The 60,948-nt window shown below is 37.3% G+C and overlaps 1 protein-coding gene across 1 annotated transcript; it reads right to left on the bottom strand.

Annotated features, from left to right (window-relative positions):
- Positions 1–3,591: 3,591 nt before the first annotated feature.
- Positions 3,592–29,381, bottom strand: LOC140164917 (uncharacterized). The gene is made up of 4 exons (XM_072188315.1): positions 29,233–29,381; positions 11,862–12,150; positions 5,574–5,723; positions 3,592–4,586 (listed from the first exon to the last, which is right to left on the bottom strand). Exons 1-4 carry the CDS (start codon positions 29,331–29,333, stop codon positions 3,726–3,728), a joined length of 1,401 nt encoding a protein of 466 aa, XP_072044416.1. The 5' UTR covers positions 29,334–29,381; the 3' UTR covers positions 3,592–3,725.
- Between the last annotated feature and the right edge of the window lie 31,567 nt (positions 29,382–60,948).

Raw genomic sequence — 60,948 nt, 5'->3', positions numbered from 1 at the left:
CTGTCTTAAGGTAAGAGACCAATTCGTAATATGCATTTTGCTTGTGAAAAAGACTGTTTTATATTTGGGAAATGTGGATTGGTGAGTAACGCATCATACGTTGGTATCTACATGAAGCATACAAATTTGTGAAACTAAGAACGAGACGTTGAAAAATGACAATGTTATAATAATTATGTATGATTTTAAAGAAAATAATGACTTTATTACACACAGAAGACAGATATATAAGAGTACAAAAAGAAATAAACTTATGGCATAAGGTAAGAATGTGGCCTATACATACTACGGACGGTAAGTTTTAATTATGCTGATAATCATGAATTTAGTGCATTTATATTGTATAACACATAAAACATAAAACATCAAACAACATTTCTGTAATGTTGTAAAACAGCATAATCATGATAATCAGAGATGCCAACATTAACATCCAGAAAATAGGGAGGATTTATTCCGATTCAAACAAAAAATAGGGAGGTTTTCAAAATTACATGGAACTTCAATGACACAAAACTTCGGGTGCCGAAATGGACAAAAATATTCCCAAAAATAGGGAATCTCCTATTAACCCTAACCGTGCCAGTATACTACAAAATACTACTTGATATATGCGCTGTTCGTGCATGCATCCCACGTGGTGTGATGACGCAATCGCCCTAAGTGATATATAGGCACGGTTTAGCTGGCCAGCGAAGCCCAAGACCCGTGGCAAGGTGTCGCCGACTGTGTGCTTGGCATGCAAGGGGTCTCGGGTTCGAATCCCACCCAGAGCAAACAACTTCTTTCCTTCTTTTCTCTCTTTATTCCTTCCTTCTTTCCCTTCCCGTCGCCGAAAAGCCCCTAGGCGGTTAGGGTTAGATAGGGAGGGTTGGCATCTCTGTGATAATACTTGATCTTTAGTAATACATTAATAACCATGATAACTGTAGTATCATCCACCAGGGGTACAAGAAATGAACAAAAATGAAGTTGGTAAATTTTGATAGCCAAAATAGGTGAAAACTGAAAAAATAAAGTGTAAAACTGCGCATAACAATGATATTGTGATATATGTGATGCGATCAAGCCAAATCAGTCGGAACTCGGATATATTGATTTTGAGATATAGCCAAACAAAGGAAATTTTTCCTTTTGTTTCCTCTTGTTTTGGAAACTCTTAAATTGCTCATATCTTTGGAACCGGTTGTTCAATTTAAATGGGGTTTTCTGCAAAATCCAGCTTTATAAATGCTTTTTACAATCCTATAGGAAACTGAAAATGTATTTTTGCCGAGTTCCGACATGATTTTGCTTGATCGCATCACATATATTATATCATAAACGTAATCTATAGTTACATTTTTAAGCGCATGCTATCGTAATATGTCACGAATAAAGAAGCAGTGATTAAAATGCGTAGTCTAGTAATAATTTAATGTGTATCTAGTTATTTACAAAACATATAACATATTAGATTTTTGTAGGCCTCTCTTTTTCTAGCTTTACTCCGCCCCTTTACCGAATTCGAGACACCCCTTTATTTAGCATATTATTACTCCGCCCTTCAGCTAATCAGCGTTAAGGTTTAGGCCCGTATAATTATCATATCATTAAATCACTCCACCCTTCAAATAATCACCGCAGATAGCCCCGGAGACACCAGTATAATTAGCATATCATTAAATCATTCCGAATTTCAACTTATCAGTGCAGCGTTGAGGTTTTCATTTCTGATAACGGCCCCGGAGATAGCCGTATAATTAGCAAATCATTAGATTGCTCCGTGCTTTCACAGGTACCAATGGCATGCATATTCGCAAAGTATATGTTACATTTTACAATCAATCACGATAAACAACGAAGTTCCAATACACTTTAATTGGGAGAAAACCTGGACACAAATCTGGCAATTGTACTATGCAAATATTTACGGCTGCTTATGACCATAATTATTTCTTTGCAACATCCGCTATGGGTCAAAAGTGATTCTAGTATTTCCAATAATTATTACTTCTATTAGAAGATCACCGTGAGGTACAGTGTCTAGCTTGTATGTACTGGGTCATTAATTTTATAGTGAGTAATTAGTATAAAAAACTCCATCGGAACTGCATCGTACAATATCATTTGCGTCGTTTCAGGCTACAAACATTGTGGGCCTCATGGAAGAACAGAGGATACCTTAAAACATCCACTGAATGAGTAACCCAGGCAAAAGAAGAAATAAAACAAACAAACAAAAGTTTCATCTCATACTATATGCCATTAAAGGTCAAAAGTGACATTAGAATGAATGCGTACAGATTTTGTTTGACAAACACTATTACATTGATAAACTAATCAGTCAGTAACATGTGCTTCTACATAATATCGATTTTTGACCCATGGTGCATCGGGAAAACATTGCAACCATTGATGGCGCACCATATTGGGAAATGCGAGAATTAAGGAAGTGAGTTAATGGTCACCAAAGTTGGATGTGCACAAAATGTTCCTTGACAATTAATTAAAAGCGGCAATTTCATCAAAAAATCAAAATGCAATAGAAGTGTTAAGCAGTATACAGACTTTTTATTATGCGTACAATATTGTATGTACAATATATATGTTATTTAATCTATTGCCATTCTATTTCCAGTAATGTTTAAGTTCTAACGAATGTTTGATGACGTAAAATCGATAATATATTTCTGCTAGATATTGTATGTAACATATTATCGATTTTTCGTCATCAAACATTCGTTAGAACTTAAACATTACTGGAAATAGAATGGCAATAGATTAAATAACGTATATATTGTACATACAATATTGTACGTATAATACTGGAGTCTGAAGCGCTTTAGAGCTCATCAGATGATTTGTTGTGCATAATTTGTATCCAATATGAAAAAACTTGGCAATTTAAGTGAACAAAGGTACAATGTCATAAATAACAGATTGGGCTTTTCGACTTCCTGAAGCACTTTACCCTTCCTTTTGAAAAAGGTGAAGGTTGGTCTGAACCCTGGAATTATGGAAACTTTAGGGCCTCATAACTGCTAAATTGTTGGTCTAAAGTATATAAAAGTATACATATTTAGAATGGCAAAGACTTGATAAGTTCTTCTGTGAGGTCAAATTTGGGCCAAAATGCTCATTTTTGGCCCAAAATCCCCCAAAACGGTATTTTGGCCCACTTTTTTTTAGTGCAAATTTTTTTTATTAATTTTTAAAAACTAGATAAAAATATCTGGGAGCCATTTTTTCATTTTTTTAAATTTCGACCAACTTCGAGAAATTTGCACCAAAAATGGTCAAAAAATGCTGAATTTTCAAAAAAATCATAAAAAAGCCTGATTTTCGCCCAAATTTCAAATATTTTTGGTGAAGTTGGGCAAAATTCAAAAAAATAGATATTTTTATCTAATTTTTAAAAATTAATAAAAAAAAATGTTTTTTGGGATTTTGGGCCAAAAATGAGCATTTTGGCCCAAATTTGACCTCACAGATGAACTTATCAAGTCTTTGCCCTTCTAAATATGTATACTTTTATATACTTTACACCAACAATTTAGCAGTTATGAGGCCCGAAAGTTTCCATAATTCCAGGGTTCAGACCAACCTTAATTGCAGGGTGACAGATTAAGAGGTTTTGTGCTATGTTCACCATTGGCAACTTTGATGAAAAAGATAAATGACTAATTTGTCGTTTTTTGAATTGCAACTTTTGTCCTTTGACAATTCAATACATGAGCAAAGGTTTACTGCAGAATATTGTCTATCATTTGTAGCATGGCATATATATTTTGAGTTTGGTCCCAAGTGACAAGTTCTGTTTCTGTCACCAAATAAGTGGTTGGATTTTGCCTTCTGTTGATTTTAATCAATTTGAGACCATCTGGGACAATGGTCAGGCCATAAATTTTGTCCTGGTTAGCGTTCATTCCTGAAAGGCACTGCTGTACACATTGCTCAGTAGTACGTTGAAGATGTTTCTTTAAAGAAACAGATGGCCCAAATTTTTGCTGAGAAGATATCTCAATAATCAGTTTCACTGAATATTCTCTTGATCTATTGACAACACCAGCAACCTCTTCACTTTCTCTTTCTATTGTGGAAATGGAACAAAAGAGGAAGTCAGGTTTATGCGCCTCGAAGTAGTTATGGAATGACTGACTTTTCAGCACGAAATTTGGAGGGTTTTGCAGCATATCATGTATAGTAATAGGCTGAAGCTGTGCCCGGGGTGGAACTGTGACATCACGCACATGTTCAGTTATATCATCATTATCACTTACTGGTGACCTGGATCTTGACCTAGCCCTGTTATCTAATTTTTCCCCTAGCAAGATTCTATTTGATACATATTCATTTCGTCTTCTTGGTCGCGGTTGTCTAACCTCCTCCATCTGATTTTCATAAAAACCATATGTTAGATAATGCACAACACCATGTCTAATAGTTTTATTCTTTGATGTTTCAGGTGGAGCGGCTACAAGTACCTTTTGGTCTGGTATCTGGCTGTCCGGAAAGAGAGTATCGAAGAGGCTGTAAAAAGTGGGTGCACCATCGAGTCCATCAACAATGTCATATGCCCAGTTATTTATGTGCCTGTTGTTACTCTGAAACAAGGAAAATACAAAATAATAATAATAATAATAATAATCATCTATACACAACAACTGTCACCTTGTTGTGTGATCAGACAACACCTGATGACCCAAGAAGTTTCACATTTCATGAACATACAGGTGTCACAACTTCTAAGCCCCTAGCTCGCCCCCATGTTTGGGCAGGTCCAAGCTAAATTCTATCTCAGAAGATAAAATTTGTTCTACTTCAAATTAGACAAATTAGAAAAACAGGTGATCAAGTTTATTTTGGTTTTTGAAACACCCAGTGATGCTTCTTTAATGTGTCTGAATAAAAAACAAGGCGAACTCGGGATAACGCGGTGCGTAAAATATGTTCCCCGCCGACTTTCGCAGTCACAAAAGAAGAATATTACAACTAAGCCAGTTGTTCTCAACATTTTATCGTGATGTGCTATTGAGCACCAAAAAGATGATGAAACTGCTTGGTGAAGCGGCAAATTCATATGTAAATAATTTGTCCTCAATAACAAACTAAATTAAACAAACTATCACTTAAGAGAACGCTGGCCGGTTGCATAGAATTTGACCTTTCCGAAGGAGCCATCTAAATACGAAGAAAGCTGAGATGCCGAATTTGGCTTCACTGTATTGGAAATTCCCTTTACTACAAGAATATGAGAAACAAAATGACATACAAACCATGTCTCTATCATATACCCTTGGGGAGTTATGGTGACAGGAAATTTGCACTGCTAAAAAGGCTGATTTTTCTAAGGTCATACGCCACCATTTGGTGAATACATGGTGGAGGCGTTACAGTTTTTCAGCACAACATGAGAATGGATTATTGCATTTTGGTGATTTATATCTCATTTTCAAGGTAATTTATCTGGCTATAAATGAGCAAAGTTTCATTTTCGTGGTACACTGAACTTTGTAGATACATGTATTGCAATTTGATTGGACCAATGTCAGGGGTGGAGGCTCATATGGAGCAGGCTCATATGTACTTACCCAACCTGCTCCAGCAGCATTCTTTATTGCTTCAAGCTTCTCCTCGGTGTCTACTTCAGAAAATACACAGACATTATTACCAATTAGCCATAAACTTTTATGGATCCCTTTCAGTAAAGAAGCTGGTGGAGGTACTCCTGGAACTGTCATCTGAAAATAATAACACGGTTTTAATATGAATACATGAATCCAAAACCCACCCAAGTCCATGGGAAGTGATTTTGAGAAAAAAACCTGTGTATCATTTTAATTCATTCAGTTAGATTTACCTGGTCAATATGGTAAGTTGTACGTGCAAATGGGTGGGTTAAACTGTATTAGGTATGACGATTAGCATTTCAGGGACTTCGTGGGGTTCATTTTAAATTCTGGACTTGGGTGGTTTTTCTGCCTCCGCAGGAGGTAGTATGCTTTGAAATTTACACCTAAAATGCCGCACATTGCGCGGCATGTAGGCCGATTGTACAGATTTATATTCTGACAAGTACTCTAATTTCCGCCCAATATCGAGAGCCCAATATATATCCCCCACCTCTTTATGCCATACATAAATTAAGCCTATCGCCATTTCCGAATGTTCAAAAAAGGTAATCACGCTTCCTCAGCATGTGCAATGAATTAGCATTAAAATTAATCTTATTCTATAGGGATTCTAGAAACGCTTAGCACGTGGCGCCAATGGCGTGGGTCTATCAAGTTAATGAATTATGCATTAGAATATTTTCAAACTCATATGTTGTATAATTGAAGACCGAATTAAAAAGACTAGCTTGCGTATGCCGTCCTGTCAACCAGACCAAAAATGCCATACTGCCCAGGTCAGCAACCAATCACGGCGCCGCTTTGTCATGACGTCAGACGCAAACTAGTCTTTTTTAATTCGGTCTTTAATTATAGGTTGTAGCCTCAGCGCTCATCAGCAGCCACACCACCTCAATGCCTTCGGTGTGATCAGCAGCTTTATTGTTGAAGACAAGTTGGAAAACCGTTATGCTGTGGCAATGGGAATACACCTTAAACAAGGTTTAATTTCATGATTACATGAAACCTGATTATTAATGCAAAAACTTTGGCTGGAGAAGTTGAAGCTGACGTTCATGGCGACACTTTGGATGTGATAATTTGACATCATGGATTGTTTTGTGCAAAATTGGGAGGTATTTTTGTGCCACGGCGAGTCAGCAGACCGACTGGCATGCATGCTAGGCTCGACTAGGCCACAATCATGATCCGATGCATTTGAACTGCAATGTATGGTATGATACGCCTAGCCGCCGCCTATGGCCGGCTTCATTGCTGCCCGGCATTGCTGTTCAAATACATGTACTAAAGTATTGCAATTTTATTGCGTTGATATAATTCGAATAATTCGCTTAAAAGTATTTGCTTCCCCAATTCCCATGCGTGGTTGTGTTTTATGTTCTACTGAGTACTGTTGCAATATTTTTGCATGCATACCCATGACCGTTTCAAGACTTTGACTGAGAAATTTGCTTTTTGTTTGTTATTATAGAAATAAAAATAAAATGCAAGAATCATCTTTCCCCACACAATACTTCTTACAAACAAGGTGTTGATATTGGCCCTTTCGATGCAAGACAAAGCACAAATGAAGGAAACAAAACAAAACAATAATGTTTTTGATTTTTTATTCAATTACACATACAAAAGAGTAATGACCTATAAAAAGACCCCCTAAATATAATAATATTAATATTATTTTAGTCCTGAATACAAAATATAATAAACAAGCATTAAAAAAATCTGAAACGTTACAATCGTAATTTTCAGTCAAAAAATCCACGAGAAATGACTCTTTATACAACTTAGGCATATATGCATTTAAAAAACAGAAACGGCTGCCTGCATCTGGAACTCTTCATATCTGAAAGTTTGAAGGTCTTATTTCATACATCAGAATTATCTGCAAGATTGCAAGATGGCTTTAGGTGACCGTGGCCCTATTGGCTAATGCACAAATTTAGATTTTCTTTCTATTTAAATAATATGTTAAAGCTTATGCCCTGTAGATTACATTCGGTTCTTGAGATATGGCCTGTCAAAATGGTGCGAACCCAAAACAAAAAATTGGCAACAACTTTCTTTTTATTTTCTATATATTTGACAAGTCCAGTTGCCAGATGATTTTCTAATTACATGTATGAATTATGCAAAGTAAAGATTTCAGATACAATTAAAAGAGCTATAGTAGGCCTACTGAGGCATGGTACATGGGTAGAACACACACTGTAGACCTACTACAAAATTACGGTTGCGTTTTGGCAAATTTCAATTTGCATAATTAATTTGGGCCACTTATTAGAAAAGTTGATTAGGGCCCTAATTAATTATGCAAATGAAAATTTGCATGGAAAAAGGCATTCATGGGTTTTATATCTTATTTTGTAGCCGATCTGAACATTCTACTTTGTACAATTCTTGCATATATAATTAGAAAATAAGGCCTACCTGACATCATTGCATATCAAAAATAAAAGAAATTTGTTGCCAACTTCTTGGTTTCGCGCCATTTTGACAGGCCATATATTTTGGTAACCGAATATCCGATTAAAATAAAATTTTCAGTCTTGTAATCAGGAGAGAATGGACTCACATATTTCAATCAGACAAAAATCTATATCCAATAGCGTTACCTTAAAGCCATATTATAACATTTGCTGAGGAAGACCCCTCACTGAATTTTTAAAATTCCCTTTCTTACACGATTAAATTGTACTTTATTAAACCAATATACCCTGCAAAAATCAAGACTCTAGGTGCTGTAGTTTTGTCAAAACCGAGATTTTGAATAAAACGCCGGAACCGGGCGCTTTATTATTACGATGGAATTATTAGTCGAACGCATACACGATGTTCATAACACACACGCAGCATACACGGCGTGCGGTACGGTGATATACACAACAAAGGGTCGTACCACAACATGACCGAAGGAGTGATACGTATTGGCGACATGTGCGCTGGTAGTAAATTCAATTTTCTTTGATTTGCCGTATTTGTTCGGCTCAAAAATAAAAGGGGATATATCTGACAGTAAAAGCTAACATTTTATGGCAAAGAAATGCCAATCTATTTTGTTTGAAAATGTTATAATATTGCTTTAAAGCTAGCATTATAAGTGTCTCCTTAACTAATAACAAAAGGTGCCCACTGGTATCTTGGAGGCATTGTCTTTTTTAAAGACATTTCTTGTTTTGAATCATATACTAAGACAATAATGTTGGAATGAGATTACCACTAGTAAGATAATTAAGAAATAAAGCACACAGTTATGTATAATGTTGATAAGCATTCTGCCATGTAATATAAACCACACACTTTCCTTGATTAAACCCACTTTTTTTCTTCAAAAGTCACGCTCCAGCAATGAATGTGTTACATGCAAGTGGAATTTTATACATACTGGATTTCAATCAATGTGTTACAAGACTCAAATCATGGATTTGGGTTGATTCTTTTAGCTATTTTTCACATGCTCAATAGACACAGAGGATGAATTTGAGTTGTTCTTTCATACATTGTACATGGCCTATGTATAGCAACAATTTCCCATGCTTAACTCAATTTGGCCAAAGTATGGACTTGGGTGGCTTTGTATTCATATATTCATATGCTTGCAAGCAGCTCCTCCTCATTAATCACAGGGTTTTCATCAGAAATTTTAGAACTTGAAAATATTAATATGCTTTGTCTGAGGTTGCTGAAGATAATGAGGTGAGCGAAGCAATTTCTTCTCATTGTAGTTATACCAAGAAAAGTTTTTTAGGAAATAATTGGGTCAAACTTCTGGGAGAACAGCAACATTGAAAGTCTGGATGGATGTCACAATTTGGCATATCTGGGACAATTTTCTGGGACAAGTATTAATTAAGCATTTAGTAGGCCCTAAACCTAATGGATACCCCATTTGCATAGTAGGCCCTAAACCTAAATGGTTCTCATGCAAAAAACACACTTTTTTTTTCTTCAATTTTTTAGGAATTTTGACACCCTTTTCATGTTTTCAAAGCATTTAATAAAGCATTTAAAAAGTGAATGCTGATAACTTTTCTTGGAAACAGTGAAAGGAAACATTATTTATCATGACCTAAAAATACCATTTCTTATTACGACCTAAAATACCCTAAGTACGTATGATCTCATGCAAAAAACACACCTTTTTTTTATAATTCAAACTTAAACAGATCTCTAAGTCCTCCCAGTATAGCTGGCAGCTCAAAAAAACCCAAAACACTAAGTTGGATTATTTGCACTCAAAAACATGACATATATTTTGGGGACAACCAAAATGTTTTGAGGACAAGCAGAATTCATGCTTTAGTTGTCCTCGGGACAACCTCCATATTTTCCTTATTTCGGACACTGAGAACAGCCATATGGTACATTATGGTCATTTTCACGGTAAAGGGTGTAACTCTGGATTTTTAACATTTTGATCCGTAGTGTTCTAATAAAGCCACAGAATTCCATGATTTTTGGCCACATAAGTCATCTAGTTAGCAGCTACCTTGGGTAGCATAATCATCTTCGGGAGTTACTGCGTTCAGTTTTAGCAGGCTTAAATGTACCTAATATTGCCATTTTGAAAAACTATAAAAACAGTAACATTTTTGTAAAACCCTGTGTTTTCTTCAGTTAGTTCATGGATAATTTTTCTTATCCTGAAAGTACGGTCATATGTTCAGTAAACACTGCCACATTAGATTTAATTGTGAACAGCCCTGTATTTTTGAGAACTGGACTTGAGATTTGTCGTTTCGAGGCTTCATTTTCCGTTAACAATTGTTAACAAACTTTGTGGGTATAGCTTTGGTTCATAATTCTTGGTTATTTCTTCACTTCTTCTTGATTCATAACAGTTGATATCTTAACTTGAAATGGGTAACAAAAATTAGTCGATTTGCAAGCTTTTAAAATTTTTATAAAATCTTGACTTCAAAGAGCCATTTTTCCGTTAACTTTTTTGAAGCCTCCGAAACAAACTGTTCAGCAAGCTTGGGCAAATATAAATAAAAGAGCTCATCCAATCTATTTATCAAAATGTAGCAAAGTAGATCTTCAAGTCACTTGTTTTTAAATCATGGAGATATATATCACCGTTTGAAAATGGGACCCAATACAAACTTTCCGTTAACAATTGAAGCCTCCGAAACAAATGAAGCCTCCGAAACAACAATTAGGTTAATTATCATCTATGCATATCTAAATTGGTGTGTTCCATATTGATATCTGCATTGTAATTGTTACATGATATGTGCAGAATGTCATAAATTAAAAAAAATTGATATTATGGTTAATGTTTGAAAAATATACTGATACCCAAGAAAGTCCGTTTCGAGGCTTCACATGCAAATAACACCATACTTAACAAATGGGTGAAAAAATTACCATGTTATAAATCTACAATATCTGCCGCATAGAATCATTGATTCAATACACACAAGAAAATAACAGCTTAGATGATCCCAACAGTGTTGTTTAAAAAAAAACTACTTCTGCAATGTTTAACCATTGTTAACATGAAGCCTCCGAAACAAAAAAAATGACTTGCTGTGATAATTTAAGTTTTGTCACAACTGAAATTCAATACTTAGAAGCAATGCATGAAAATTGGTAATTGTGATATTTTTTACCTATTTTTTCATGTCAACTTGTAGTAGTTAGCCAAATATTTTACTTTTATGATCACCTGTGTTGTTAACTGAAGCCTCCGAAACACAGATCACTTGAATTGCCAATTCTAGAAAATAACTCCAATTTCTGTTTAACTTGGCTGGGAGGTTCCTTTCATCAAGTAGTATTTGTACATGAAGTTAGACATTCAAATTATTTTAGGAACCTAATTAAAACTTAAAAAATATGTTTAAGGTTGGGAAATTTCCATTGCAAATGACCCTTGATGTTAAAATTTTTCAAAATTGCAATTACAAACATAGCAAAACATGGTATAAAATTTAACTTATATCTGTTGACTTACTTTGGAATGGGATTTCACATGTATTCCAGCTTTCATGTCATAATTTTCTGAGCTTATGTAAAATACATTTTTTCTTAGATTTTAACCAAAATGTTATGGAAATGTCAAATTTTTATCAGAAATCAAAAGGTTTAAGCCTTGAAACATTATTTTACTGGAATTTAAGTTGCTTCTATGCATGATTACAGTAAACAGAAACATATTTAAGTGGTTTGAAATTTTGACCCTAAAAATCAAAAGTTACACCCTTTACTGTGAAAATGACCTTATAGCAACGATAGGTTACTCACCCTTGCAAGCATCCCATCCCTTGTATGCAGCATGGTAGTTGCAAATTCTTGCCAGATTGGCGGTACAGCTTGTGGAGGGGCTCCCAGTAAAAGATTGGGGCCTGGTTGTGGGTCACGTGTTGGAGCATTTGGCCAATCAATCTGTGCAAAGTCATCATTTGGAAGAACTGTCTTTACTATACCAAGGTCCACTTTTTGGAATAATACTCCAGTTACCTCTCCTATGAGATCGTTAACATTACCAGCAAGATCTTGTCCAATGGCCAAACATGGTATTTTTCCATCATGTCTAGAAAAAAAAGAGAGACAATAACAAGTTTCAACTTAAAAATTCCACTTTATCAAAGTTACGTTTGCAATTAAAAGGCACCTAATATCATTAAAGTAGCAGTGTCTAACCACTGAATCTCACAAAATAGCCAGTGAAGTAGCACGCCTTCATGAACCACTTAATTTCACAAAATCATACCATACAGGGTGAGTTAAAAAATAAAAAATCCTTTAAAAAAAGGAATGGGTCGACTCATGTTGAACAAACCATGGTAGTGTATCCGTTGCTTGCATCATTGTGAAATCAAGAAATATATGGTCAGGCTACGTAAGATATAATTTCTAACATACAATTTGTTTTTTACGTCAAGTAATAATATCAACCTATTTTCTTTGCCTTTTTTTTATGTACAAGCAGTGTTGTAAAATGATGTGTTATTTGTTTGCATCAAAATCACATTTTGTCCTTAATGTAAAACAAAATTATAGTTAATGTTAAAAATAATTTTTGTTGTAGATATGATGCTGTGATCTTAATTAGGACTCTCTGAGATAATATAATTACAAATTTTGTCTAAAAAATCTGCTGATAAAGTTGGTTGATTTGGTAGCGAGGAAAGACCAACTTACAAGCAAAACATTTGATCACAGAGTCTATGATATGATCAAGCTTCAGGCCATTGAAAAGCAATGGTAAACATGTCATGGTCTATATATAGGTAATTATGTAAGTGAGTGAACTGGGCCTAGACTATTCCAATTGATGCAGTGCTATATCCGGGAGGGGGGGGGCACTCCAACTTTGGAGGTGACGCGTATGTAGGGCTGTTAAGACCCCCTTTTTCAGCGTCGCTGTCACCCAAAGACCCCATATTTTTTATGAACACATGCTCTGTCACCCAAAGACCCCTTATTTTTTCATTTGATCTGTCACCCAAAGACCCTTACAAGTTCAATTTGAACAGCAACTTTCATTTGTCACTGATTTTGTTACTTATTTTGAAAAAACAAAAAAAATTGAAGCCATTTCAACTAGAAATTCGATTTTCGAGGTTTCTGTGGCGCTGTTTCAGCTCTCACCCAAAGATTCCATTAAAAAAAAAAGGTCATGTTCTCACCTAATGACCTCATATTTTTTACATTTTGCTCTCACCGAATGCCAAAAATCATGCTCTCACCCAATGACCCCATATTTTTTACATTTTGCTCTAACCGAATGCCCCTTAGTGCGGAAGTGCCAGCCCTACACCTATATCCATTTTATATTGAGTGCCCCCCCCTGGTGCCGTTGATCCCAAGAGGACATTAAGATGAGACTAATTATCATATTTTAGGCTGAAAAAGTAAACAGGTTGAGGCCATGATCCAGTGGATCCATTCATTGTACCAAAGGACATCCATATAAATGTTACAACTCTCACAATATAGTGTTCACAAGGGTTTTTTTTGGTCAAAATCAATAATTATGTCTATCTTGACCATTAAGGGTCAATGATCCCACTGTCCCACATCTCTTTAGGACACACGTGTGGCCCACCTTGTGTCCAAGTCCCATGAAAATCCATCATCCAAGTATGTGAATGCAACAAGAAATATTGCATATCTGACTATTTAAGGTCAATGACCCATATGACCCCTACATGACCTTGAACCCAACATATATGTTGGGGCCTGATATGTGCACCTTCCCAAGTATCATTGTGTCCAAGTTCCATGAAAAACCATCAAAGGATGTGGCTGCAGGAACCAATAATGCATATCTTGACTCTCTAAATTCAATGACCTCAAAGGACCCTTAGATGACCTTTGACCTCACATCTTTTGGGAGTACATGTATGCCCTTGCCCCAGCATCCTTGTGTCCAAGTTCCATGAAAATCCATCAAAGTGTGTGGGAACAGCAACCAATTTTGCTAGGGTTAACATTTTTTAGCACATACATCATTACATACAGCATTACACCATTACATACATACATGTACATACGCTGATCATTTCATAGTCCTCTTCCGAAATTCTTTCGGCGGGGACAACAAACAAACAGACGGAATAAGCCGTATCATAAACCACAGCTTATTCTGTCAAGGTTGCTGAATTCATGGTGGTCAGCTTACGAACCTGGTCAGCTTACGGAAACACTTGCATTATATATTAATAGAGCAGGAGATAAAAAGTTTCAGAAAGAATGAGGGCAGCTTAAGCAAAGGGTGACTGGCACACACATTATTAAAAAAACAGAATTTATCCCTTATTTTTGCCTGTTTAACTCAAAATCAACATTCCCCACATGTGACCCATTCCTCTTGATCATGTCACAAATAAATACCAATACCAAAAAAATGATTTTAACAGTTGTGACAATATCAAAAGAAAAATCCTTAGACATGGATACCCTTTTCTTGCAAAGTGACCCTTAGAAATGGGTATGGGTTTCAAGGGCAGTCTGGAGGTGAACACCCCCGTCCAAACCAATTAAGTACCCCCCCCCCCCATATGGCTCCTATACTCACTCGGTACAAGCCGCAATTTTTGGTCAAAATTGACGATAAAATCCTTTTTCTCTCAAAAAAGTACACCAGGTATCCACTTTAAATCTAAGTGTCATATCAGGCCGTTCACACTTGATTCTTAGTTTCCTATTAGAGATTTTCAAGAAGGGATGAGGCGACTTCAGCCCATTATTCAAAAACGCACTCTCTGATTTGTTTGAAACGCGTCAGGTGAGCGACCATTAATTACAATAAAGTGCAACAAACTTTATGTTCTTCTCGCACCACCACACGCCACAAATCGCGATGCAGTGCAAGCCCTGTGTGACGCTAAAGGCGCGCGTGTTTCAACAAACCCCGCGCAGCAAGCAATTCGTAACATACGAAAGCAGGTTTGTTTGTAGTGCACTGTTGTTTGCTTGTGAGCTACTTAACATTTTGAAAACAAATCACCTTTTCCCACAGAGTTCAAATAAGAGTACCGAGTCCACCGTTTTGTTTAATCGCCCATGGGCATGAAATAGAGTACATGTACCTTCGCATTTATTTGTTGACTTGATCGATGATCTTCGTAATACATGCGTCTCCAAGTCAACCCGCGTACATTAATACCACGTGAGCGGATGCGTTGGCGCCGTTGCATTGCTGACGTGTGCGATATGAGTAACAAACAACGCCAAATTAAACACACTTGATTCTTTTAGAACAAGAGCGAGTGCACTCCGTAGCTGTGTGAGGCAACTGAAGTTAGTTACAAATGTTAACCAGTACTACTCATCCAATAGACCATTTTCAACATGTCACATTTTGCCCCAGATATTGATAAACACAGCCCAACTCGACTCCAAATAAGAAGTTCAAACATTGCATTCCTTTTTTAATTCAGTCAGGAAACCACATTACAACCTTGCGCAACACCTCAGATATTTGACAGAGAAATTTGACAGAAAATGACCTTTGACCCCACTTGACCTTGACCGACCCCCCTAAAGTACGCGGGGGACGAGCGCTGTAAGTGGTGTGAGTTTCGTTCAGATCAGTGCAGGGGTTCTTAAGTTATTCGCATACGTTACACATATTTAGCATACGTTACACATGGGACATGACTACTTCTTGAGCTGTGTTCTCACACAGCTAAAAACATCGATCAATATTGAGTCAATGCCGATCTATTTTAGCCTCCATGAGCGAAAATCCAAGATGGCGGATTTACCATAGCGTTACACATGGGGTCGGTAGGCCTACTCTTAGTCTTATACATGTACATTTGTATGTATTTGAACTCTGTGCCTTTTCCATAGTTGTAATTCAGTAATTTTGCAGCAATTAATAGAAATAAAGGGTTTATTTTTGGGGCTCATAATGTTAAATGTGCCCCCAGCCATAAAAACTTGAAAGAGGAATTCAATGAATCTCACAACATCTTTTTATGACATTTATGAGTAGATATATACCATATTCATTCCAATAAGCGCCCATGCCCCAATAAGCGCCCACCCAGGTATTTTCAATTTGCTATTGGTATGGTACCATTAATATTGAAGTGACAGACGTCGATACATTGAAATAGCTGGAGGACTACAAGTCCTGTGTAAACTTGCAATATATTTTCTGCATCAGAAAAGCTACTAGATCGTCTCAGGACCCTTTTATAACCTACATCAATTTGTCTCTAACAAACGCCCCTTACGCACAAATTAGGTAAACCAGGTAAAAAATAAGCGCCCACGCAAAATGACTTTGTTAAGCCGGCGCTTATTGGAAAGAATACGGTACACAGAAAAAGCTTACATCCAAAATCCCATGTGATTCCAATTTTGCGTTTTTGAGTTATGGATGATTATGTGTATTACACTGCTCCATAGGCTACTGTGTTGTAATTTCTCTCTGTAAGAAACTCCTAAATTGTGTTGTTCTGTCACAATAAATGGGTCCTTGCAACTTTGCTTCAATATTTCTTCTTTTTTATGACTTTGCTACAAAATGAGCACAAAAAATTGATAATATAAAATTTTCAGCAGACTCTCCCCACAGAATGTATGAATGCCTCTTTAAATAATGGGCGAGGCTGGCCTCGTAAACCATACTGTGTTGCCCTTTATTTCTTTATTAGTTATCTATTATTTTCTATAAATATTTAGTATTTAAAATTATCAAAAGCAATTATCAACCCGTTTTGACTAGAGCGGGCATTTGATTAATATTTTACAACTATGTTTTTAATTGTTTTCTTTTATGCAAGGTACAGTTTCGCTCTTTATTTATTCATCATTATTCAGTTAGCAACCTGGACAACCGATTCTTTTGTTATGCAAGACTCACTCAGTCATTTAATGAGGCAATACAAACGATCAAATTTGGTGTTGAAATGAGCTAAATTTTGAGTTACACCTTTTCAATGTAAATTAAATTTTCTCGGCCAAATAAAAAGCAATCATTTTCATTTTTTCAGTAAATGTCAGGTCAAATTGTAGTGCTTGATACTGTATTTTTTTTCAAATCCTAGTGTTAAACTTAGGCGTGAAATTCAGTCATTTCGTGTAAGATTTTCGATTTTGAAAGGCTTAAACTCTGCCCGCGAGCCTTTTTTTGGATCAACCTTTTAGTAGGGATAACCATCAAAATTTCATGTTAACCCTATTGCTACAAAAGATTGTTTTCTGAGTAGAACTAATCAACAGAAGTATTTTGGTGGTTAAATGGTCAAAATTGGTCAAAAACTTTTCGAATTATGAATTATCAAAGTTTCCCATTCTGACCGGTCATTGAACGAAATAAAATGACAAGGTCCAAAAATAGCAGTTGGGAGCAAAATTGGCATAAGCATATATTTACCTTTATATATTTCTTTATTTTAACATATTTGCAAACATGAAACAAGCATATTGTGAAAGTATCAAAGGGTTTCTTATGAAATGGCACTTAACTAGTCACTGGCATAACTTATTTTTTCAAACCAAGGCATTGAAATCATGCATTTAGAGGACATTTGCCAAAAATCATCCAAGATAGCCGATATGGCACAAAATCAAAATTGCACTAAGTAGGTGAACTTTTTTTCACAACCAAGAATTTCAATGTTATTGGGTTTAATATGACCAATTAGTAGGTGTATGTAAACAAAATCTTAAGTTTTGAAGGTCATTGACTCATTCACAACAATAGAGATTATCCTCATCATGCTCATGTGTATTCCTGTTGTATTCCTCATTCAAACCAAAGTAGCACTCAATACATTATGAGTATCTTTGTTCAAACCAATTCAATGCTTGACCTCGGAGTTACCTGCATGACTATCGCGGGCTATTTTGAAACAGTTATGGTTGCACATTCAGGTACTTCTTTTGAAAGTCCTAAACAAGGTATAGCCAGCAGCAAGTTGTAGATGTTATAGGCCTAAATATAAGAAAACGTTTAGGGTTAAGATCAGGTGAACAATACATCGAATGAGCACGAAACTTCACATTTATGTTCAGAAAGGTGTCTTCTTAACATGATTTGAAAGGAATATAAAAATTCCAAAGGGAAGCTGGTGATTTAATTTGTAACTCGAGATCTACTTGTTCAATGTTTTAACCTTTTTACAGAGGGTATGATAGAGGTATTACTGGCAACTCTGCCAAATTACAGCTCAGTAGGCCACGTTTTTCACCTGATCTTACTGATTTGAATATTTTGTGCCATTCTTGAGCAGTGCTAAACTCAGCCACTGGCAATTAAGCGCACTGTGGCGATGGACCAATTTTGACTCGCACTTACAGAAAAACAAAATAAGTTATGTTGCTGTAATTTGCAAAATAGTTACAAAATATAATTGGCAGTAACTTCCTAAATTTTACAGAAAAATATTGAAAAATAAAAGAATGAGATCAATTTAGAAATGTATGTGCAAGCAGTGCACAGTTGAGCTCCCTGCATGTCTATGGGAGTGTTCTAATCAAGTTGATGGTTCATTGGTCATCCCTACTTTTAGCTTTTCAAAGTAATATAGTTCGCTAATGAAGGATTTTTCCCAACTTTCTAACGCACATCACCGTGAGCGATATATCATAGTTTTGTCAGAATATCTTTTCAAAATTTTTCAAAATCAACGCGTGAAATCTAAGGCTAATACTAGCATTGTGGATCGATATCCCTGGGTTTAATAGGAATACCGGTGCTTACCGGCATGGCTACAGTTTTGCCAGAACTTCAATATAGCAACGAAATTCCCAGGCCTAATAGCGCTCCTACTGATCACAGCGCGTAGCTGGGATTTTTTCCAAGGGGGCAAGCCTGTATGGGGCGGGGGGCCCAAATCCACCAAATTTCCCTGCACTTGGGGGAAGGGCGGGGCCCAAATAGACAATTTTGCCAGGCTTATTGAATATAATCGTGTGGTATTGCATATCGTATGGATTCTCCATCTCTCTGCCCCTCTTCTCCCTCTCTCCCCCCTCTCTCTCCTCTCTTTTTTCTTCTTGCACCCCCCTTTTCCCTCCTTTTTCCTGGCACTAGGGGCGGGGGCCCAAATAGGCAAATTTTGCCAGGGGGCAATTGTCCCCCTGCCCCCGGCAGCTACGCCACTGACTGATCATGTTTATAGCACGATGAGGATCTTTCATCACGTGAAATTGCATTGGAAGTCATGGTTAAAGTGTGTTGAGTACCACCCCAAAGTTTCCCTACATACACCCCCCCTACCCACCTTACACACCTCTGCACCCACCCCACCCTATAGGCCTATACATGTACATGATATTACATAATAATATATAGCATAGCTATACATTTAGGTATACGCCTACATGTCAAATTAAAAACAAACCCGAACACAAGTCTGAAGGGTGTAATGAAAATGGCAACCCGCGATGGGGGGCGGGTAGGTCATACAAAATTCACCTGGAGATAGGAGGGACAGAAGATTAAAATCCCGTATAATAACACGCTAATTTTTCTAGGATTGGACCGTGGATTTTCCCATGGACCTCAAGCGTGTGGTGGGGGGGGTGGCTGGAAAATGTATGGGGCGGGTCAAAAAGTTTCAGACTTCCAAGCAAGGGGGGGTCAAAAGTTTCAGACCCCAAAGAGGGGGGGGTCAAAATGTTTTGATAGGCAGTGGCGTATCTGGGGTCACTCGTCAGAGGGGGCAAAATCCTGGTTTGGGGTAGAATTTCCTGGTCAGTGGGTAGATTTTCCCAACCTGAGGGTTAAAAGAAGGTAGGCTGATTAACCATAATTTCCCATTTTTCAGGGGGGGGGGAGGGGGGCTTCGGTGCACTAAGCCGTATTTACCATGCAAATTTGTGCACGCTTCAATCTCATTTCTTTGATGTTATACTTGGCGATTTCAGCTTCAAAATGGCATTTTTTGGCACACTATACAAATTACATGCCCTTCTACTTCCACTAACGTTGAAAATAAATCTATGCCATTGTGTTTGTTTTGGGGATGTTTTTTCTATTTGGACCACTTTAAGGATGATAAATTTAAGGGGTTACTACACCCCTGGCCAATTTTGTGCCTTTTTTGCATTTTTCTCAAAAATTATAGCGTGTTAGTGACAAGTAAAATATGTATATTATAGGGGCAAGGACTACAACTACTGCACAGAAAATTCAGCAACTCAAGGCAAGTAGTTATTGATTTATTGATCAAATATTGGTTTTCCCTCATTTTTGACTGTAACTCCACAACTGTGCTGTAGTCCTTGCCCCTATAATATACATCTTACTTATCACCGATGCACTATAATTTTTGAGAAAAATGCAAAAATAGGCACAAAATTGGCCAGGGGTGTAGTACCCCCTTAACTGATGGTAAAATATTAATAGATCATGTACCGGTACCGTATATACGTATCTGAATTTTGCCCCTTTTAAAACCTTGATTGATATGTACAGAGTATTTGCACACATTCTACACTAATGCGATACCTTTTTGGGGATAATCACTATAGTATAGCCCCAAATTTTTGTTTTTTGGGGATAATCACTATAGTATAGCCCCAAATTTTTGTTTTTTGGGGATAATCACTATAGTATAGCCCCAAATTTTTGTTTTTTGGGGATAATCACTAAAGTATAGCCCCAAATTTTTGTTTTTTGGGGATAATGGGGTAGTGAGGAGGTGTAACCAAAAATCTAAGCACTTGACCACCCCGTCCTTGGCCGAGAGGTACCGCCTGCCATCTGGATACCCAAACTGTTCTGAATCTCAGGATGCTTTCAGTTTAGGTCATGTATAGTGCACACCCCCACCACACCGAGCTTTCTTGCGCTTAGGTGTGTTTTTGGAGAGGGCTGGTCCTTTACCAGAGTGAGGAAGTGAGCTTCCTCTGCCTCCCTAGCTCATTCATCTCTGTCAGTCTTTCTGCCACTTACTTCTAGCTAATTTTTATTTGTTCTTCTTTTCGCAAGCCAGTTTGCCAGGATAGGTAAGCAACTTAGTTGGCTTTGTTAGGTTATCACTCCATTTGTGGTTTGTCTGGGATGTTAGGTTTTCATCCCACCTTCTAGGATTAGAGGTGCCTGATCCTCGGGATAATCATGACTCAATTATTGATTTCATTCTGGGGTACAGGACACAGATCCCCAGTGTGAAGGTGACGGCACATCCCCACACGGACAACACCCTACTTCTTTGTGTTGTCAGGTCAAAGCTAGTGTGGGTGCAAACTGGTATTGTGACTATCTCTCTCTATTTTTCTTGTACATCCTAGTTAACCCCAGCTATGAGCTAAACATCAATGTCTGACCAGCATTGTATATCCAGGTGGTTACACTATGGTCACCCAGCTATGGTTAAATAGTCGGTGCTGAACAGGACATCGTTATGGCGGACGAAATCTTTAGATTCAACGGCACTACTTGTTCCTGGATTTGAGGCGAGTCACTCCATAATTAGTGAACCTCGGCTGCTGTCCACCTGTGTAAAAGCAGAACCCTCCACCTAGGGAGTTGCATAGGGTTAACCCTTCATGTAATGGACCTGCAGAAGAACTGCGAAACTTCAAAAGAAAGGCAGGCACTGTTGCAGAGCAGGCTGCTAAGCTGAGAATGACCTTTGCCAGACACTGGATAAATTGATCAACTTATTAAATTTATCCACCTTGCAGTGAGCAGTTTTACTACTGACCGTGCTGTGAAGGGTGTCTGGTTTTCCGTGGGTGCTTCGCTTTTTACCTCCCAATGGGGCTGACTCCCCAATTCTGCATTATTTGTCACGAAAGTTACTAAAGAGAATAAACGGACGGACTGAACGAATTTGACTAAATCTGCTCACGGATCACGACTAACGAATTTGAATATTTGGCTGACCAACCTGAGAGGCTTAAGAACTAATAAAGGACAGCTAGAGGCTAGGATCTGCTCTGCTCCAACGAAGTCCAAGCCTGATCTCATCCTCATTACTGAATCTAAGCTGGAATCTTCAATCCCTGAAGATAGTCCAGCCATTTCCCTAGCTGGCTATTCTAGCATGAGAAGAGATAGGATTGACAACAGTGGATGGGGCGGCTGCATAGTCTATTACAAGAATGGCTTGCCAATAGTGAGAGAATACAGCATGGAGCCCAAGAGGCATGAGGTAATGGTCTTCACCATGGAAACCATGAGTGGTACAGTACTGCTTTCTCTTGTGTATTGTCCTCAAAAGAAAGTCATCAAAACCTTGGAGTGGTATGATAATAACATGGACCGCCTAATCACAAGAACCAAAGCCAACATTTCTATTTTGGCTGGCGATTTCAACTGTCACCATCGCGAATGGCTTCTCAGCAGATCTCCTACTGATGAAGAGGGCAGGATGGCATATGACTTCTGCTGTACACATGATCTTACCCAAATTGTCTCAGGAGCCACCCACCAGCTTGGTAATCGCTTAGATCTTATCATTACAGATGCCCCCAACCTGTTCACTCCAGTCATCATAGATCACAACATTGGCACCTCCGACCACTACCTTGCCAAGACAACATTGCAAGCTCAACCTCTATCTGAACAACCACCACCCAGAAAAGTATGGCTCCACAAAAAGGCAGATTGGAACGGACTCAGAAGTGCTTTAGCCGCAGCTCCGTGGAACAAGTTGATCACGAAAAACAACCCTGAAGCTGCATGTGATAATGTGACCAATGTCATCTGTGAGGCAATGCATGAGTTTATACCCCAGAGATCTGTGCACTCCTATGTTAACTACCCAGAATGGTGGAATGATGGCTGTGAAAGGGCACTCAAGAAGAAGGATACCAAGTGGAGATGTTGGAAATCCTCCAGACTCCAGAGTCCCGACTTGAATATAACAGAGCCAGGACAGAGTACACATCTGTGTCAAGAAAAGCTGCATCTGCGCACAAGTCTAGAGTTAAGGAGAAGATGACAGACGAGCTCCAGACAGGATCAAAGTCTTGGTGGTGGACCGCACATCGGCTTATGGGCAAAGGGGCAAGAGTGAAATACCAGTCCTCAAATCTGATGGCAACACCTACATAACATCAGAGGCTAAAGCTGAGTGCTTTGCAACATTCTTCAGTGAGAAATCAACCATCCCTCATGCTGAGAACTGTAAGCCAGTCCCCAACATTCCAAACAAGACTGCTTCCAAGTGCGGCAACATTGTATTCTGGCCAAAGCAAGTCAGTAAGCAGCTGAAGAAACTCGACATCAACAAAGCTTCTGGACCAGATGGTATCCCATCCATTGTGCTTAGAACCGCTGCCCCTGAGCTTGCTACCCCACTTGCTCGCCTCTTCCACCGTTGCTCTGATAAAGGTCATGTGCCGAACCAGTGGAAGGTTGCTAATGTCATCCCATGCCACAAGAAAGGGGACAGGCATTCTCCCAGCAACTATCGCCCTATATCCCTACTGTCAACACTGTCTAAAGTCATGGAGAGACTGATATATGAAGCTATGTGGCGCCACCTAGACTCACATCAGCTAATATCTAAGCAGCAATTTGGTTTCAGGGCTGGCCATTCCACTTCCGATGCCCTAACATATGTCTCCCAGCGGCTATCAAACTCCATCAATGACAGAGAAGAAAGTAGAGTTGCCTGCCTTGACATCAGTAAGGCCTTTGACAGGGTATGGCACCCCGGCCTATTGGCAAAGCTATCTGCTCTGGGTTTCACTGGAAAGCTGCTGAAGTGGTTGAAGGACTACCTCACCAATCGCTCCCTGAGAGTCTCACTGAATGGGATTTCATCAACTGAAAAGCCTATAAATGCTGGTGTCCCACAAGGCTCCATCCTTGGACCACTTCTGTTTATCATCTTCATCGATGACATCACCTCCGGACGTACAAATCCATCAATCTTATATGCTGATGATGTAACTGATGTCATCCATCAAGTCCAAGGAAGATAGAATTGGTGCTGCAATATCACTTGATGTAGACCTCAAAGCAATAGAGACATGGGCAAACACATGGAATGTACTGTTTGGAGCTGCGAAGTGCAAGACCACCACTATTTCTAACCGCAGAGATGCTTCATATAGTCACCCTAACCTCCACTTTTTTGGAACAACTCTAGAAGAGGCAGACAGTGTTGACCTTCTTGGTCTTACTGTTAACAAAGACCTGTCATGGACCCCTGTAGTGGACAAGATGGCAAGAACAGCTAGCCAACGCTTTGGTCTCCCTACGTCGTATGCGGCCCCTACCTTGTCCCTTCTCAGAGAGCAACGATATACAAGACTATGATCCGATCCAAGATGGAATATGCCAGCTCTGCATGGATGGTGTGCTCCACCCACTTCTCTGTCCAAACTTGATGCGATACAGAGAAGAGCGGTGCGTATCATTGGCATCTCAGAAGCAGATGGAAAGAACCATCAAATACAGCACCTGAGACATAGAAGAGCAGTGGGAGCCATCACTCTATTTCATCGGATGTTCTATGGCGAAGCTCCAGAACTCCTTCAACATCTGTTACCAGATCGTATGATTATTGATCCTCGTCTGCGGCGTTCTGTCAGATCCCACGACCAAGCTGTCAAAATCCCAAGATCCAACCTGGTCAGCCACCAGAGGTCATTCCTTCCATCCTCAGCTCACCTTTGGAACGATCTACCTGGTCCAATTATCTCTAACCAGAATCGGCTGAGCTTCAAACGGGAGGTTAACAACTATCTTGGCGCCAACCCATCAGCGCTATCATACCGATAGCAGCTGTTAATGCCTTGCATAGTTCAGACATAAAAAATAAAAAATAAAAAATAAAAAATAATCACTATAGTATAGCCCCAAATTTTTGTTTTTTTGGGATAATCACTATAGTATAGCCCCAAAATTTTTGTTTTCGATGGGGCAAGTGGTCCAGCAATGAAATGCATTGAATACACTGTTGTTACAACATTTTCAAAAAGCTACATGTACTAAGCAAGGCAAAATTAATGTTCATGTACCTTGGGTATCTCAAAATTTCAAATTAAGTATTGTCTTTTGGTAACTAAAATGTCTTTAGGCCTTATCTGTTAAAAAAATACTACATTGTATTATCACCTGGAAATCACCTCAGTGGAACTTTGGACTCCTTGGCAGGGCATAGAAAAGGGCAGGAACACGGGAACACAGTTCCCAGAAAAATTTTAAAAGTGGCAGAAAATATTCCAAAGGTTACTTAAAATTCACTAAATCTTGAAAATATTTACTATTTTATGATTAAATTTGTCTATAATTGAGATGTAAAATATGCCATGAAAACTCTGTCCTGTGTTCAGGAAGTCTTAAAGTAACCTCAGCAGTGTTAAAATAGTTTCAATTGGCAGAAAAAAAAAGAATTTAGAGCTGCTCATATTTGCCCGTATGTTCCCAGACTGACAAATTTTTTTCTATGGCCTGCTCCTTGGTCTACACTTAAATAGTAAACGACTCACACATTTGGCCACCAAATGTACCGTAAACAGGGCTGTCAACTCTCACGCATTGGCCGTGAGTCTCACGCATTGGGTCACTTTCTCACGGTCTCACGCCAAGGTAGTATAATCTCACGCATTGCACGCCCAGGTAGTAAATCTCACGCAAAAAGCTGAAAAATTAGTAAAATCTCACGCATTGTCATGAATAATTTGTTGTTCCTACCCCCCCCCCCTGCTTTTCACATTCTCGAGCGCCGTGGCTCAAATAATCATCAGTCAAATAAACATTGGAGTCAGCAAATCCCGGTACGCTCACGCCAAGCAATTCCAAAAAGTTGACAGCCCTGCCGTAAATCATCTCGAACTGTGTCCTAAAAATAAAATGTACACTCATCACACACAGGGCTGTACCCTGTGATTAGACCAATGAAAAAAAAAATCTTGAAAAACCATGAAAAAACCCTGAAAATAACCACTTTCATGTACTTTTGTTCACGAAAGAGAAGAAAAAAACATCCTGAACAGCCCTCGAATTAAGGATCTGAAGGGGCACAGCAACTTTTTTAGGGCAAGTTGATAATTGCCATGGATTTTCACTGAAAAGGCAAGGCAGCACAGCAGCAGTGTTTACTCAGAGGCTGTATGTCTCAAATTTGGCCCAGTGAAACTTATATTTGGCCCACAACAATTTGCAATGCTGTATTACAATTAAAGTCAATTTGAGGAATTACTGAGACAAAAGTGAGTCAATTTTGGGGAGAAATACTTCATTTGGCGCACTCAATTTCCAGAGAGAGTAAACACTGCACAGCAGTTTGTAATATTTCAAGAGGGCATCATGGCAACTGTTGAAAATTTGAGAAGGGTACCAAGGCAATTCCTCAAAAGTGAAGAAAACACACACAAACATAGATAGATGATTTTATAATGAAGAGGCAGGGCTGCGGCACCGACGGCAACTTCATTAGAGGGCACGGCAAGTGACTGCCTTGGGTAAAGGACATATTTTGAGGGCATTACGGCAGTGGGGATGGGCAAAATGCCATGGGTGCCGTGGGCTAATTCGAGGGCTGATCCTGAAATCAGGATAAATCCTGACAAATCACACCCCTGTCATCATGGCCCATGGTTGGTTGGTTGGTTGAGTTCCCTCCTTTAATTAGGAGCACCGAGATAACTTCTCGGTGTCTTTTCTGCAATATTAGCAGAGTAGGCTATAAAATTGTAAAGTCATAGAGTTGGCGTGTCTAAATAGGCGTGTCACAAATTAGTATGTTAATATTAGGCTAGCGCAGAGTCCCATTGGTGTATTACTATTAGTCACAAAATTGGCAAGAGTTCAAAGCAATGACTCGAGTCTTATGAATAATGTCAAATCAGGCAAGCTCACAGCAACTCATGTTATAAAAGTCATAATGATGTCGTCAATCTTCATCATGCTGAGCCTGATGGCATGCTTGACAAATGCTTGCATGCATGTTGTACGTCTGACGTTGTACATTTGCATGTCTATCGAAAGTTGGTCGAGTGTTTAATATCTTTTAGTACCAGTGGGCTATATCATTGAAGCCAAAATGACTTTTTTGGTTATTTTAATTTCTAAACAGTTCTATATAATCTATCTCAACATGAAATGACAAAATTTTTGGCCTGGTGTCCAAGAAAAAAGTGTGCAGCACCCTCTTGTGTCACCATACCGTATTATTGTGGAGGGAGTGGATTTGAGTACAAAATCCTTCAAAGTAGTCCATTTCTGGCATGTTGCTATGATTTTGGTGTCTAAATATAAATGATCTCAAAATAATTTTGAAAGTTGCATGAAAATGGGACATTGCGTTTTCTTAAAATGGACATTTTGGGTCAAAATTGAGCATGAGGGCGCTTTTCATGATTTTCCGCAAGTTTACGTCCATTCGCTGTTTTTATGTTAATAGCTATGAAGATGATCACTAGTTCAAACTGCTCAAGAAATTTGAGCATTTTATCACAATTAGTTTGTCCGTAGCACTCGTTTGAATGTTCCTTCGATACTGCTACAAATGTCATTTATGGGGTCAACGACCTTTTATCATGTACAATCCAATGGTGGCATCCAAATGAACGTTCTGATGAGCAGTGTTCGAAATAAGCACTTATCCTCTTGTCCTCTTGTCCAAAAATCACTGGGGACAACCATATTGAGATATGTACTTATCCTCTGGACAACCACTTTATTATACTTCTTTAATATGACACATTTTGGGGACAACCAAAATGTTTTGAGGACAAGCAGAATTTATGCTTTAGTTGTCCTCGGGACAACCTCCATATTTTCCTTATTTCGGACACTGCTGATGAGTGTTGCGGACAAACTACAAATGCTAAAAAGCTCAAATTTCTTGAGCAGATCAAACTTCGGTGTATCTTCATAAACATTAAAATACCGAAAGGAAGAAAATTTAGCAAAAAATCTTGAAAAGCGCCTCACGCTCAATTTTGTCCCAAAATGGCCAATTCCACCGTTACGGACGTTACAGATACATGCAACTTGCAACTTTTAAGTGAATAGCACACATGTTTGCTGTTAGGATAACACTTTATTTCTTAGTATGCTACTGGTACACACTCTAATGTTCAATATAATGAAGCAATGTTGTTTTGGCTTTCTTAGTTAATTAGCTAAAGAAATAGAAACGAGCGTTACGGACGTTACGCAAAAGTGCCTGCCTTTTTGACAGATGGTACATATCCTTTTATCTCCACTCAGTTCTGTGTTTTATTTTTTTCTGAACTATATTGAGTAAGCCCTGACTCAATTCTATGTAAACATGAAAAGTAAGTTTGAAATTAATACTCCTGTATCGTCCTACACTGTTGATTTAGTGTTACGGACATTACATTTTATGTCAAATGTAACGTCCGTAACGTTTTTCATAATGAAAAAAAACTGTCAAGGTACTTCCTCAGATTTTTTTCTTTATAATATTGCAGTAGGTCTGACATCAATCTATGGAGGCATGATTAGCTAGTTTGAAATAAATGCTCCTGTTTTGAGCAATAATGTTCCAAAATTTTGTTAAAAATTTCCAAAAGGCACTTTTGGCATGGAATTGGCCAAATGGCAATTTTTAAGAAAATTTCTCATCTTTTGGGTGGGTTCAAAATTCCCTGAGTTGGCAAAACCTGCAATCTGCATGGGAGTAATTTACTTAGACTTAGTGCAAAAGTGGTCAAAATATTAGCTCTGCAAATTGTCTTCATTTTCATGATTTGGATTTATCATATTGAGCAGCATTCTACTTGTGATATTTCTACACTGTGTTATAGTGTGTAGAGTAGTCCGAGGTGCTCTGACGATAACACTCCGATCGCCAGGCAATCTACGTTTGTAGTAGGCCAGTGGGACAACGAAAACGCTTCGTGAACGAGCTATGTGTAGAGAGGATCTACAGCATCTCTGAGGTAAAACTAACAAATACAAGGACTCAAGGTATATTTCTTGATGCTTGAAGTTTGGATTTCTTAAACGTACAGTGCATCCCTATGTACCGCAGCAAGACTTCAGTCTTTATCATAAACATAATGACATCTACTACGGACCTGATTAGGTACGACGAGGTACGACGAGTTACAGTTACTGGAACTATACTCATGGTAGATGTGATTAGATGTGATTAGCATGTTAGATTAGACTGAAGTCTTGCTGGCAGGACTAGTGAATCGCAACCTGCATGAAGAGCCGGCCTATTACAGGTATTAATTTATTATTTACCAAATGTAAATCAAAGGTTACCTTTGCCTAAATGATCGGTAATTGCATCGCCAGTCAATATCCGTCTGTGGCGCACCTGGCAAGACAGGTACTGCCCCAGGTACTGCAGGTACAGCAGCCATTTTGATTTGGGGAAATTATGGGCGCACACCACCAATAGCGAGTCCCATTGAAATACACGTGAAAACGCGTCTCTTCTTTGCCCGATTTTACTTTTTCGGCAACAAATTGAACATAAATATAGGCCTACCACCAATCGATTGCTAATCGATGAAAATTTAATATATGTTTCAATGTACGGGTTGTCTTCCGATTAGATTTCAAGATATGGGCGTTTAAACAGCACCATGTCCATTTTCGACCCGTTTTTTTTAAATGTTTCTGTGTTTTTTATTTTTTTCGACCCGTTTTTACCCTGAAAACCCGTTTCTGGTCATTTTCTCAATGCGAGGGCCTACTTTTTTCAAAAATTGGATTATGCAACTTTTTTGGGATCCAAGTTCGTGTAGGCCTATAGGTCTCAAACTTTTATTTAAGCTATAACATCAACATGCTTCTCTTTTTCCTTACAAGTCCACAGAAAGGCCCAACATATACCTCAAAAAAGATTTCGTTTTTACCGGAAGTCATGGCGCATTGATTTGGAGGTGTGCGCCCATATAATGGACATAAGTGAAGTCGGTTCTTTTTGTTCTATAGATTTGGAAACTTTCTTAAATTTTGGGTTAAATTGTCAAATTTTATTGCTCTAGAATAAATAGATTGAGAAAAAATTACGTTTGAAGTCATGTGTCCAACTGAGACGAATACGGTATACCTTTAGGCCTATATTCGTCTCAGGTGTCCAATGCAGAAAATATAGGCCTACAGTTTTTGTGATTTTGACCATTCTAGCAGTCTTGGCGGGAGTCTTGGTCATTTTCTTCAAAAATGTCACTCGCATCAGCGTCTTTTGAATGGTAGGCCTATATTTGTATTTTTATTTCTTATTTACGCGAGCCGCGTACGTGTTCATTAACATATTTAAAGTTTGAAACAAGTACAAAATGTAAGACTGAATGTTGTATTTTCTCTTACCCCACTTGCTGCAACACGTGTAGGCCCCTAGGCCTACTCTAAAAAATAAAAAGGAAATCGACCTACCGACCCGCTTCTTTCTACCCCGTGCCTGGGCAAACAAACACTTTTTTTTTGCCATACTGCCTTGAGATAGCGTGTCATTTTGAAACAGTCCACTCTTTTGGAATCATGTTATGATGATACTAGTGAGTACTACATGCACCTTAAGGGCTGGGGTATGAACGTTTGGACAGTATTTATTTTGGGACATCAGAGTACATCAGACATATCGAATTGCATTCTGAATACGAAGAATGTCATTCTGATAGCCTATCAAATAATTTTGATTTTTTGAAATTCGCAATTTAATACACATTTTATGGCAAATCATTAAAAATTGATATTTTTGATATTTAACAGTACTTGAAGTAAACTTAATAAATCTGATGATTTATACTTAAAGTGTATGTAGGTGGGATGAAAAGCCGACGATCAATTGAAAATTTTGACCTTTCGTATTGAAGATATGGATTTTTTCAGTCCCAAAACACCGAAAAAAAATAGGTCTTTTTGTTTAAAAAATCCATATCTTCAATATGAAAGGTCAAAATTTTCAATTGACCGTCGGCTTTTTCTCCCTGCTACATACACTTTAAGAATATACCGGTATCATTAGATTTATATAATTTACTTCGAGGACTGTTATATCAAAATGTGAAAATATCAAATTTTTATAATTTGTCATAAAATTTGTATTAGGCTATATTGTGATTTTCAAAAAATGAAAATTATTTGATATCAGAAAGACATGCTTCGTATTCAGAATGCAATTCGATAGGTCTGCGGTGCTCTCATGTCCCACAAAAAATACTGTCGAAACGCAATAAACGCTCATTTTAGATGATCGTGAGTAATTTAGAATTCTGTTAGCACAGGTCACATTGTCATCATCCCTCTTCGTGTCAAAAATTGCCGTGATAGTACAGCGAATCCATTACGTTTGGGTTTTGGAAAGAACCTTCTGTTAAATCATGCATGACTCAATTACAAATCTCTACATCCCTTTCTTCTTGTCTATTGATATTTTGAATAGTGTTTATCTTTCCCTAATAGATAGCACCCTGATCGATTCTTCCTGCATATCAATATGCTTCATTTACATTACATTACAGAGATCGGACACTAATCCCTACCATAACAAACCATGTAAAGGTGATATAACAGGTCTATATTACAGAATTAGATTAGTACTATGATCTATTTGCAAGTATTATAATATATTGATTGAGCAGGAAAGATGTGATACTATTTTTTTGTATAGTAGTCTAGTTGCCGGCGTGCGATATTTTTTTTCCTAGTCAACATTTGCATCACATAATACATTTACATGATATAGGCCTATGAGGCTGGATTGAGCTGTGTTCAGTTTTATACGGCGGATTTATTGCCATAATTATTACCTCTTACTTAAGGGCTGGGGTATGAACGTTTGGACAGTATTTATTTTGGGACATGAGAGCACCTCAGACCTATCGAATTGCATTCTGAATACGAAGAAGGTCATTCTGATTTCAAATAATTTTGATTTTTTGAAATTCGCAATTTGATACACATTTTATGGCAAATCATTAAAAATTGATATTTTTGATATTTAACAGTAGGCCTACTTGAAGTAAACTTTATAAATCTGATGGTTTATACTTAAAGTGTATGTAGGTGGGATGAAAAGCCGACGATCAATTGAAAATTTTGACCTTTCGTATTGAAGATATGGATTTTTTTCTCAAAACACCAAAAAAATTAGGTCTTTTTGGGAAAAAATCCATATCTTCAATATGAAAGGTCAAAATTTTCAATTGACCGTCGGCTTTTCCTCCCTGCTACATACACTTTAAGAATATATCATTAGATTTATATAATTTACTTCGAGGACTGTTATATATCAAAATTTGAAAAATATCAAATTTTTATAATTTGTCATAAAATTTGTATTATATTGTGATTTTCAAATAATGAAAATTATTTGATATCAGAAAGACATGCTTCGTATTCAGAATGCAATTCGATAGGTCTGAGGTGCTCTCATGTCCCACAAAAAATACTGTCGAAACGCAATAAACGCTCATTTTAGATCCCTTAACAAAAGAAAAACAAATTTATTCCAATTAAAATTCTACCAGGGTTCGAACCCACAACCTTTTGATTAACAGTCGAGATCGAATACCACTACGCTGTGAGTGCTTCTGCCAGAAATGCGTTTGTTCATCATACTTATTGATTACGGAATAAATCGCAAACACACGGTATATATATTACTCGTCTATTACTAATAAATACGTATATAATCTCCAATCTATGCGGTTCCTATGCAAATGTTGACTAGTAAATTAATATAGGCTGCCGGCGGCGTCAGGTATACATAGAATGTTTTTTTAATGATGATGACATGTATGATGCAAACTCATAGGTTTTGTGCGTTTGGCAATTTGGGAGGGGTGGGGATGGGGGTTCAAAATGACCCCATAGGATTATAAAATCAAAATTTCAATTGCTCAAATACCTCTTTCAAATATATCAAATTATTTACATAAATAAACAAAAATAAATAAATAAATAAATAAATAAATAAATAAATAAATAAATAAATAAATAAACGAAAAAAATTGAACAAATTGTAGCGTAGTATTAAAATCATAAATATAACCATTGCTGGCAGGAGGACTCGAACCAACGATATTGACATTAGCAGTCTGATGCTCTAACATTGAGCTATGACAGGATCTAGTGATAAGGGTCGAATTTTTAGCTTATACAGTGTTTGTCAGTGTTTGTCCGCCTCGTGAAAGAAAGAAATATAAAATCTCAATTTTAATTTAAATTTATTTGATAATTTTCTAACCTATATTTTCTTTAGAGCAGGGACAAATATTTCCCCTTTTATCTAATTTGACCGCTATTATATAAGAATCTACTTCTTTTATTACTGATTTAATTCCACGATTTGTTCCATTAAGCAATATCAAAGATTAATGTCACACATCTCACAACAGATATTTAGTTGGCTTAGTGGTCTTCCACAGTGCTGTTTAACCTGGAGGTACCGAGATCGATTCCCACCTCTGCCTGCAATTTTTTTTTAAAGACTGGGAAATAATAACCTGACATTCGCCGCTGACATTCGTACTTCAGAAGCGGAGTTATAACTTGTTAAACTTTGCTCCTTCCGTAAAAGGGTACATTATTTTGGCACTATTTCTTTTCTTTTTTCACATTGCTGGTATTAAATATCAAATGGTCATAATTGGCGGTCACTTCAAATCATCCCCAACTGAACTGGGTTCAGGAATTTCCGGGGGAATTTCCTCTCATTGTTAATTGTTGGTTAACCCACCACTTGAGAATAAAGGACTATGATAGGTGCAACAGGATTACCTACGGGATTATCTCAAGGATATAATTCTGTTCTCCATCCTTTTCTTACATCTTCTCTGATATGTGCTAGTGTCAATGGTTATTGTTAAAAGGCAATAAGGTGTGTAATTGCAATATTTCCTCTGAATAGGAAAGACTCTCTACATCGAGTTATGTATGCTGGTGGTTCGCAATACTGTTATTTAAGAGAAGGTATCTTCCAAATCCAAATCCAAATGCCTCTCGTTTTTCAACAGCTACGCATGGCGATTTTGTTCGAGATAGGCCGAGCGACTCAGGCTAAGCATACCATGACTAGTATGAGATACCACAGAGTTTCTATATTCTACACATTATTACGATTTGTGCATGCTCTAGTACCCCATATGATGTTGCTATTACAAGAAAAATCGATTTGTTTTCAGGGGGTAAAAGCCAGGTTTTGTTTCCAGTACACTAACTTGAAATGCACTACACTAATTAGCGGCGACTGCTGTTTGTTGTGTATATGTTTTACTGTATTTTGTCCGTAAAGATTTTTAAATCGCCGAAAAATTGTGATATATTTATTTTTGAGAATTACAATTATACTTAATAGGTATAAATGAACACGTTTAGCCCATTCAGTTAAGATCCAGGTGCAAGTCCTATAACACAATGCATATGTAAACTTTCTTTATCTGTGTAAATAATAGAATATTGATTTCAACGGAGTATGGAGCTGTATGGAAAAAATATTTATAATACAGGGTGTTTACACTGTGCAGGTGATCCCACTTGTGCTGACTGTAGAAATTGCCGTTAGACGAATCCAAATCCACGCATTCCTACACCTGACTAGCAGCCTTTAGTTGGGTACCCGTTAGACTTCTCCGTAGTCCACTTGCCAAGTGTGCATACTCTGGCTATTACATTTAAGCTTAAAACTCTGATTCAATTATTTGTGCACAATTGATAGATTTTCACATCTGATCTTTTCAGTCACCGTACTCCCTCTGTTTGTTAGCTTCCCAAGTGATTTTTAACTTGAATAATAAACTGGCAGATTCTAAAATTAGAATTGTTCAGTATTATAGTGCCATTATAGTTATGCCATTATGATATGTTGCATTCAATAATAATATAAGCCTACGTATACTTTACTTTTACTGTCACAAATATAATTATATAAACTTTTTCATAACCATTTTATACTAGTATTTTGATGTAATAAATATCAGTATAATTTCGAGTTCAACTGAATGCGTTCATCATGATTAATAACATATTTTTATTTATCAAAAATCGACTATGGCATGATAGTCTTGGTAGCCGTCGGCTACAATGCACCCAAAATGTGAAATGATTCGGCCTTGGTGGAAATTTTAAACTGCATTCAGAGAAGATGTAAAGAAAGGAGATAGATCCAGCTATCCTCAAACAAAATATGTGTGTTGCCGCTCATTCAAAAGCAATCACGCTATTTAGGTTTAACAATAAAATACAACAAAAGGTTCGAACCCATGACGGTGTGATACACAAGTTGCTGCTTACTAGTTTTAGGGAAAGGTCAGTGTCTGTATACCATCAATACTATGCATACCATGCATGCAGATCCTAACATCCAGTTTATTTCAAATAAAATATGACCGAAGTTCCATGGCAAATAATAATTTTGCACGCTTGGTTACGCTTTCAACCTCTACGATTTATGATACAGCCTATTTTCAATTATCAAAATATCTTTATTAGGTTTGCAGGAAATGACAGGAAAATACATTAAAACAATAAAATATAGATGATCAAAAATCATCCCGTTTCTAACAAAATCCCAAAACACTCTCCTAAATAATTAATATATGTTCCAAAATGGGCGGATTTTTTTGGAATCTTTACAAAACTACATTTCTTTCTTATAGTATCCACGTGTGGCATCCCTTCAGAGCAACATCAGGTACTTAACACACACGTGTCATACTTTCAAGGGATTCTCTATAGAAACATTGGATATGGTTTCAATTCTGGAGTGAAAATTAATCAACCGTAGTCGGCAACCCACATCACATCAAATGCTACTTTCAAGTAGATGTGTAACTACTTGAGAATAAAGGACTATGAATAGGTGCGACAGGATTACCTACGGGCTTATCTCAAGGATATAATTCCGTTCTCCCTCCTTCTTTTTCAACTTTCCTGCTGCATTCCATCACCCGTTTTACATCTTTCGCGAAAACACAGGTAGACAAAAGAATGATTAAAGTTTACAACACAATAGGCCCTACAGCTCCCTTCGGCAAAACACACATCTTCTACATGGTCTATTCGCTGTTGAAGTGACACAATAATCGGATTTAAAACTACACCATATCAAACGCTACAAATGGATGTACTTGCGAATAAAAGGACTATGTATGAATAGATGCGACGGGATTACCTGCGGAATTATCTCTATTGTATTATTCTATTAACCCTCCTCGTCCTTGCATCTTCTCTAGGTGTTAGGCGGCTTTTATTTGCACAATAGGGCGATCAAAACACAAGGTTGGTGCTAGCGGCTACCCAAAGATGACCGACCAAATCCTGACCATGACTTTGCTCGTTGGATTCGTCTATAGACGCAGCTATTAGACAAAATAAGTTGTATTCAGACATTGTTTGTAAAACCAGCTAGCGAAACAAGCAAATTTAATGTCTAGGAGAATCAACCTATGTAACGACATAGTGTAGGCTGCCTATTTAGGGATTGTGCACTTTATGTGTCCACCCGGGCTGGAGAATTCTCAAAATGGTCTGCCAACAATCGCTTTCCTCACTTTTAACATGCCAAAAAATATCTATCCCCTTTTTCATGCTACATGCTAAATAGTCTTTCCACAACTCTACACATGCCAGCTTTTGAGGAACCTCAATTTTAACCCTGAATTGCCGAATCATGTGATGCGATTCTATTATTTTTCTTCATATTTGAAAGTTTGATATCATGTTTCTACTCCTCCTATAATTCACAACCACGGGGTACACATAATTATTGCACCAGCATTTACACGCAAATAACAATTTGCTTTAAATGCTTTAAGGGATGTAGCCGTCAAGGTGACACTCTCCATAGAGTTTTTCGATAAATTCATTAATTTCTCAAAAAGTAAAAATAGCAGTTTAACAAATAATAGTTCAAATGAAAGCCATTATTGAGGGCATAATTATCGTATCATTAAAATAGGTCTGACACCAATTAAAACATGTGTTGTGATGTCCCAAGTTCACAGTAAAATATGCTCACGATCTTTTTTACAGATGGCCTGGAATTTCATATTTCGGTTGCAGCGATTGCCCAAAAATAGGTGGTATGCTTATGAAAAGCGTTTCCGCTTGGAATGTAGATAGTTATTGTTGCTATTACTGTTCGCGATTTTAATTTATGCACTCTTTAGCCGACAATTTTCAATGCATTTTACACATTCAAAATGTCGCTCGCGTAAATACTGATATTTTAAACAAAACAACTGTCCACATTAGTTCCCAAGACTTTGATGAAAACATAGATACCAAATCAGACTGCATGTGACGAACAGATTTTAAACTAGAATTGAAAGAACCAGCGTATGCCCTATGAAAATGCTGTTTCGTAATAAATCGCGTTGTGATAAAAAGAGGGAATTTTGGACATCCTTTTGGCTGTTTTTTATACCAAGGAAATGCGTGACCTACCCCAAACTTCTCATGTAGCCTTGACTTAATGTCCGTGGCTGTTTGATATTATTGAATTTAGACGATTTTAACTATTTACTTACATTTAACCCGATGTTTGGCCAGAGAATGTTGTATTATATTCCAAAGATGGCGACGGCTACAGACTCACTTTAAACCAGTAAAAAGGACACGTTTCTGCTCAGATGTTTCAGAGTTTGAGACCCTATATCCCGGCCCTATATTCACGGTTTTCCTATGATAAATTTGGCTGGTTTGCGATATGCGATTTTTCATCCTGATGTGGTAGTGATGTCAGTACAGTGAGCATTTAATTGGGCACAGCCAAATAATTAGGCCTACTAGCGTTCGGTCAAAGCGCTGGTGTACACATGCACACGCTTAAGGCGCCACATAGATGCGCGAGCGAAACAGCTGCTTCAACGCGTTGACGTTGACTGCCACATCAGGGTGAAAAATGGTAGGCCTACATGTATGACTATAAAACCTCAATAAAGGTTGGCAAATGAAGGAGACGGCAGTTTAGCGAATATGCGAGTGCAAGCGCCGCCCTAACCGTGGAAGGTTTCCGCATACCGAATATAGGTTTATATCATGGCCTCTAGGCCTCATGGTTTATTTTTCGAAAAGAAAGCATAATCAATTGAGAAGGGAATGGATATTGCCATAATAATATCAAAGTTAATACTTGTCGTCCATAACAAGAAGGAATGCATCACGATTGTATAATATCCAGCTTTGGTATTTCATTTGATTACACTAAACATGAAGCTGTATCTTTACTAGATTTATGCGCTGAAGATTTGCAGACCAGGCCTTCTACATGTAGTGAGCACCACATTAGATTGTGTTTTCAAGAAATATTTATAAAATAAATAAAAACCATTAATCCATATAAGATTTATATAGCGCACCAGAGGATACAAAGCGCTGTAATTTCGCTGCTACTAGTGAATTATCAGAATCAGATATCATCAACTATGCCGATTGTAGCCGATTAGATTGTAACATCCACTTATTATCTCAGCAGTTCCCCAAAGTCCATTGGATGACTAAAGATGTGAGCGTTATGAATTAATAAGTGTCGCCTCCTAGAAATATCCTAGATCACCAGCTTGGATGATAAAATATTATCTAGAACCACGCATCTGTTTTTCAAGGTCGCCCTTTCATCTATTGACCTCAAAGAAAGGATTACAATTATTGAATAGAGTCCATGACCTGATGCAACGCATTATTAATGAGTAGCTATTAGGGACAGTCATGCTGTTATGGTTGAGCGAGCAACGTATGACCACTACACAGGTCAATGGCCTGATTGCGATCTGGCGGGTTTTTAAAAGCACGGTCCCTGAACTACGGTGTACCATGAGGGACATGCAAACTTAAAATAATTTTTCACAAACTCAAATATTTTTTACAAACTGAAATGATTTTCTACAAACTCAAATAGTTTTTTACAAACTTTAATATTTTTTACAATCTCAAATAACTTTCTACAAACTCAAATAATTTTTACAAACTTGAAATATTTTTGCAAACTTTCGACTTTCACGAGAGAGCAAGACTCCCAGCGAGACTCAGGCTATCGAGATTGATCCTTGCGCGATGCGATAATATGATTTTTTTTTAAAAGAAGGGTCTTAGACCGCTCGGCCACACGACTTGTTGGTATCCATCTTGAATTTTTTAACATATAATCGCAACTTCAACATAGGCTTACCACGTGGCAAGCAAAGACAGAAAACGTACCATATTTTGGAATTTTATTTGCTTAAAAACATTAATGTGTATTAATAGCGCTCAATTGTTGTTAAGAGACGCACCATTTGATTTCCAGGGGGCATGGGAGTTTTTTGAAAAAACTTCGCCCACTAGTGAGACGAAAAAAAACAACTTCGCCCACTAGTGAGATGGAAATTTTTTTTGCCTCACTGGTGAGTAAAACAAATTTCTCCCACCCAACTTTGTATAAAGGTATACATTATAATTGAAAAATAAATATTTCGCCGCCGAAGGCGGTGAAAATATATCCTCCCTTTGGAGGCGATAAAAAATACAAAATTCGCCGGCAAAAAAAAAAAAAATCTGCCTGACCCAAACTCCCATGCACCCCTGAAAATCTAATGGTGCGTCCCCTGCGTGATCTAAATACAGAAATCCGACAATAAATGGGCCTCTACATGCGCAATACATTATATTAAAGTCTGCAACGAAAAAAAATTAAAGTTTGTACTGTAATAATTATTTGAGTTTGTAAAAAATCATTTGAGTTTGTAAAAAATTATCAAAGTTTGCAAAAATTATTTTAAGTTAGCATGTTCCTCATGGTACACCGTACTGAACATAACATATCCGTGGGCATATGACCGAAATTGCCTAGCAATTGACGTCTCATGTCAACACAGTCTATAGTGTGATCAGAACATTATTGTCTGGTGATCATTATAGTATAAGTATGATCAGTACGAAAAATCCAGATTTTCAAAAATTAAAAGAACCACTTTTTAGTGGGAATTTCCGTAAGTTACACAGGTGAAGTTATGAAAGGGTTGAAAGACTACAATATTATGGCATAAACAAGAATATGTTCGATTGGTCTTTATTCCTATAGCCTGTACCCTTAAATCTAGAACATGAAATAATTTCTTACATCCTATATCAGACTTGACTTGGACCTCAAACCCTCTTTATAGGATCCGGTCCTGGATTGAGATTTGTGCGCTCATTCAATGTTTCAAGGTGATTAATTAATCAAGAAACTTCAACGTAACTACGCTGACATTTTTTCGAAACAACTTTTTCGTCATTTTGTAGATGTAGTTATAGACGTAACTCGAAAAAGGGCCTATTTTCCCAATTTTGAGTCTTGAAACTCGAAAATGGGAAACTGACCAAATGTCATGCCACACTTTAAAACACACAAGCTGAACGGATAGGAACAAGCACATAGGTTGTTTCAGAGCTAAACGGCTGAACATTGTTTTTACACCAGGCCTATGTGCTAAGACCGTACCCTTAAGGTACGAGCAGCTCTTGCAAGTGAAAATGATATTCTAAGTATTTGTTTTAGGTATATTTGTGTATATTCTCAGTCATCCAGGTAAATAAAATATCAAGTTGATTAATATCAACTTATTAAAATATCAAGTCAATAAATAGTAAGTCCAGTTGACTAGATTTAATTTAAATCAACTTGATATTTGTTTTAGGGTAAATAACTCACAGAAACCACTTTATCATCATTTTGGCTCATTCTCTGTAAGTTACAGACATAACTCGAAAAAGGGCATATTTTCTCAATTTCTAGTCTTGAAACTTGAAAATAGGAAAGTTTACCAAATATCGAGTTCTGTAAATATTTCTTTAATTCCAAAAGATTTTGGAATGTTGTTTTTGCATATCATGTTACTCTTTTAAGCACATGAGCTGAGATGACAGGAACAAGCACACAGGTTGTGTCAGAGCTAAACATCTATTTTAGTGTAAATAATTTGATAGAAACCCGTTTCTCATCATTTTGCATCATTCTCATTCAGTTTTAATCATAACACAATATTAAAAGGGTCGATTTTTCCAACCTCGAGTCTAGTCTATGGCTTTACATAGTCTAGTAAAGTTTACTCGAAACTCGAAGATGAAACTGGAAACTTGAAAATGAAACTCGAAAAATGAAACTCGAAACTTGAAGATTAGTAACACTAAACACACTTTGGGATCCGGGAGAACAATGGTACCACTTACTTCAAATGGTGCGCTTACACATGACTTCATTGTGGTCACTCATTGATACTCGGCCTCGCCACTCGCCTGCTGTGTAAAGCGTCTATATGCCAGTGACGTAGATTTCTTTTTGACATTGTGGGGGATGGGGTTGGAAAAATGTCTTGAAGTAAAGTGAATCCAGTACCTTTTGGCGACAGAATAAGTTTACGGTACAATCGCGTGCGAAAATGTTTGCCATTTTGAAGCTAAACTGTTGAAATATGGTGCAAAAGTGGAATTAATTCACTAAAATTTGCACTTAGGGGGCTAAAATGGCCAAATGAGGTTAATTTGGTCAGAAACCCACATACAGGCGTCAACATGGGGGGGGTGATTGTACGGACCACCCCTGGCAAAATCCTCCCTCCCCCGGGATCTATGCCTATGCTATATGCTGCCGGATCAGTGACCAATTTAAAGGAGGATTTCGTGATCCTAGCATCCTCTTTTTATGACATTTTCAGTAGATATCCACGAAAAAAGCTTATTCCAAAATTTCAGTTGATTCCGATTTTGCGTTTGCGAGTTATGCATGATTATGTGTATTACACTGCTCCATAGACAATGTGTTGTAATTTCGTTCTGGTGCACCAGAACGAAATTCAAATTTGGCGATATTTTTGCTAAACAAATTAATCTGCAAGAAATATTTGGTACATAAACATTATGTAGCCAGAGGTATCCAGTGGTGTAAAAATCTCAACTTTTTTGGGAAAAGTGGGGGATGAGGCTGTGGATCACGAAATGCCCCTTTAATGGCGGAACCCCTTTGTTAGAAACAATGGTACCATTTTTATGAATAGCTTGTCGGCAAATCAAATCGGTCTTAAAGGAACAATGCGTTTACGTAATCTGTTTCCCCTCCTTCTCTATTAAACGTCCTTGATTGGATTCACCATCGGCATTATAGAAAAATATAAAGGCATCTTTTAACAAAATAGACAAGGCGCCTGCGAAAGTTTATTTTAAAAAAGGCTCAAAATAGTTGATAGTTAATAAACAGCATAGAGGAGACAGCAAATCTTGAAGGGTACTAAAATAGTTTTTAATAACCAGCATAAGAAGATACTGAAGCTTAAATCATTACATTGATTATACCCTGGCTTGCTAAAGAACAAATTGAAGATAATTGCAAATACTTGAAGCAAATGAATTGGTACTTAAAATATCCACAACGCCATTTTGTTGCTATGGACATAATCAATGATACCACTATCTGATCACATGTCTTGCCTCTTTATTAAAATGAAGACCTGAGCGCAAGAAGACCGTAAGTCCACTTGGCCCCTTAACATGTATACACTAAAGTTACGTATAGTTTCTTAGGGTTTTATAATGTTTAATACATGTTCCAGGGTGAAAACATCATGAAAGGCTGTGAAAGATTTGTTTTGGCCCCTGAACATGTATAGAACATTACCAAACTATACGAAACTATACGCAACTTGAGTGTATACATGTTGAGGGGCCAAGTGGACTTACGGTCTTCTTGCGCTCAGGTCTTCAAATAGACATCACTGAATACTAACAATGGGCTATTCCAGTTGAAATCCACGCTACCTCTGTTGAAGATTTTGGAAATATCATCCGCAGGGGGAACATGTTTTTCAGATGTAATTGGTCAGAGTTAATCATTTTGAAACCCATACTACCCGTGTATAATGGCTTAACCTATATCTTCCACAACTTGAGTGAGTATTTCAAATGGAAGTTACCCAATTGTCTATTCTATTTGAAACTTAAACTTCCTCTGTGCAAGACGTTAGCTTAATCTTCCACACGGGGAGTGTGGATATTAATGGCATAGCTCAATTTTAGATATAAGAGTCACGTGGTATAGCAGTAGCGTAGCCAAGGGGGAAGGGGAAGCTCATCGTAAGGCGGGAGAGGTGGAGCGAACGGACGTGCACTCTATGCCTTTTTGAAGTATAGCGGACACACAACGTGAGGACGTGCTTTGATTTGGATAATCTTTTGTCACCAAAGAAAGCATACAATAGATTATCCAAATCAAAATACGCCCTCTACTTTTGTGCCCGTCATACTTCAAAAAGCCCATTTGTAAATCTGTGTGTATAATTTTTCTGTATTTTCAATTATGCTCTAATTTATGTGCATTTAACATTTCCCGAAGGTAAATTTCCTAGAGAGGTCGCATCTGTAGAAAGATAGCATAAGAGATAAAAAAAAAAAGACAAGAAAGAAAGACACAGAAACATTCAATTTGTTATTGACATTTTCTTTACTACTTAAAAGTACCCCTACACCTTTTTAGATATTATATTTGAATTCCTCATGTAATTTCAATTCAGAAAATATATACTTTTCATATGATAGGGTGAATATGGACTTGAAGTTGCGTACTAATGCATTTTTTTCTTTTAAGTAACAACCAGTCGTGTGTAGATTCAGAATCAGCCGGGATCCAAAATGGCACCCTTGAGCATATTGAGTTTTTGAGGTCAAAGGTCACACAAGAGGATACAATTTTAAAATGCGTAAATCAAAGTAATAGCCAAATTTTTGTACTGGGTCCTAAGGAGTAAAAAGGGCAATGGTCATAATATCTTTGTATAGGTCAAATCGTAAAAAACAAAATTGTACATGGGTAAAATTTTCAAAATGCTCCAATTGCAATGATAATGATCTCAAATTATCCGTCTTGACAAAATAAAACTATTAGTTGTATTTTTGTAAACGATCGAAACCAACTTGCATTCTTAATAAAAGTCGAATGATTATTGCTTGAATGACCAGCATGAGGACGTTAATTTGCTGCACTCTCTCACATGCGATCCTTGTACAAAATCAGCGTACATGTATGTCCATCCAGAGCACAGTGGATGAAAATAATAAAAACCACACAAAACCGACCGTATGATAAAGAGATGGGGTGAATTTATAAATCGGAAAATGCGACTGATGGTTGCATAGAGTCGCCAAATCTAGACCCACCCTCGGGTCCATGGAGAACGACTGGTAGATTATATGTGACCCGGCAGCACAAATGAGCCGTAAACTCCCTAAATTGTATTCTGAGTTACGGTGTAAAATGTGTACGAAGGTCATATTCATCGGTACCTTAAGCTGGCCCGACATCCGTCTCATTTCGATAGTCAAAAACTAATCAATAATCCTATTGTTGAAGTGGATAATAAGCTTCTACCTTAGATGGCTATAGAACTTTTAATAGCTCTGGTCTTTGTTTGCTTATATTGCTAAATCCTGTTCAAGTGGTGGGTTACCAGGCATTGTATTTTGTACAGGTATGCATAAACAACAATTAACAATGACAGAACTTTCTTAAACCTCGTTGACTTGGGGATGATTTGAAATGACCGCCAATTATGACTGTTTGATATTTATTGCCAACAATGTTGAAAAAGAGACACATGTAAAAACGTAAAAAGCTATAATTTTGTTGAAGGAGCGAAGTTTAACAAACCATAACCCCGCTTCTGGATATCGTTTGAAGTCAAATGATATACCATTTTTAAGTTTATGATGTTTATTTTAAACACGAAATAAAACAAAATTGACCGGGGAGGAATTTACGGCTCATTCGCCGTGGACGGTCACATATAACATTAAATAAACCCGATACATGGACCCTCCCAATCTGTCTAGTTGCCTTCCAGTTCCCAGCATTTTGTGGGAATTCACTTTTACCGATCCTGGGTCAGACGAGTTTTCTATATATCACGCCCGTGGTCTCACTGTCTTGCCGTTTGTGTAAGCGGCTACTTAGCCTGACCAATCAATGTAGAGCTCAGCAAGCAAGGCGATACTTGAAGTGGTTTTCATTGATGCTCTATTGATCATAACCAACGCGCGCGCAAAATGACAATAGAACTGGCATGACTGGGTCATGCATGTTATGTGCCTACCATATTTGAATTGACAATGGGGCGGGGCTATCATAATTGACGCAACAGTCACGTTACATAGCTTGATAATTATTTGAAAGGGACTTCTCTATTCAAACTGTAACAGTCTCGGATTCGGAGAGCTATTATAAAAAAAAATAAACAAGTTGGTCAGTTAGATTAATTGAGTGTTCGTCGACTATAACTTTATTGCTGGCAGTTAGGGCTTAGTGGTGTGTTGGTATTATTCTGTGGAGTAAAGGAGGGGGTTTTAGCTCTAATTATTTACCCAGAGATGGAACCGAGACTGTGGGACAGTCTACGCCCAATCAAGAAACACCACGAAATAGACTGTAGTCATACTCATCAAAGCTTATGTCGGTGTGTTTTCTCTGGGTTTGGTCAATAGTTTGTGCAATTGATCTAATGAGACACCTTTTTTAAAACTGTACTGCAATAACTCGTGTAAATAATTTAGGAAGATACCAACACCATCTTCACGTCCTAAGAGTAAACGAGACTATATTATCTCACAAGTTTGTCAATTGTTGTCTACTGCAGACCATGTATACGGTTTGCGCGAAATAATTTGAGCATTTTTAACTTTTGACTCACCCACATCGAACGCGTGACATTTGAAAAGATTCATTGTGAATCTTACTCGTTGATTTCTGTGGGGATTTCTGTTGCGAGTACGCAAGGCGTCTACATAACTTCAACTGTAGCGACAGAGTTCTAACGATATCCGAGTTCCATCTTTTCGCTGTTCCGCCATATCAGAGAGAAATGTTAACGTAAGCATTTCCCCGTCCCCTTAGTGGCAATTCCCTGGACCAACAGATTACACACACACACAAGTTTATCATCAGATCCGAAGAGCATTTGTTTTTGCAGCTGCGTGGATATTTTTAAAAACAACTTCTGGATGGTCATGATGGTTGTGAGTGTAATTATCGTATGTCCCGACCAACCTGGGCTAGCGCATTGCTTTTAGTCTTTGCAGTTTATTCAATGTCGATATGCCTGTATATAGATCGGGACTTGCAGTTTATAGCAGTGTAGGCATATACGACATAAAGTGAACAAAGGTACATGATGCAGTCATGTCTACAGTAGAATTCATCTCGACCTTTGCAGGACTTAACCCCATTAAAAGCTATTAAACCAAGATAACACTCATTGAAACAGCTCAACTGATTAAATCGGATCTTCTCTGGTTGTGCACAAGTGTCTGTTTTCATGTGCGATATCGCAATAAAGCTGGTATTATAGCTTCAGTTGGGTAACCGATTATAAAGGAAACGAAAGGAAACAATGGTATGTGTACCTTTGTTCACGAAATGAGACAATGGTCTGCTTTTTGTAAACCAGCATTCTTGAAAATGAGCAACATAATGATTGTTGACTTAACACGGTTTGGAAATAATTTCTTCATATTTTTGGTGTTATCTGTCGTTTACATATCCTTCCTAAAACACAAAAGTGCGACCCTCTCCAAACACCTAAATTAGCTAAAAATTTAGGACATGTTACAAAACTATATTGTCTAGAATTTTAAAAGAGTACTTTTAATATTGGCCGGTTATTTTTCACACATCAACGTTAACTAGGCAATGTACTATTACCTATAACATTAACTAAAACACCAAAGTACGAATATTTCCAAACATCTAAATTAGCTAAAATTTAGGACATGTTAAAAACTATGTTTTCTAGAACTTTAGAAGAGTACTTTTAATATTGGCCGGTAATTTTTCACACAGCGACGTTAACTAGTCATATCCCCATACTTTTAACGTAGGGCTATTTGTAGAGGTCACGCGTCAATGGGAAAGAGCACTGTGTATTGTGTATAGGAAAACGGACAGTAACTGCAGTATGTTACACCTTCCGCGAAAACACAGGTAGACAAAAGAAGTTTACAACACAATACAGTTCCAACAGTTGTGCAAATAAAAGCCGCCTTACACCTAGAGAAGGAGGGTTAATAGAATAATACAATAGAGATAATTCCGCAGGTAGGCCCTAATCCCGTCGTATCTATTCATAGATGTACAAATGGATGAACAAAAGGACTATGTATGAATAGATGCGACAGGATTACCTCTATTGTATAGCTTTGTATATTAATATTCTATTAACCCTCCTCGTCTTTGCATATTCTCTAGGTGTTAGGCGGCTTTTATTTGCACAATCGGGTGCTCAAAACCCCAGGTTGGTGCTAGCGGGAAACCAAAGATGGCCGACCAAATCCTGACCATGACTTGGCTCGTTGGATTCGTCTATAGCACGTTATAGCTATACAATTGAATACATGAATACAAAAGCCACCTAAGTCCATGCGAAGTTATTTTGAGAGAAAAACCCGTGTATCATTTTAATTCCTTCAGTTAGATTTACCTGGTCAATATGGTAAGTTTTACGTGCAAATGAGTGGATTAACCTGTATTAGGTATGACGATTAGCATTTCAGGGACTTCGTGGGGTTCATTTTAAATTTTGGACTTAGGTGGTTTTTGAATCATATACAAAGACAACAATGTTAGAATGAGATTACCACTAGTAAGATAATACAAAATAAAGCACACAGGTATGTATAATGTTGATAAGCATTCTGCCATGTAATATAAACCACACACTTTCCTTTATTAAACCCATTTTTGTTCAAAAGTCATTCTCTAGCAATGAATGTGTTACAAGTGGACTTTTATACATACTGGATTTCAATCAATGTGTTACAAGACTCAAATCATGGAATTGGGTGATTCTTTCATACATGCTATTTTTCACATGCCCAATAGACACAGAGAATGAATTTGAGTTGTTCTTTCATGCATATGACAGACATGTATAGCAACAATTTCCCATGCTTAACTCAATTTGGCCAAAGTATGGACTTAGGTGGCTTTTGTATTCATATATTCAATTAGAAAGTATAGCGCTAAATTATGACAAATAGGGCTACATGTCAAATCAAAAACAAACCCGAACACAAGTCTGAAGGGTGTAATGAAAATGCCAACCCGCGATGGGGTGGGGTGGGGGGGGTGTCATACAAAATTCACCTGGAGATAGGAGGAGAGAAAATTAAAATCCCTATATTAACACCCTAATTTTTCTAGGTTTGGACAGTGGATTTTCCCATGGACCTCAAGCGTGCGTCTCACAGTGTCGACTTCCTATACGATAAATATAAATTTAATACTCCGTTGGTTAGCGACGGGTGAGTGGTATTTCACCGAACGCAAGAAAAGGAGTTCTATCTGATTGGCTAGCAATCGATCGCTTAGGTCGCTTAGTAGTCAACTACAAACTCGAAACTGAGCAAGGTATTCAATTCGATTGAAATCGATATTCTATTATTGACGTAGAAAGAGAGTGATAGTGTGTCAATAATGTACATTGTATTGCACCTGGTTTTACATGCATTCCTTTATATAAATATTTTCTCAAAGAGTTAAATATTATCACATTTTTTACAGCGGATTTCAAATGTTTTACATCAAAATTGCAGTTAAACATATCCACAGCAAAATACCGGTCCTCACTAATTAGTTAATTTAATTTCCAGGTAGTTAATTTAAACGAAACCTGTGATTTACGTGACAACAAATAAAATGTTCTTGCAATAGAAATATCATATGGGATACTGATATGGTAGGCCGCAACCGCCACAACGTGGAGCTGCTACGCGTAGCTGACTTTTTGCTCCGTGGAGCCAAATTGACCAATCATGATCATGTTAGAGTTTTTCATTACTCGGAGGTAAAACTGACCAATCAAGTACGACTTACTCATTACGTGAAGCGAATTTATTCATTAAGAATTTGCCAGACGAGCGTCACGTAGTTGCAAGATATCCTCGGTCACGAAAGTTATGATTCAAAAAGTAGTTTATGAAAAGTACGAACCGACTTATTATTAAGATGGACATGCACTCATAAAAAACTCATACCGGGACTCATACAGTATTGTACATAACTATATAGCTAGGCAGAGTGGTGGTAAACCATGCACAAAGTTCTGCGATCTGCAGTGTATCGCCCGGAGCTAATTTGTATAACTTGCGTGGTGTGGCCTGCGGAATTCGACCTTCAGCAAACTGCAAACCAGTTCGGATTTACTTTATATACTAGTAGTAGGCCATACATACTGTAGTTACTGTCCGTTTTCCTATACACAATACTCAGTGCGCTCACCATTGACGCGTGACCTCTACAAATAGTGTATGTTAGAAGTATAGACCATTGCCTAGTTGACGTCACTGTGTAAAAAATAACCGGCCAATATTTAAAGTATTCTCTGAAATTCTAGAAAATATAGTTTTGTAACATGTCCTAAATTTTTAGCTAATTTAGGTGTTTGGAAATATTGGTACTTTTGTACCAAAAAATATGAAGAAATTATTTCTAAACCGTGTTAAGTCATTAAGCTTCTCATTTTTAAGAACGCTGGTTAACAATAAGCAGACTATTGTCTCATTTCGTAAACAAAAAGCCCACAGTATTGTTACCTTGCGTTCGCTTTATAATCGTTCACCCAACTGAAACTATAATACCAGCTCATTGCTCATTGCACAGGTAAAGCAGACACAAGTGCAGTGTGTATTTAACCAGAGAAGATCTGATGTAACATAGTTGAGCTGTTTTCATTGAGTGTTATCTTGGTTTAATAGCTTTTAATAGGGTTTAAGTCCTTCAAAGGTCGTGGTGAGTTCTACTGTAGACATGACTGCATCATGATTATTTTAAAGTCAACAACATTTAACAATATGATCACCGTGATAGTATGAGAGTATCAGTACCGTGGGTGTCAGTGATCCTGGCCTGACACAGTAGACAAACAAACAAACAAACACGCCACACACATGACACATGCATGCAAGGTAACATTGACTATACACTAATCAAACAATGGTATTGATCCTGTACAACTGGTCGTGGTTTATTTACAATCGATTCATTTAAAATCCCCATAGTAAGCATTAATTTTGGCAAGAGTTTTCTCTCTCTGAACGAGGATGCATCCACTGGCTCCGCGTAATGAAAAGATCTAACATGATTGGTCAATTTAGCTCCGCGAAGCGAAAAGTAAGCTACGCGTAGCAGCTCCACGTTGTGGCGGTTACGGCCAGCCATATATTGATCATGCGAAAATCGTAAAACATAGAATAGAAACAGTGTGGCAGGCTCTCAAAATCTCAAATTGTATGCTTAGCCTGAGTCGCACGGCCTATCTCGAACAAAATCACCATGCGTAGTTGTTGAAAAACGTGAGGATTCATCGTACTATCACGGCAATTTTTAACACGAAGATATAGGGATGATGACGGTGTGCGTCTCTTAATACGGCCCGGACTAACCTAGGTAAATAAACAAACAGACAAATGGTCGACATAATCATGGAAGGAAATATCCAAAATTCACGTTAATTTACCAAAGAAATGGGAGATTTGGGCTACAAAATCGCTGGTCGAGTAATCCTTGCCTTCAATGCAGAAGGGACCTGGATTAGAACAATGGAAGTATCGACTATTTGCTTTCGAGATAAAGTTAGTTTGACATTTTAGGAGCATGACGTGAAAAAATACAATGGTAATGTTTTTTAACATGCTTCGAATTCGATCAAAATCCTATTTAAACATACTGCAGTTACTGTCCGTTTTCCTATACACAATACACAGTGCTCTCACCATTGAGCTGTGACCTCTACAAATCGTGCCACGTTAAAAGGATAGGCATTTGCCTAGTTAACGTCAATGTGTGAAAAATAACCGGCCAATATTAAAAGTACTCTCAAAAACTTCTAGCAAATATATTTCTCTAACATGACCTAAAATTACAGCTAGGTTAGATGTTCAGAAATATTCGTACTTTGGTAAAACAGTGAGTGAGGGCAAGGCATAGCTAGCCAAATCCCGTGTTAATTGAATGGAGATTTGACCGAAAATTTTGGTAAACGGACCGCTCACTTCTGAAGAATGCCACACGAAAACGGTACAAGCTACATTTAAAGTACTCTCTGTTCGATCATCATGATGAGATTTTTAAATAGTATGCCGAAATTTGGTACTGTAGGTAATTGACAAAGGGTCGTACTTCGCTGATGAGTAAGTGACAGTGAACATGAAAATCAGGGCCCATAACCCAAGTTAGTAGCTAGTTAGTGGAGGCCGTCACGGGACTGATTATTGATTATTGAAGTGCCTTATTAATAGATACGCACGATTTAGGGCAAGAAAAAAAAAACCGGACACTTTTGGAGACATCATCATCATCATCATCATCATCATCATCATCATCATCATCATCATCATCATCATCATCATCATCATCATCGACATCATCATCATCATCACTTTCTACATTTTTTCTAAACAACATAGGGCCTACCGTTTTAATAAGATTTTTTTCTTGAAATGCATGTAACTATAATTATTGTTTAGAGCGTGATGAAATAAAACATCACGATTTTCATCACAAAACAAATATAATGCATAAGAAATCGTTTGTTTTAGAGCGTGATGATGAAATAAAACATCACGGTTTTCATCACGAAACAAAGTAATACATAAGAAATCGTTTGTTTTAAAGCGTGATGAAATAAAACATCACGATTTTCATCACAAAACAAAGTAATAGGCCTACAAAAGAAATACATTTTTCGAGAGTGATTAAATAAAACATCACGATTTTCATCACGGAACAAAGTAATACATAAGACATCGTTTGTTTGATTGCAATCAACCGCGACAGTTCGTCTCACACACATAACAATGCACTGCGATCAAATAGGTTGATGACAACATTTGATTGAATGGACTGCACTGCGCCATGATTACGTGCACCGGTTCAAATCCTTTGTTTGGAGCCAATCAATAATTTCACGTACAGCCTCTATGCAAATTAGAGTTTACACACGCTGCAGCTGGGGTAATCGACCGAAGCTGGTTGCCGTTAGTGATCGAATGCATGAGCTTATTTGCTTTATTGAATCGATTTACTGGATTAATTTCCTGTTAACTGGGTTTAATGCCACAAAGGTCGAATCGGGCTTGCAATGGACCATAAGTGCATCATGATATTCCTTTGGTCCCAAGAAATTATAGCGTTCATATGCATTTGACCTATGGTTCAGGAATTATCGGGTCAAAGGTCAATCTTCACATTGTACAGGGATCAAAATTTCAAATAGCTCCGATTAATTTGCATCAAATTGTTCTTCTGCCTTCAGAGATTGAGGAAAGGAATAGTGATGTATAATTTCCAAGAGATATGAGATGATAAAGGTCCAGAACCATTTGAATGCATTGATCTATGGGGCTTTCGGCCCTTTCGTTACGTAACACACTAACCATACATCACAGCTAGTGCAAACTATTCTTTTTGTACTTATTAATTGGCTCAAGTTTGTTGTTGTTTCTAACTTTCTATTAGATAGTGTATGAACAAAACAGAAAATATTGTCAAAAAATGATCAAGTTGTCAAGGCAAATAGAAATACCAAAATTGGTGTGTGAAGACAACAGAAGTTTTGTCTTGATTTTGCATTACTATGGTAAAATCAGTATATATTTTAGGAACTTTCTTTCTAAATTGAAAATTTGGCAAATTCGCTGGTCCTCTTACCATTCACGTTGACCTTATTAGAGTATAAAGCACAGGGGACAATATAATACTCAGTAGTTCCAATATCTGTGTGTCAGTCTGTGGTCATAGTGCTTTTCAAGCAGGGTCAAGGTTATCTAGCAGCGATCTTGCTATAAGTTAATGAAACTGTTTTGATGTCATTACACATCTATTCCAGAAAACTTACACATGAAAATTAATTGGTAATTGGTGGGAGAGAATAATTGGCAGGACAATTGGTTCTACATCTAGGAGTTTCATCAGCTTTCAAAATTCTTAAGGATGTAGAAGGGATCACATCAAATGATCACATTTGGTACCAAATGATCGCATTTGGTGCTAAATGTTATTAAATGTTTGGAATTTATTTCATCTTATTTCAAATTTATGTAACAACGTAAAGAAATTCATCCTTTTGCCGGTATATCCCTTTTAAAGGGATTTTTATTATGAAAAATTGATGCAAATTTTATGAAAATCGGAGCAACTTGAAACTGTGACCCCTGTACATTGACATTTGACCCAATACGTCCTAAACTATAGGTCAAATGTGAATGAACTCCATATGTTTTGCAAGTGTTAGAAGCAGTGGAATAATTTGATATGATATTGCGTGAAATCGAAGCAGAATGTTTACCATTGTATTACCCATAGAATTGGCAGCCATATTGAATTTCATTTTATAGTATCAAGACCTCAAAATGGAGCATGATAAACAAATTTTTGAATTCAGCCCCTCAAATCACCCTAGATATGTTGTTCATTAACTTTATAAACTTTTTATCTTTCAAACTGAGATGAGGTTTACAACCATTAACGTCGCTTTTTTGTTCAAACAAAAAGGAACAAAACGATAAGTTGCCTGCTTACCGTAGACAAATTCTTCTAAATAATATAAAATCATTTTAGCCATTTCATGTTATACATGGTGAGAAAAAAATCCATATAAGAAGAAAACTACAAACTACACCGCTGGAACGTTTAATTGCAATGGTTATTGAATACGGTATATCTAAATTTGGAATTTTACGTACTGTCTTCTTTATTAAAAGACAAAGTGAGCAACTTCTCTTAATTAAAGGCCATTTAGTCTCACCATTGATTTGTCAATTGCAACTGAAGCTTTTAACAGTTTAATAAAATATTGGGAGAAAGTCAATATAAATATAGGGTTGCCATACTGCCAAATGCTAGTAAATTCATTTACAGGCATGGGTGGAAAATACCGTGGAATATAACATAATAGAGAGATTGCGTAATTTACGTGAAACGTGATACGGGAACGCCAACGGCAAACTACATTAGTCAAAAATAGGTTAGTGTGCCCTCTAGAGGGTGAAATCTATTGTGAATTGGTCAATCGTGGAATTACCGTAAGGCGATTACGTTGCGGTTGGTAGCAAAAAATGACGTTCCAAAATGACAAAAAGACGCATTATAAAATGCAGAAAAATGTTATGTTTGTCTTGTTCTGAAGCGAATCAAAGTATCCTAATAGAGCAAATAGAGTCCGACATGTAATAAAATCCATTTTGGGGGTTACAATTTGACCTAGTATAGACCAGAAGAAGTGAATAAATTTCGATTTTTTTCGACGCGAATTCGAACGGGAAGATTACCTATTCATTTGTGTGTGGAAAATGCCGTCCAAAAATCATCTTGCGAAGAGGCGTTTTAGGCAAGATCGAGTCGTGTTACGGCAAATTTGCCGTTGAATTTTGTTTTTGGACGGGGGACAGAAGTTCATGCAACGCCATTTTTCGCCTTGCTTTTTCATTGTTTTAAACATGTTAAACAGCTGTCAAAGTGTTTTGCTTATGGGATTGAGATTTGGCTATAGCCGGGGCCTATAGGGTAAGCACAGATTTGAGGTCAAAGGTCATTAAGGGTGTAATTCCAATACATAACAAAGAGCTTCAAAATGCTTCTTTTCCTGCAGATTACATGGTATACAGAGGTGCGACTGACACATAAGCATTGACATTAGCTGGTGTCTATATTGTAACAGATTTTGAGTTCAAGATCATGTAGGGGTCAAACATAGTTTATTACTGAAAACAACTTTGAAATTCCCTTTTGCTGCATATTAAGTGCTGTGATCATCAGAACAATGGCATCATTGTGCATAGGGTTATAATTACAGTTGGCTTAAACATGGGGAGGGGTCTGTTTTGGGGGAAATTCTAAAAGTTTATCCAATTTGAATGAAATTAGTATTATGTGATGTTGATATGATTCAAAACACGATGGAGGTCATTTTAAGGTCATCAGAGGTCAAGTCAAGATCAAATTGTTTTTATTAGATTGTCATTAAACTTAGTGCCTATATTTTTTCACAAAAAGACAATTTTGACCAAAGCCATTTCAAGGTCATCAGAGGTCATTTCAAGGTCACGACTGGACTTCGCGGTCTTACAAGACCGCAACATATCTATCTCTATGTCTTTCTTTTCGATTAGTGTTCCGGGGGAATTCGTTGTGACGACGAGTCATAAACTCATAATCGATGCATGATGCACGAAGCAGTAAGCGAGCATGAAAAAGAGCAATGATGAACAGAAGAAAAAGATTCACCCGTTCACTCAATCATGAACAAATAGAACTGGAGCACGCAATATATCATGTCTACATTTGAAAATGATATAAGAATAATAATAGTAGTAAATCAATAATAAATATGAATTATAAATAAATTAAATTAAAGTAATAAAAGTATTTAATGGAGGATATTTATACATAGAAGAGAAATATAATTGAACAAAGTGCAAATAAATTAATTGATCCATGGATAAGTAGTGTAATAATCAGCATGGTAAAAAGAAGATGGTCATACTCCCTTCGCCATCCGACACCAAACTCTTGTTTTGGTTATTTAGACAACTAATGACATACACCTGCTAAAAAATACTCGTTTAAAAAAAAGCCCGCAAAACATCGATGCTATGATATAAACTGGACTGAATACAGCCAATCGTATTTCATACCAATACAAATGTGGGTTCGATACACCCAAGGGTGAAATGGTGATTCATATCTCTTTATTGAGGTTATGCATATAACGTATCATACCATGAATATGACGGACTACTCAAATGCATTCAACAAAAGCATGATCCAATCTACCGCGACATTTAGTCTCACACACAAAGCAAATGCACTACGATCATATAGGTTGATGACAACATTTGATTGAATGGACTGGACTGCGCCATGATTGCGGTGAAGGACACCGGTTAAAATCCTTTGTTTGGAGCCAATCGATAAAAGCATGCAGGGCATCTATAGATATATTTGTTTCAGCATAGCGCCACCATAAATTTATTGCAGTTAAGATTCGAGGCGAACGGCATTATGAGGTCCGCCCGCACAATGCCGTAACTGGTAACCCGTATGGCGTTTCCAGTGAACGCCTCTTCGCAATCTCTCTAATACCACAGATATATCACCCACTTCCACTCATATGAACCCAGAAACCTTGTGAAAAAACCCTGAAATAACACGTAAATTTGGGATAAAAAGTTCAAACAGGGCTCAAGATAATAAAAATGCGTAACGTTTGACTTTATTAAAGCAGAATTTCGGACAAAAGAAGGAAAAGCGGCATCTCTGATACCGAAATTACATATGGAAAGGTTTCTATACAAAAACGATTCTTTTATAAGCCATCATGCGCACAGTTTCCACCTCGACACACCTGAGCACACATTTTCGTTCAAGAGCTCTCAAGCAAGCAGTGAATTGTCTGCACACAGTCTTTAATTGCACTATACGATTGAGTGCATAGGATCGTGAGAGCTGTGGACCTTCTAGCTGAAAAATAAGGCCTCTTTGATTGGTTTTGTCGAAACCTCAAGTGTTCCCTTCATCCAATCAGAATTTTTTTATATCAAACGAAAGCTAACACTTCCCCCTAAAACACTTTTCGTCACTAGGTCAACAGTTAACGCAATATAATGTTACAGCAAGGCAAATGTGGTAAATCTGTTGAAAACTACCTATCCAAGCACATTTTTGACCAAAATGTAGGTTTTAAAAACCTCAAGTGTTCCTTACAGTATTTTTCAAATTTGATGTCATTTAATGAAGAAGCACACAATTGTCCATATACTAGCGTCATTAGAATGCGCAATGGCCAGTTCTTTTTAAATTACAATTATTGTGCATGACTTTGCTAAAGAGCGCTTACAAATTGATATGTTGGGTAATAGTTGAAAACGTAGAAATTTACTGGTAAATACCTTGCCAAATACTGTTTTGGCAATACTTTTACATATTAAAAATGTGGTTTTGTTCATGTTTTTATTTACGCAAAACAGGTTTTCATAATTTCTTATCAAATAATTTCCAAATATTTTAAAAAATGCCACTCAGCCAATTCAATTTATATTTCTCTAATCTGTGAGTGATGTGTATCTGTAAAAGTTCAAAACATAATTTCACTATACCTAATAAAAATAAAAGTATACATTATTATTAAATCAAATACGGACACTTACGTTTCGTCCGAAACCATCGGACCACAGACTATCAAAGACGAATCACAAATAGTCAAAGTCCCCGTATGCTGTGTTATTCTCGCATAATTATTCATGAGGGCCGATCGTTGGAGCATGCGTGTCTAACAATCACGCCATCATTGCGTGCCTATACAGATTTACTAGCATCACCAATTAATTGTATACGTAACACAATAGATGTACAGGCATATATACAGGTAAAACTGTAAACTGTGCGTAGCAGTTTCGTCTGTCGCATTTCATGGAACGATCAGTCCTCATTATCGGGTGATGCTGAGACTTTGACTGTTTGTGATTCGTCTGTGGTAGTCTGTGCATCGGACATCATCAGTTTCTATCATCCGGTGATTGATTCAGGTTATGTGAGAAATGTCGTTTTAACGAAACGTAAGTTCCAATATTTAATTTAATTTCTGTACTTTTGTTTTACTCACTTGATAAAAAATATACCAGAAGTTACCAAATAAAACTGGATATTACCCATCTCTTCTACCAAGGTAATCTTTTAACTATATATGCGATCGATCTAAGTAAATTATCAATCGTTTCTTTGGTCGATACACATAGTGGCAGGACAAATGCAAAATACAAGAAAAACGCGTTTGAAAGGTAAGCTACTAATAACATAGGCAGTACTACTCGAATATGGACTCTCAGTGAACCGATTCCATTTGAAATTGAAGTTAAAGGGAGCTATTAAACTGTAACTTAAATAGTTGAAAACTTTAAAAGGATATATCTAGCGTTTAACTTATACGCCACAATGTGAAACGGAAGATGTGGGGATATTCAAGGTTTTTGAAGCTTAGGTCGAACGTACGCTACTATGTGAAACGGAGCATATCGGACTTTCAGTTTCTTTTTGTACCTTTCGCCACATCATCAGTCATTATGTGAAACTTAAAATTTGTGGTTTTCGGCTCGTTTCTGAAGCATACACCACATTTTGACGAATGATGCTGATTCTGTGCCTAAATGTCCCCAACTCCGATTTTCGCCGTTTCACATAGTGGCGTATATGTTGATCGTACGTCAGTTTCTGAAACGGAAGATATCGGATTCTTACGGGATTGTTAACATAGGTCCATTAATGAATTAAAGTTATTTATTAATTAAGTATAGTTGAGCTTTCTTATTTTGTGCACTTATAGAACTTGATATTTAAAACCGTTGGGCCAAATTTCATAAATATGACCAAAATCACCCTACGCCACTATGTGTTGCGACCGACGGTTTCAAATGCACTTTTATTTGTATTTGCCGGTAATTCCAATTTTACCGCCCTGGTATTTACCGCCCAACACCAACACTGACACAGTCATGATAATTATGTCTTTTTAAAATACCCTCCTCCTAAAATAAGCTGTCTTAATATTACAAAGATTTTTGAAAATCAAAAAATAAACAGCAATTAACAACAAAACATGATATGATTTGGAACATTGGGATCCGGTACAATCATAACCTTGTTCTAAATCATCATCATGAAATAGAATCATTCTTTTCCCATATAGGAGTAACAGTGAGCTGTTAGTATATGTGATGCGATCAAACAAATCAGTCGGAACTCAGAAATATTAAATTTTCTGTTTCTTATAGGAAAGCATTTGCAAAGCTGGATTTTGCAGAAAACCCCATTAAAATTGAACAACCAGTTTCAAAGATATGAGCAATTCAAGAGTTTCCAAAACAAAAGGAAACAAAAGGAAATATTGCCTTTGTTTGGCTATATCTCAAAATCAATATTTCCGAGTTCCGACTGATTTTGCTTGATCGCATCACATATAATATCTTAAAATGATCAGAGTGAAATATATTACAAGTTGGCACATGAATGCTTATCATAACATGTTCTATGCAGGAGCGTTTTCAATTAATCACTCAGACTCATTGCGTGAACCATTACTTCCAAACTGTTATTCTTCAGAAAAAGGAAATTTAACGCTACCTGTAAAAGGTCATATTTTTGGAAAAATCACAAAGGCCCATTCCTAAGGAGATATGATAAAAAAAGCCACATAATTTTATTTCACCACGTCAGCCGCTATTATTTAGGCAACATAATGTCACCATAATTGACTGGCAACGCCAGCCTATAATTTTTTCTCACAATTGCCAGCGTGATAAGCCGCAAACTTTCGCACACGTTGGCGAGAAATCGCGGCGATTTGCCGCCGCAAGAAAAACGCTGTGACAATCCACTCGGGGAAAATAATAACTAAAAATAATGGAGAGTATAAAATCGCAAAGGTCATCCGAGGTCAAATGTCGGGTCACATTCAAAGTTGCTCCAATTTGGTGACATTTGGGGGGGGGGGGTGTTTAAAACTGCAAAGGTCATCCAAGGGCAAAGGTCAAGTTTTAATGATTATCATCACCGTTTACTAACCACTCTGGTTTACTAACCGCTCCCGTTTACTCGAAGCGCGGGACCCCGCTAGTTTATATTAAAGATAAGAACAACGTCGTTACAAACGCTCCCATTATGTATACGTCGGGGCATACTGGACTATTCAAGACATTAACGACACCCTAAAGATTCAAATTTACCCATGTCTTCTTTAGGGGTAAACGTCCTTAGCGATTGCGAGCACCAACATGCTATACACTACCCCCACCCCACACACCCCCCCACCCCCACCCACACACACACTTATGAACATGAGAGTCCGTGATAATTATTTTTTTTAATCCAATTGAATATTGATAACTGATTGATCATTGAATTTTGGTTCGAGACTGTCAATTGCCCCCATCACCCCATCTCAAACTAAAACTAAATTAAGACTGTGATCATGAACTCCCTAGGCATGATACTCTATGTACTGCTGGCTATGTTCATTCTTTTCTTCTTCTTATTTTATTTATCTTATGATTAACGAGCTCAGATCACATCTGTCTTCATTAAGGGTAGGGCCAAACATTTCTGAAAGCACACATTAACACAAGAAGCTTCACTCACATTCAACATCGCATAATACAGTTCACAGCGTGATCATCAGGTAAATAATTATTTTGTATGGAAACTAGCCAATAGCAGCGAAGCACGTGGCTCTACGATTAACCCGCCAGTCACAGTTAGGTCCGCTTACAAAATAAGCTGAATTTATACTTCGTCGATGAGCGACGAGCGATTGGTATTTTCCCAATTGTGCCAATAAGGTAGGTCGCTTTTCACAACCCAACACGGTTGTTTGATGTGATCATTTATTAGTTTTTCAAACAAGACATCATGTACAACACAATTTTAGGTTTAAACAGCTTAAAGCCGTATCATACTAATGATGCTTTTGAGTAATATTCAACCCAAATTTCCCCTTATTTACAACATTATTCACTTTCAAAGCATTTTTAAAGCTTTTTCGGATATAAAATGTATCTATTTATGACAAGATTGGTGGCGCTAATTAGATACTGGAATTAGAAATTACTCTTTCAGGCTTTAAATAAAAATTATTTCTTTTATTTTTTGGATGAAATATGTTTATAAAATTTCTTTGTTGCTTGTTTCACCTATTCCATCTGTTTAAATGGCAGTATTGATTACCTACCCCTTGCAAATTAAGAAATATGATTTATGATAAATAGCGCCATCTATAGTTTGCATTTTCTTAATAATGAAGCCAATTCTATATATATATACATCGAACAACCGTGACCAAAGGAGTCCAACCCAATCTCATTGGGCTACCCATCGCTATTACTCATCGATGGTATTTTCCCAATCGTGCCAATAAGGTAGCTCGCTTTTCACAACGCAACAAAAGGAGTTATTGGCCAACTCAATCTCATTGGCCTACCCAT

Source organism: Amphiura filiformis, chromosome 11, assembly GCF_039555335.1.
Source record: "Amphiura filiformis chromosome 11, Afil_fr2py, whole genome shotgun sequence".
NCBI classification, from domain to species: Eukaryota; Metazoa; Echinodermata; class Ophiuroidea; order Amphilepidida; family Amphiuridae; genus Amphiura; species Amphiura filiformis.
Note: the sequence above shows the minus strand (reverse complement) of the source record. Positions and strands in the feature narration are given on the sequence as shown.

Bases quoted from the DNA above. Each gene is read 5' to 3' on its own strand.
- LOC140164917 (XM_072188315.1), bottom strand. From the start codon at position 29,333: ATGGCTGCTGTACCTGCAGTACCTGGGGCAGTACCTGTCTTGCCAGGT. The intron at 12,151-29,232 runs GTAACCTTTGAT...TTTTTTTTCTAG, and splicing joins TACCGATCATTTAGGCAAAG to ACATGATGGAAAAATACCAT. The intron at 5,724-11,861 runs GTGAGTAACCTA...TATTATTTTCAG, and splicing joins GGGATGGGATGCTTGCAAGG to ATGACAGTTCCAGGAGTACC.